The sequence below is a fragment of the Engraulis encrasicolus genome, chromosome 7, assembly GCF_034702125.1.
Source record: "Engraulis encrasicolus isolate BLACKSEA-1 chromosome 7, IST_EnEncr_1.0, whole genome shotgun sequence".
In the NCBI taxonomy this organism is placed as follows: domain Eukaryota; kingdom Metazoa; phylum Chordata; class Actinopteri; order Clupeiformes; family Engraulidae; genus Engraulis; species Engraulis encrasicolus.
This window is the reverse complement of record NC_085863.1, coordinates 51,021,156-51,093,244: the sequence shown is the minus strand read 5'-3', so window position 1 is coordinate 51,093,244 and position 72,089 is coordinate 51,021,156. Positions and strand designations below refer to the sequence as shown.

Here is a 72,089-nt window from a genome sequence, read left to right as displayed (position 1 = left end):
AACAGTTAATCTATAATGCCGTGTCTTAAGGGGTTAAAGAGCAGTGACCAAAACATGGTACTGGGAACCAGGCAGTGCTTTCTCTGGGATCTTGGGAGAGGTTAGTGCATTAGATGTACACTACACGACCTGTGACACACCTGATCCGCCCAGGGGGAACAGTGGTTTGTCTGGGACCGGCCTGCCCATGTAAGAACAGGTGGATGAGAACAGTGGGGAGTCTATTTTCTTGCCGGGAAGGCCACAGGGTGAGAGTCTGTGAGGGACATACACTACCTCATGAACTGACCCTGTGGAGGATTTAGTGATGCACGAAAAAAGTGGTCCCTGGAAGACTCCTAAACCTATTCCTATTCGTCTGAATGAACTACCGAAATCTGCTGCTTGGGATGACCGGCACAGAGCCATAGCTTGGACTGTCCACTTCATGGCCTTCCTCCCTTTGGGTGCACCACATGCAGTCAACATTAGATTTGTGGGTGGTTGACGTTTAAGGGCGTAACACAATTTAAGCAAAAAAAGTTATTCCAATTCCTGAAAAAAATTATGGGAAAAAATTGGAAAAAAATAGAAAAAAATAAAGCACTTAGTGGTCCGTGGAATTTCGCCTAATTTTTTGCCATTTTTGGGAAAATGTGTCCTGCATCAACACATTGCATAGGCATGTCACACCGCAGGAAAATGAAGTCACACCACAGGAAATTCACTGCATTATGGACATTTTAATCCTTTTGTATACATGACTGACATCTGAGCTCATGCTAACTTGATAATGATATTGTGTTTAATCTTAATATGTGTTTTCATTTATAAAAAAAAAACTTTTTTTCCTTCTATAAGAGCAGTCACACCACAGGACATCATAAAATGAACCTAAGCATTGCGTGACAGAAACATTGCAATATGTAGACATATTAAGAGGTTAATAGTCACCTTAAAGGGACAGTTTGGTCAATTTCAACATGCGGTTGTAATGCTCACTCTACCCTGGACTTGTCAGTGCCTGAGATTTTTTTTTCTCCTTCTTCAGCCGTTTCCGAGATCCTGGTCATTGTAATGGGGGCAGCTCTTTGTTTACATTTCAAAAAAACATTTTTATTTATTCCCAAAAACATCCAAAAGTTTATAAAACATCAGCAGACAACTAGCAAACAGCAGTACCTTTTGGGAAAATATTTGGAGTTGGCCTATGTTTCATTTTTTAAAAATGTAAACAAACGCTGCCCCCATTAGAATTGCTCATATCTCGGAAAGGGCTGAGCCGAAAAATGTGGCATCACCAGGTACTGACAAGTCAAGGGTAGCGTGAGCAATACAACTGCATGTTGAAATTGACCAAACTGTCCCTTTAAACTTCCACAGCACTCTCAAATAACTGAGGTACTGACTGGCTAGGAGCCAGTCTTTAAGACCCTTGTAGTTGGCCTTGCAGCTGCCGTTCACAAACATTGACATACATGTCACCCCACAGGATGCAATTTGTGTTACGAGATTGAACTTGTAGTTAATATTACTGTCTTGAGTTTTTTCACATTCACATATCTTAATATAAAGTTAATATTTATGCAATCATGCCAAATGCTTCATACATTATTCAACATGTTGTTGGTTAATTTATATATATATTATATTCCAGGTTTCATTAATGTTACTGTCACACCGCAGGATATTTGACATATAAACCTTTACATAGCCTAAATCTTAACAAAAACTTTTTTTTTCTCATATAAGACTAATATGAAACATAATGTACCACATCTTCTTTCATTGACATTTGTTTTTTAAAGGAAAAATAACAGTTTTGTAGGTTTTTAACCAATGTTACGAAAAAACAAGGCGTCACATCAATCACCCTTGTACACCTGAGCACTTTCACGTTATTACACCACAAGCTTAAGGCCTAACTGTGCAGGCAGGGTGAGGATAGGTAGAGGTGTGTACAAATAATTTGGCAGCGTATTAATCACATAATTTCCATCTTTTTCCTTTTCATGTTTAATAAATACAGATCAGAATTAACTTCACAAGCATTAACATTAAAGAGACACTATACAATTAATCCATTCATTCATCCATCAATTCAATTCATTCATTCATTCATTCATTCATTCATTCATTCATTCATTCATTCATTCATTCATTCATTCATTCATTCATCTTAGTATGCTTGCAGGCAAGCAGGGGCCGAATGCCCTCTTGACTATAACCTTTACCTAGATTACCATACCACGTTTTGGTGCTTTGGTGGTATGGACATTTAATTCTAACTCACCATAATAAAACACCATTGAAAATCAATGGGATGTAATGTCTGACTCTGGTGAGTTAGAATGCTCATAACACCAAAGCACCAAAACATGGTATGGTAATCACCAGAGCATCTTCAGATGTGGAAATTAACTTGAAGATGCTCCGGTGATTCCTTTCTTTCCCTGCATTAACCAAGTCCTTTCCCGTGACGCACCAGATTGTGAAGTGCAGGAGCGCGGAGAATATCTCTCTTTGCTATGGTATGGTAATCTATGGGGTATAATCAAGAGGGAAGTGTTGGTCACTAGATCAAAAATCAGCTGACAGCAAAGTGTCAAGGATATCTGGGCTTCCATTACTCCCATGCAATGCCACTGTCATTGACCTCAAAGTTAAATGCATCATGGCAGTGGCTAAGGCACAGAGATTACTAACCAAGTATTGAACATTGACATGTATGAGGAGGAGAGGCACAGTGGTTGGTGCTGGTGTGATGAGACCCTCCCTCGGAAAACTGGCTCCATGTCTGTCAGAAAAATCCATGTTGATGAAATGAGAAATAAGACAGAAAGAACAATGCCCTACCTACGTACACACGGGCATGCAAACACACACACGCACATACACGGCTACAGTCTCTATCTTTTAAGGTTTAAAATGGCCTGGTGCTCTCTCTCTCACACACACACACACACACACACATACTAGGATTTTTTCCACCTTTTGTATATCACATGTTTTTTTGAGGTTGGCCTTACCTGCACATGTGAAAAGCAAGACCGTTGAGGATGGAGTTGCTGGTTAGGAGGTTCTGCTCGTGAGGCATAGAGCCGCCCTGGTCCTGATGCTGACTGTCCATCACCACCATGTGGATCATCAACGCCATTATGACGCTGAGCAGGAACAACTTCTTCCCTCTGCATGCACACATTCACACGCATACGCGCACACACACGACAGGAGAGATACAGGGTATATGCCACATTAAAGAAAATCACACCCATCACTTAAATGCAAAAAATCTGGTTGAACAACAGATACGACACTGCCGACCTGTGGGGTCATCGTGCAACTGTGGCCTAATGTAGCCTACATCCAGGCCCGCTGCTAAGATTTTGGAGGCCCCCCTCATCATTGAATAATAATGAAATAATAATGTACTAAGTAATATATAGAAGTTTTGTAATAATGTAATTCAATAGGCTATTTTTTTCATGACGTTTTTTACTCAATCTCAATTTAATAAGCCCCAATTTTGGGGGCATAGTGGTTGGTGCCCCAAGCACTCTGCATCCTCTGCTTGCGGCCCTGTGTACATCCTCTGTTCATGAGTGCACTGGTGAAGCTTTGAATATTCTTCTATAGGGCCTACATGATCTCTGCCATAAAGACATTCAAATGATCCCTCAGTTCAAACAGTGTGCGCAACACAGCACAGGAAGAAATTGCTGCAGGCCCATATGAAATAGCCTACTTATTGGCCCAGTGTGTTTAGGGGTAGGCTAGCCTAGGCTTAAATACCACATCATTTCATGATCACTTGAGGTAGGCTACAACAACAAGCAATCAAAACGTCCGACTGTCATATGAAAGGGATGCCATAACTAAGATTAGGCTATTTCAAACGAGTAGCAAACCCTCGTGGTTATAATACGAGATTTCGTTATCACTTGGTGGCACGGCGAACTTTATCAAATAGGCTATGAAAAGCAAGCAATCACAATCCGTGTTTCGTTTCAAAACGATGTCAAAATGTGTTTTTGAAGGCGGCGGCAACTGTGTGCTGGTGAAATCTGGTGAAGTCTGTTGGTCAATTAGCTCAAACTCGACTGGGTGATGCGCTGAGCAGAGCAGGTGGGTCTAATTACGGCACTGATTGGCCCTAATTAGGACAGGTTTGTTCTGAATTTAAGACACGCAATGGTGACGACCTCGGTTTGCAACTGAGCGGCCAGCAACACGATGGAACTCGCACTAACAAAGAGGTGCACTTAAAACTTCACAAGGCATGGGACAAAAGCTCTGAATTATCGGTAAGCTCTCTGGACTCTGTTTTTATCTTCAAGTATAGCGCTGCAGTAGCCTACAATGGTAATGTGAAATGCTTAATGATTGTTGAAGTGAACGACGGGAACATGCTCCACAATGGGAGCCGTTTTAGGCAACCCAACAGCAAAATAATTTTATATCCTAAAATACTAGGCCATAGCCGTCTTGGTAGGCCTAACAATTAGGTTAGCTTGACACAGAAAATGAACACAAACCATGCAAGCAACAAGACTATTTCTTTCATGTTAGGCGGTTGTTCCCGCATTGCACTGTGTAGAGAGAGCACAACAGACATCATATATGAAGACTAGATACGTCATCGCGTATTTCAAGCGCGTCCGCACAGGTCGGCCATATTAGCGCAGCCTAAACTCTCCACAGACCCTCCCACAGACCGGTCTGTGGACCCTCCGTTACACCTGAAGTAAACGGAAGAGTTGAAACGTTGGGATACTTGAAAATGTATACTGTTGCTTCGCTGAAATATTGACACGTGTTTATAAATGGTAGGGCTCCTTAGAACTTACGTGTAGACTGGGGGAAAACGCCCAGGAGAGTAATAGGCCTATGCTTCCCACTTAACCTATTTGTCAAAAAAAAAATAGATATACTTACAGCAAATACACATTTTAACCATTGCTGTGCATTACGTTGACGGCATGGATATATTCATTGCATCAAATTATAGACGACAGAGATGACGTACTGGAAGAGAGATGTAGCCTACAGCGCAACAAGTTAATTCTATCTGGATGGCTTTAGCGTCACGACTCATTTTGGACACAAGGTGGAGCTGTCGAAACCAAAGTAGAATGTAGACCACAAGTGAACGTTTATTTGTTATTTTACTGAAAATACAAAAGATTACTTTGTGCATTTGTTTATGGGATCTATTTAATTGCCTGAATAAGCCTACTGAATTATGTTATACATGATTTTAGACCTATGGACATTATAATATAATGTAATATAATATAATAATAATGTGAATATGCATCACTATGCAGTATCAACATATAATTTCGTTTGTATTTTTTTATACTGTATAAAAAAACAACCCTTTCGAAAATCGATATAAATGTGAGGGAATTATGGCCATCTGAAGAGTATACAACACCCAAAACTCACTGCAACTGGTTGAGCCAGAAGGCTGCTTTAACATGGCCGCCATGCGCGGACGTTCGACTTGCATGACGGGAACGCGGACGACGCATCTAGTCTTCATATATGATGTCTGTGTAGAGCTCTGTCCACGCTGCTAAATGTGCACTCACTGCTTGCACCTGCTGCACCAGCTGCACGCAGTGGACTCGGCCAACGTGAAGTCTCCTTTTTACATCAAAAAGGGTTTCTCCCTCCAAATTAAAATGAGTGATGTAGTCACAGTAAAATCATATTAGGCCTAGGCCTACTGTAGGAATTGTAGGCCTACATCTCTGGTATAGGCCATATCTCAGGTAGGCCTAGGCCTATTATAGGCCTGGCTGGTGTCGGCCAGACGCTAGGTAGGCCTAAATTGTTTCCATGTTTGTTAATGGCTTTTGTAGGCTAACTCTTTTTTTTATCAAATTAGTTTGATTTCATTTAGTTTCCTTTGTCATTTATGTCAGTAGCGTCTAAAGTAGGGCCTACATGGTCTTCAAAGGGCTAATTGATAAAAGTAAACGGGTCATTATCAGTGTTTTCAGTTTATGTTTGTTCAACAACTTGCTGATCTTGCTTGTTTGGTAACATTTCGACCTGGTTGATGCATAAAGTTTAAAATATACTTCCCTTCAAGATTTTTTGAAGTATAGTTACCAAGTGATTAAAACATAGGTTGCTTGTCTTTAACATTTGTTGACCATTTATCTTGAACTTAGTGGAAGCCATGCATTTAGATGTTATGTAAATAATGACTCAGAAAGATGAACTGATTTTTTTCTTTTATTTTGTTTTTATATGTTTAAAAGTTTTTCACCTATTCTGGTCTAGGCCTACTCTTCTATTACTCCCATCTGATACTACTACTACTTCAAGTCAACTAACTTACTTCAAAACATCAATGGCACTGAAATCACTAAAGACAAGACGAGTGGAATCCTCTGTCCATCCTACAGTCCTTCAAGTGCGGGGAAACTCAGTGCTGACATACACTTGACAGTGAAAAACCTCCAGAGTGGAAAACAGATGCACCATTGGAAACCGACGACTGCCAGTGCAGCACCAGTGAGTCATCTGCCAGTGGACCACCATCTAACCAGTGCAACACCAAGCTGACCAGTGAGGCAACTGACCATTGGACAACCTCCTGCTGCCAGTGACCAAGACGCAACGACTCTACTCACACATGACCCAACAGAGAGGGAAGACACTTGACAAAAGAAAAAAAAAACACAAGAAAATTTATGGAAAGAAGCCTCAGAATACAAAAACAAAGAAGAATGGCAAAGTTATTGGAGGAACTCAAAACACAGCAAACCACTTTGAAGGCCTGTATCTGCCCTCCACACATGAGGATACCAGTTGCTTGGTCTCTGTATACAACAGGCCTGTCAGTGGTTGTGTTTGGGAAGTTGATGCCGCCTTGAACTTCCAGGCACAGGCTCAGGAACTCGCTTTCCCTTTTGCTAACGGTGATGATGCTGGATTAAGGTACTGCCTCCCACTTTGCTTCATCTCCCCTCTTGACATTTAGGAAGCGTTTAGCTGCTCTCCATGTCCATGCAACTGTCCTAGCTAGCCGTCTTAGACAGCTGAAGCGCCTTTTGTGCAATAGCTCTTGGACTGCTGCTACTGTTGGTTGTGTAGTTCTAGACTTGGACTGTGTGTTTGTCCTGGACAGCAATTGGGTGTTGTGCCCCCAGCTGACTTCGGATGAGTACTGCAGTGAATGTTTTCTTCTGTATTCTAGTTACATTGTCTTTTGCTTGTGTAGCAACGTCTTTGACTGTTTTTGTTGGCCACTCGCCCTCAGGAAGCTGAAGGAACTGTGTACCGGACTGCCACTCGGAACTTTAATGTAGGTTATCAGGACTGGTCCCTCAGTTGATGATGTCTGTTATGCCTGGCTAAGTGGGAGAGAGTTTGGAGTTCTTATTTTCTTAACTTAGCGAAAGTTGTTTTTTGTAGCAGATTTCACACTTCAAACAATGAAACTAGCCATGTTTATCACTTAGTCATGTTATTGGAATTCTTCTTTGGAATCCACCACCAATCTCTGATATCAGTGCCGCTCTGGATTTCGCCAACTCTGTTTGCGTAGAGGGTTTGTTATTCATAACTTTCATGCTGTATGGCACCCAAGATGTTCTGGCTGTCGAACTGGTGATTCCACTTCTTGACCTTGATTCGGCAGTGCTTCTAGAAGTAGTTCTTCAGCTGTGCTGCAAAGACTGCTCCGCACATCTTTGCCTTCACAGGGTCACCTTTGTTGTTCAAGAGGAGTCAGCTTGGCCTTGTCCTCAACCAGCTTCACAAAGACACATGGCTGCAGCTCCACCGCAGTTACAGCCCAGACCATGTGCAATCACCTTCTCTGATGACCGTGAGCATGCATATGGTGCTTTCCGTTGGGTCTGATGGTGTGAGACTTGTTCAGCAAGCTCAGAGACGATGCCATAAAGCTCCTTGAGGAGAATGCTGAACTGAGCCAAGGCAGCATTCCAAGTGTCTGCTGCATAGTGCATGACTTTTGCCTCTTGGAAGGCCCTGCGGTCATGATGGTCCCCCTCTTGTTTTGTTGGGGCTTGGCTTAACAGCTCTCTTCTGGTTGAGTGGTTCTGGTGTTTGACCTCTCAGCTCTCCTTGCCGAGGCACATTTTTTTCTCCTTGGAGAAGTTGACCGCAACATACCATACAACTTGTCATCATCGATGGTGTAGCCAAGGCCTTGGGCTTTATCCTCTTCTCTTTATCCTCGTCTCTCTTTGAGGTGCTTGCATGAAGGCAGGCTGGTAGCCTTCTGTGCTGCAGGCAGAGTTGGCAAGATCCAGAGTAGCACTGACTTCAGACTGGTGGTGGATTCCGGGTGTGTGGGTGTGCTGGACATCATCACTTGGGGGGTCCTGATGGTCTGGCTGGGGGTTCCGAGTGGCAGTCTGGTGCGCGGTTTCTTCGGCTTCCTAGGGGTGGTTGGGCAACGGGGTCAGCGGAATGCGTTGCTGCACAGGTGGGAGGTGGTGTCACTGGACTGTGGAGGAGGGCGTTCACTACAGTGCTCGTCCGGGGTCAGCTGGGGACACTGCACCTGATTCTGCTCTGAGCTGGCGTGCGGTCTGGGTCTGGGGCTCCACCGCCAGCAGTGGCAGTGGTCCAGGAACTATTGGATGAAAGGCACTTAGGCAATTTGGGGCGGCTGGTTGGGGCAGTTTCATGGACATGTGGAGCGGCTGGGTGGTTCCTGAGTGTCGGGAAGGGGAATTGGGCAGGGTGGGAGGCAGTACCTTCATCCGGCACCATCACTGTTGGTAAGGGGGAGATTGTGTTCCTTGGCCTGTGCCTGGTGGTGCAGGAGGGTGTCAACTTCCTGGACACGGCCAATGGCGGGCTTGTTATGTCCAGGGGCCCATTTCCTCATGTGGAGGGCCTGGGTCTCCACTCTCCTAGCGCAAGAAGCACACAGTACGGGGCATGACGGAGTGAAAGGAACTCCCAGGCTCTCTCTCTAATCTGCAGCGAAGGAAGGATCCTGGCCCAAAAAGTAATTGACTATTGCATTGTCTGCAAGAAGGAATGTGTCAAAAACCTGTCCGCAAATCATGGGTGATTTACCTGAAGAGTGTGTAAATCCAGCTGCACCATTTCAGTTCACGCCAATCGACCTGTTCAGGCCATATCAAGTGAAGGATGACGTCAAAGGGAGAACAAGCATGAGTGTTTTGGGCCTATTATTCTTCTGCATGCCAAGCCGAGTCATCCGTGTCAATCTGGCAAAACCCCCTGACCCTTCCTCCTTCCTCCGACCAGACATTGACTTCACTCCGTGGTCATCTGCAAAAGATCTGGTCCGATCCTGGAACGAACGCCATTGGGGCGAAACCTGTCCTGGAAGAAATGTGTGCTTACCTGACACTGCAACACCAAGAACCAATTGAATAGTATGCTGTTAGTAATGGTACCTGCTGGATGTGGAGACTTCGGCCGGTCGATTCACCACACCAGAATGGCCCTGCCGAAAGCTGCTGTCAAGGTCACCAAAAAAGCCCAGCAAAAAGTCTTGGTGGAGGATGCCTTGCCTTCAGTGCTTAAGCTAGCCGCCAACCTTGCCAATGAAAGGCCAATTGATGCCTGAGTTCATGAGTCGTGAGTACTACAACATGCAACATTAAAACATTAAAACATGCTTATACTCTCCCATTGTTTGTACTACTACTACTACTACTTTCAGGCCAGATATAATTCCTTCACTGTTAGTGTGTCAAGAAGTGTTCCATTAAATTAGTTATTACATTATGTATTGGTCTTTGCAGAATGTGCCATGCACTGCATGTCTTAAAAATGTTCTGTCTTGCTCCGATGCTTCTGCAGCTCACATGTAACTATAATGGTTTCTGTTCTTCCCTCCTCCTGCAGGTGTACTGGGTAGGTCCCACAAGATCAGTGGTGCTATGGGTGCCATCACATACGACTTCATGCTCTTCTCCCAAATGTGTGGCCTGGCCAAAAACTAGCCACCCTGAAAGGGAGCCGCTTTCTGCTCATTCCTGTCTTGGACATGATTTCAACATCTCAAATGTCAGGTGTGCGTTTTGTCATTTTCCCCCTTCAAATTATAACGTGCTGTTTAGAACCTCTATTTGTCATTCAGCATTTTATTTATACGATGATTGAGAAGAACTTAACCAATGCATTACTGCACCCCCATGCCATCATAGACGCTGACCTTTGAACTAAGAGCTAAAACAAGTTCAATGGTCCATTTTAACTGCATCTTATAATGTGCAAGACATTTTTTTATAAAGAATGGCATGGCAGGAATGACTTCTGTAACCAAAGGACAGTTTACTGTCTTCTGGGTCTATTTCAAATGAGATCGGGTGCATAGACTACATCCTTTTCATAATTTTGTACTCATGCAGAATTCTTAATATGGTCAGGTTTTCACAAGAGTGCCGGAGTAAGACTACAGACAATATGAATTTAATGATCTCATGAACCTGTACAATGATTTTAATGACAGAATGTGTCTTATACACACAATAGTCAAGTCAAGTCAGCTTTTATTGTCACTTTCTTCATATGCACAAGTCACAGGACAGGTAACAGTGATGGACTGGTAACAATAAGTGGTCAATGATAAATACAGTACAAATGAACATTTAACATTTAACATTGAACATGTAAACAGAAGGTAAGATAAATATAGAATGTAGACATTACAATAATAGAAATAATAACAGTGATAGTAGCAATATTAACAGTATAATAACAATAGTTATATAAAGTAGTAGATGGGGTAGCAGCATTGTAGCAGCATGTTGTGTTGTTCTTATGTTCCAGGACTGAGGTAGTGCAGGTAGGGTGCAGTCCCGTGTGTGTGTGTGTTCTTGTGGGGTAGTGGAATACAAACCAAAAAACAGTCAGGGCTGTGCTGTACTACACATTGTGCAGTCCAGCATGGACCGTTGTAGTTCAGTGGTCAAGTAGCAGGATTTAGCAGCATAGTTGGAGGTGCAGTCTCATAGTGCAAGCAGTTCTAGGAAGTGGAGATCAGAGTGCAGGTAGGTGCAGTCACATGGAGCAATTCCATAGGTTGCGTGCGTGCGTGCACGTGTACGTGTGTGTGCGTGAGAGAGAGCGAGAGTGAGTGTCTTAGCTTCCTGTCTGCCTGGTCAATCATGGTAATTCAAAGGAAATTCAATACTTTATATAATAACTGATTAATTATCCCCTCTGCCTCTTTAATTCTGAGTGACTCAGCCTTTGTCTGATTGTTTTCCAACATTAAAGGGACACTGTGTGAGATTTTTAGTTGTTCATTTCCAGAATTCATGCTACCCATTCACTAATGTTACCTTTTTCATGAATATTTACCACCACCATCAAATTCTAAGTATTCATTATGACTGGAAAAATTGCACTTTTCATACATGAAAAGGGGATCTTCTCCATGGTCCACCATTTTGAATTTCCAAAAATAGCCATTTTTAGCTGCAAAAATGACTGTACATGGATTTTACTATAAAATATTTGTTTATTACTTATTAAACTTTCATGTAAAGATCAAATTTGGCAATAGGCATCCCAGTTTCAACTAGAAATGCACTCAGAGAATGCAGACCTCCGCCAGGGAAGCTGAGTTTGTTCTAATATTTGTGACATGGTGTAGTGTGATTCATGCAGGCCTACAGGTTAGGCCTACCATTGTGTTAAAGGGACACTGTGTGAGATTTTTAGTTGTTGATTTCCAGAATTCATGCTGCCCATTCACTAATGTTACCTTTTTCATGAATACTTACCACCACCATCAAATTCTAAGTATTCATTATGATTGGAAAAATTGTACTTTTCATACATGAAAAAGGGGATCTTCTCCATGGTCCGCCATTTTGAATTTCCAAAAATAGCCATTTTTAGCTGCAAAAATGACTGTACTTGGACCATACTAGAAAATGTTTGTTTATTACTTAGTAAGCTTTCATGTAAAGATCAAATTTTGCAATAGGGAGCCTAGTTTCAATGAGCAGCGTAGTTGCAGTACCATTTTTGACCATTTTCTGCACAGTGTCCCTTTAAGAGAAGTGAACCTTCAATGTTAACCAAATGATGTCTCTTTTATTAGCTAGGATGTGTGTCACCTGGTTAGCTTTAGTATAGTTCACCTGTCATTGAGGTATTGGCAAATGTTTGGTCGTGCCATATAGGCCCTACTGTAATGTGGAATATGTAGGCCTATACTGGAAATTATTAGATCCCATCGCTATAGCCTTAGTGACATTGTTCATTCATTGTGTGTTGGCAGCATGCCTTTCATCACTTAATTGTTTTGCCACAATATTAAATGGCACAGCTATTAATATCCACCCATAATATATAATTAATGATATGACTACGGTGGTCAACATTGCCCTTTGAGAACACTTTAGGATCACACACGCTGGCAACACAATATTGATTAGGCTAACTTTAAATAGTGAATAATTCTTCCACCCTTCGAACAAACTTCAACCGGACAGACGAGAGAAAGCTGATTTGGTTGAGAACAATTAACTCCGCGAAAGCTGCGACGTATGCGTGACATTATATGTCATCATTATTATATTACATTATGTTTTAGTGACTGGCTACGCCTATGGCTTCAGCCATGTGGGCACAGTGACAGCAAATCCGCGCTGTGCGCTTTCTGATTGGCTTTGCTGTGGTGACCGTCGCAACACAACTTCGATTAACCAAAATCTAGTGAACTGCATACCTTCCCCTCCTTGGCGCTGCCTTCATCACTGTTAACCACTGTTCGCCGTTATTAATATCTCCACCCTTCGTGAACTTCAACTGAACAGGGAACAACTGTTCAACTCCGCAAAAGCTGATTTGATTGTCAGGCCAAACGCTCGGAGAACAATTAACTCCGCAACGATATGTGTGCCATATTGTACATTTTTTGGTGTGCTATTGGTTACGCAGCCATGGCACAGCAAATCGGCGCGCTATGCTGTGGTCAGTGGTCATGGTCCATCAATCCAAATCGCAGGCACGTCCTGTCATTGCTCAATTCACCTCGTCCACCTTGTGGCAGCCCGCGAAATAGCAGCGAACGAACAGAGCGACAGACGGACAGACATGCCACACAGAATCGGGCGATCACATAACCTCCTGGCGGAGGTAATGAGCAGCATAGTTGCAATACATTTTTTTGACCATTTCCTGCACAGTGTCCCTTTAAAGGGACACTGTGTGAGATTTTCAGTTGTTTATTTCCAGAATTCATGCTACCCATTCACTAATGTTAGCTTTTTCATGAATACTTACCACCACCATGAAATTCTAATTATGACTGAAAAAATTGCACTTTTCTTATATGGAAAGGTGGATCTTCTCCATGGTCCGCCATTTTGAATTTCCAGAAATAGCCATTTTTAGCTGCAAATATGACTCTACTTGGACCATACTAGAAAATATGTGTTCATTACTTAGTAAACTTTCATGTAAAGATTAAAGCCCAGTTTCAATGAGCAGCATAGATGCAGTACCTTTTTTGACAATTTCCTGCACAGAGTCCCTTTAATGTCCATGTAACAAGGCCATGTTATTCATTTTGAAATGTTCTTACTTGTGTTTTTTAAAGCTTATTTGGATGTTTATTACATTTCAGTGATCCCCGTCCCAACATATTTGAGACCTGTTGCAGTTATCTAATTTGAAATGAGCACATATGTCCCGTAAGCACACATTTTCCGAAAAATGCACATGCTTCTTTCTCTACATGTCCAGAGCGCAACGATATGCATGCTTCCTTACGTTTTTACATTACATTTAATACTCAACTCTGAACAATATTTATTTGTTTCAGATGTTCTACACTGGCGCCCTTCCAGATCCGCTGCCCCTGCTATGTTCATGAGGAACTTCATGAACCACTGGGTAAGGAAAAAAATATATATATACAGCTGTGCCAAAAATTGAGAGACCCCCTGGAAATTACCAGTTTTTCTGGTCTTACTACTTATTGGCATGTGCCAGTAAAATTAACATTGTTGTTTCATTTTAGAGACATTTCCTCAAATCCCAAATTAAAAAGTCATTTATAGCATTTATTTGTATGTACAATCCTGATTTGCAGAAAGTTACAAATGGTCAAAATAACACAAAACATGCAATTTTTTCAGACCTCAAAAAATCCAAAGAGCACAAGATGATATTCACTTTAAAACAACAAAGTTGTTGAGTTTTGTTTGATGTCTTGTGTGCCATGCACTGCATGACTTTGTTCTTTCTTGCTCCGATGTCTCTGCAGCTCACATGTAACAATAATATGGTTTCTGTTCTTCCCTCCTCCTGCAGGTGTACTGGGTAGGTCCCAGAACCTGATCGTGATCCAGATCGGTGGTGCAATGAGCACCATCTCGTACGACTTAATGCTCTTCCTCTGCATGCACGGCCTGGCCGAGAAGCTAGCCACCCTGAAAGGCAGCCGGTCTTGGACATGATTTTAACAGCTCAAATGGTAGGTGTGTGTTTCGTCATTTTCTTCCTTCCAATTATAATAACTGTCTGGCTTCTTATGCTGTGTAAAACTAATATCTGTCATTCAGTGAGTGAGGAGAGCTCAATCAATGCATTACTGCACCCCCATGCTGTAATTGTTGGAGTGCCCAAGTAAGACTACAGACAATATGTATTTAATGATCTCACAATGATCTATACAATGATTTTAATGACAGAAATATGTCTTGTATACACACAATCTTGTTAATTCAAAGGAAATTCAATATTTTTTTTATTTTTCTACTGTTATCCATATTGAAATGTTCTTTGTGGTTTGCTACATTTCAGTTATCCCCGTCTAGGGGTGGGCGATATGGGCAAAAAAAATGCATCTCGAATTTTCACGATAACGGATGAGGGGGGGTGTAATCAATGTGTTTGAATTGTACCGTAATATGGGATTGGCAGGGCAGGGTGAGTAAAGCAGAACATTTGTTGGCCTATGTAGCCTAAATGCATGTTACCAAGAGGTCTGCATAAATGATGGCATGTCTACACTAGGATACATCACAAAGCATGGCAGTATAACAAAGCTACACATTTGTGCTGTCTATTATTTGTGCATGATTCCCGACTAGTTTCAATTCTGCACTGGAGGTAGTAGTGCATTTGTGTTTTAACTGGGGATGGACAGAGAGTGAGAGTTGGGAGAAATGCTTTGCTGAAGAACTCACTTTTTGAATGTAATAAGTGAAAAGTGAAAGCCCATTGGGAAACTCCAACTCCCATTGTCATTGTGACACAGCACTCCACAGCACACAAGTGAACACTGCACACTGCTCACAACGAAATTGCATTTATGCCTCACCCGTGCAAGGGGGCAGCCCTCAGTGGCGCCCCATGGGGAGCAGTGCGGTGGGACGGTACCATGCTCAGGGTACCTCAGTCATGGAGGAGGATGAGGAGAGCACTGGTTGATTACTCCCCCCACTAACCTGGCGGGTCGGGAGTCGAACCGACAACCTCTGGGATACAAGTCTGACGCCCTAACCGCTCACCCATGACTGCCCATAATAATAATACTAATAGTAATAAATACGCATATGCTCTGGTCTGTAAAGTAATACTTCATCACTCAGCATGAAAACATATACATTTAAATAAAACATAGTTTTATGATGTATTGCCTATGTTTCTGTTAGATGACAGCCATTTTTGACAGGAAGCAGTACATTTGTGGATGTTTAATTTCACGCATAATTTAACTCACTGCACCAGTCTAACTTAACATTTCTTGTCCACCTAAGCAGATATATATCTATACATGCAGGTGGGTGTTTGAGTAGTGAGTAACAGCCACTCTAATAGTTGTAGACAACAACATTGCTTAGCCTATTTCGCTGACTAGCATGCTAACTAGCGATTTCTCAGACCAGAGACAAAGCTATTTCTCTTCCTAACTATTTGGCTTTCCATAATCACAGACGGTTGCTGATTAAACCAAATCCAAAATTCCCTCAGCATCATGCAATGGCTGGTTTAATGGTTGAATTCCTCATGTAAATCCACAATTTGGATAACAACTCCCCTCCACTGCCCATTAGCAGCAGTGCTGCACGAGTGACAGAGATTTCTTGTCTCCCACAGTCTGCTCCGCCCTGCTGCTGACGCAACGCCTTTGGTTCAGCTACACACAGGGCCAGGAGCTTGTTCAAGTAGAATCTTATCTCCACCCACTTTATCTGGAACCAATCAACTGAGCATTTCCAACCGTCCTGGGTAGAGGCGTGTTCAAGGCAGTGACGTGGTTTAAGCAGAGACGTTCTATTGGGACTAAGAAATGTTTGGTTTAAACTTCGGCACAGCCCTCAACCAGTAGCAAGCCGAGGGAGGCGGGTTAACCAGGCCATTTGGAAACACTAATCGTTATAGTCCTGGTCAGACCAGAATTGCGGTACGTGATCTGAAGTCTATGAAAATCAGGCAACCAAAATGCTGCCGCCCGCCCGCCCCCTCTGCACTGTCTGCTCATTGGTTCACAGACTTATCCTTCACCCAGAGACAGTCTATAGTAATATTGTGGTGAACTGACATGCCTGGCTGTCGTCGTTGTCTGGACGAGTCCTGTCACAGAGGTTTGTTGATTTTAGAGACTTCATAAAAATATCTCGATATTGCCAATACGGATATATCGTCAAAACAACATTCACGATAATTTCGCAGACAATATATATCGCCCACCCTTATCCCCGTCTCAACTTGAGACATGTTACATTTATCAAATTTGAAATGAGCAGAGGTGGAAAGAGTACAGAAAATGTGTACTCAAGTAAAAGTATCTTTACTTTGCCTAAATTCTACTCAAGTACAAGTAAAAGTACCTATCTAAAAATCTACTCAAGTAAAAGTAAAAAGTACTTCACTTAAAATGTAATTTGAGTAAAAGTACTTAGTTACTTTTAATTAGCTTTCCTCTTGAGAATGTCATGTTTATTTTTCTTGAATATCGTCCTCCATAACCTCTCTTGCTTGGCACCAGCCATCATCCAATACATTGATACAAGATAGTAAAATAGTGGAAATGCTGTGTGCCATCCTGCACAATCTTTCATTTCCGGCGGATTTTGGCATTATTGTGCATGGCATTTTGTCTCTCAGTCATTTTTTTTACTCAGTACTCCGGCCAGGTTCCAGTGTAATTGAGTAAAGTACTTAGGTCAAAATGTACTGAAGTACAAGTAAAAGCAGGGCCGTCTCTAAAGAATGGGCTGAACGGGCTGCAGCCCCGGGCATCACCGCTAGGGTGGGGGGGGGGGGTGGGCTCCGGTCGCGGAATGTCAAATGACAAAAAATAATAGAAGAAAAAAAAAAGAAAACGAGCGAAAATGTCGAGCCATAGGAAACAGGAGAGCGGAGTAAAAAAACGAAAATTAGTAGAAATAAAAAACAGAAATTTAACAGAAAAAACCCAAATTAACCAACCTGTGGAGTAGTCAGCCTGCTGTAGCACCAGCAAAGATTTTTTCGGTAGGCCTACACAGTTCTGGTCCTCCTTGCGCAACTCTCGAGCAGCATGTGGCTCGCCTTTGCAGCTCGCAAGGTTAGTCTATTGTACGGTCAGCATGAAGAGGGTACTGTTGTGCTGGCTGTCTATCAGCTGTCAATAACGCAACGCGGACTTACTAAAGCCCTGATCAAAAAGCGAACCGCGAGATATTATTCCTCACGCAACGTTTTGGTATCTACATGGCGCTGCGCGTGCATGGTAGGCTATGATTTCGCGACATCGGCAACTTCGTCAGCATTTAAGATAGTGTTAGTCATGTCAACGTTATTGTTTTGAAAGATGTAATTGCTGTCAATGCCAACAGTGGCGGAACCAGATATTTAGTCTTGGGGGGGCAATGGGGTAGCCACATGAATTTCACAGGGGCATGCTCTTACTCAAAGAAAATAAACGCTCAAACACTATAGAATAGATAAAGAGAATGATTTTCTTGGGTTCTTATGACACCCGTCAGTGTTACCAGATTGAGCGGTTTCCGATTGTCATCTATGGGTTAAAAAGGGCTTTGGGCAGGTACGTATTCTGTAGATTTGTGGTCATATAAATCAAGACTTCTGTTTAATTCTGGCAGGATTTTAGTCTTAAGGCGTTCTTTTTAATATTTTTGGGTTGGCAATCATTGGTCACATTTGGCAACCCTAACACCTGCTGTAAGGCACTGTCACTGAATCCCTTCTAAAGTGCACCCTATAACTGCACCCTTAAGTTTTAGGTCTCCTATTATGTGTTTTATGAATCTATTTATTTATCACATGGGCAATAGAGCATTATAGTACTGAAAAATCTTAAATGGCACACAGCTAACTTTTCAAAAAGGAAAATGAAATTAGTCTGGACTGAAATAAGCTGGGGTTTTTTCTAAGGCTTTTCTTGTTCAGGATGAAAAAGCACATCTGCTTCTATGAGTCATTACCGTCAGACCATACAACACAGAGAGTTCCCATGCATACCACTGAATAGAGGGGATTTTAAGCTTTCGAATGGTACCCCATATGCCCAAATTCACGAGGGTGGTGTGTACCGATTTATGTGCTTCCTGTAACGCGAGTGGGCGTGGCCACTGTCCATTTTCTGGGGTAGCCAATCAGATTTCAGGGGGGTCAAATGCTACCCTAGCCACCCCTGTAGCTCCGCCCCTGAATGCCAACAGACAGTCAATTAGTTTCTAGTCGCTGAAACACCTTAAAAATAGCGACTGATAAGCGAGAAGGTGGGAGTCTTTGACAGTGAGAGAAGGCGGGACATATCTCACAGACGCACGCCTATGGCAAGCCGTTTTAACATATCAAGTCAAGTCGGTTTTATTGTCAATTTCTTTACATGCACTGGTCATACAAAGAATTTGAAATGACATTTCTTGCTTTCCCATGCAGACATAGACTAATCTAGGTAAGGACATAGACAGTATAGACATAGACAGTACTTATACATGGACATAAGACAGTATGGACATAGACAGTGCTCATACAGACATTTAAAGTGCAAGATTATACATACTAAACATGTAGTTTTTTTAAGTGACAAGTTTTTTTTTTCTTGTAGGCCCATGTAGACCATCCTAATTTGAGTTTATAATTTCTAATATATCAGTTTCAGTAGCCTACAATCTTAAATAGCCCTAGTGTAATATTGTATGCAATAATTTGTTTCATTAGTAGGCCTACATTGGATAGGCATATAGCCTACTACATTTAGACTGATAGGTTGGCAAATAGCCTACATTTCCATTGTGGAATATTATATTAGACCTACATAGGTTATCTACACAGTACATATGCAAATTATTATTAATTATTTTATTTTATTAATTTATTTTTTTTATTTTATTTATTATTTTTTTTAATGATTTATGATTATTTTTGGGTTTCGCGCGCTATGCGATTAATCGCGATTAATCACAGAAAGTCATTGAGTTAATGCGATTAAAGATTTTCATGGTTGCCCACCCCTAGAAATATCACCAGTTAACTTTAAACGGTATCTGTCATAGATTGGTAGGCCTACTGTGTACGCTGATGTGTCAGTGGGTTTGTGTGACGTCATGCGTCAGAACATGATATGAAGGGCCCCCATCCGGGTAATTAGCCCCGGGCCTCAGAAAGTGTTAATCCGGCCCGGAGTAAAAGTATTAATTTTAAAAATTACTTAAAAAGTTCAAAGTATTCATAAAAGCTACTCAAGTACAATACTTGAGTAAAAGTAATTAGTTACTTTCCACCCCTGGAAATGAGCACATATATCCCGTAAGCACATGTCCCGAAAAAAGCACATACTTTTTTCTCTACACATCCAGAGCTCAACAATATCCTCGCTTCCTTACTTTTTTACATTTAAGCTAATACTCAACTCTGAATACTATTTCTTTCAGATGTTCTACCAGGAGCCGGAATGAACCCTTCCAGATCCTTTGCCCCTGGTATGTTCATGAGGAACTTCATGAACCACAAGGTAAGGGAAAACATATACATATACAAATTATGCATTAAATTGGCTTGTTTCTCCCATTGTTTGTAACTACTTTTAGGTAAGATATAATAGATTTCTGTGGTCGTCACTGTTAGTGTGTCAAGACGTGTTCAATTAAAATAAGTTATGTATTGGTGTTTTGCAGAATGTGCCATGCACTGTTCTTTGTAGGGGGTTTTCTAGCTTATTTGGATGTTTATTACATTTCACTGATCCTTGTCCCAACTTATTTGAGACATGTTACAATTATCAAACTTGAAATTAGCACCTGTCCTGTAACAGTCAATATGTTTCTTCACCATTCTCCCTCTAATGAATGTATTGAATGTTTTGAAAATGATAGTAATGTGATTTTGATCAGTTTCCTAACTTCAGTGTCCTAACTTCATAGAATTGTGTTTTATTTTGTGCTTATATGTTTAAAGGTTTTTCACCTATTCTGGTCTACTGTTGTACTATTACTCCATCAGTTGCTACTACTACAAGTCAACTACTGCAAATCATTAACTCCACTGAAATCAATAACAAGACCACATGAGTGGAATCCTTCATCTGCGTACACTCCTTGTCTTTCAAGTGTGCGAAACCCAGTACAAGGCAGAGTGGAAAACCAATGCACCATTGAAAGCCAACGACTGCCAGTGCATCACCACTGCACCAGTGAGCGGTCTGCCAGTGTACCACCGCCTAACCAGTGCAACACCCCGCTGACCAGTGAACCAACTGACTAGTGGACAACCTCCTGCTGCCAGTGACCAAGACCCAACGACTCCACTCACACATGACCTAACAGAGATGAACGATACCTGGAGGATAAACCTTGAAGTCACCTGACAAAAGAAAAAACACAAGAAAAAGAACAAAGGGAAAACGCGGAAAAAATGGAAAAATCATTACAGGAACTGAAAGCTGACAATGATGGTGCCTGATGAAGGTACTGCCTCCCACTTTGCTTCATCTCCCCTCTTGGCATTCAGGATCCATTTAGCCGCTCTCCATGTCCACACAATTGTCCCAGCCAGCCGTCTTAGACTGCTGAAGCGCCTTTTGTCCAATAGCTCTTGGACTGCTGCTACTGTTGGTGGTGGAGTTCTGTACTTGGACTGTGCATTGTCCTGGGCACGTATTACAGAAATGTTCCTGTCCTAAATCAAAAGTTAAGATCAGATGAGTGGAGACAAGTTTCCTAAATGTAAGACAGTCACCCCAGCTGTCCCAACTTCCCCCTATCCATTGGTGTTTAGAATAGATGTAATTTTGGTGTAGATGGTGGGGACATGTCCATACCGCTTTTGAAATAAGCCTAGCTTGTCCACACCACTTTTTCACAAACATAATGCAAAAATGGCATACCCGGACAATTTGCCATATTAATGTCCCCAACACTTTCCAAGCCAAAGCTACACCTTTGGTGTGGGTACTGTTAGCCAAACTTTAGCTGTTGTTATCTATTTAGGATGAATATATCAATTAATTAACTACTGATTGATAACTATTGATTGAAATGAAATGAAAAAACAAATGCATTGGAATGAACATATTTTACATGTAATATATTTTACTGAAACTGCCGCAATTGAACATGAGATTGCAGGCAGCTAGTGTGAAACTCCCTGAGCCCTCCTCCTTCACAGATATTGCCATTATAACTCTGATCGATGGAACATAACATTAATAACTGTGTAAATGTTATTACATTTTTTTTAAACCCTGCTGCTTTCACCGACATGTATCATACAGTGTAGTCTTGTTTGCGGTAGAAGCAAAGTTTACAGAAAAATGTATGTCCTCTACCTTTCTGGTTTAGAAGGCATACGTATGGTATGCAGACCATGAGATGCAGTAGTCAGTTGCATTCTAGCTCTGTTTTATCACATTGTTGCTTAACACTCTAACATTACTAATTCTTACTAGCCTACTTTTTTACTTATTTCTACTAATTCTACTTCTTTCCTTATTTTTAGCTTCTTTCCTTAAGCCACCGCTTTTAATATCTTTGATGTACCAAAAGATGTAACATCTTTTACCTAAATTGCTTTTAACATCCTTTTAACATCATGTTTTTACCATTTGTTGGGCATTGTTGTCAGTGTTGCAACTGTACACTGCACCTAGATGTCTTTGTTTATTATCTAAAAATGCCTTCTTACCCTTCTTATTATTTTGTGCTACATCTTTTACCATGTGTTGGACAATGCTCTCAGTGTTGCAACTGCACACTGCCCCTTTTATTTTTTGCTACATGATCTTTTACCTTGCATTGGACAATGCTGTCAGTCTTGCAACTGTACACTGAGCCTAGATGCCTTCTCCTTTTCCTGCTTAATTTCCTCCTTGTACGTCTCTTTCCTTGTAGGTCTCTTTGGTAAAAGACGTCTGCTAAATATATGTAATGTAATGTAATGTGATGGGTAGCGGTGCATTTGTTGTTAGGTAACAGACATACAACGTGATGGTCCATAGCTGTTTTTTAGGATTCCCAAAGATAACATTACATTTATTTGCGCATCCTATCACAAGTTAGGAAAAGTGTTTAAAAGAAGCACCCTAACCTCAAAAATTCTCAAACACTGCTGAACGCAAGTTAAACACTAACACACTTTTTCTAAATACGGTCCTGTTGCCGCGGGAAATAGACAGATAAGATTCTCAAGCTAGGATGCTTCTGTAATACGTCCCCTAGACTGCAATTGGGTGTTGTGCCTTCAGCTGATTTTGGATGAGTACTGCAGTGAATGTTTTCCTCTGCATTCTAGTGACATTGTCTCTTGCTTGTGCAGCAACGTCTTTGACTTTGTTGGCCACTCGCCCTAAGGGAAGCGAAAGGAACTGTGCACCGGACTGCCACTCAGGACTTTTAATTAGGTAATCAGGACTAGCCCCTCGGGTAGTAATGTCTATGTTCACAGCACCTGGAATCCACCACCAATCTCTGATGTCAGTGCTGCTCTCGATCTCACCAACTCTGTTTGCGTAGAAAGTTTGGTATCCATAACTTTCATGCTGTATGGCACCCAAGATGTTCTGGCTGTCGACTAGGTGATGCCACTTTTTGACCTCCATTCGACAGTGCTTTTGGAAGTAGTTTGGCAGCCGTACTGCAAATACTGCTCCGCACATCTTCGCCTTCACATGGTCACCTTTGTGGTTAAGAGGGGTCAGCTTGGCCTTGTCCCCAACTACTCTCACAACACCTTGGCTGCAGCTCCACCACAGGTACAGCCCAGACCATGTGCATGCTCACTGCCATCAGAGAAGGTGATTGCATATGGTCTTTCAGTTGTGTCTGGCGGTGTGAGACTTGTTCAGTGAGCTCAGAGATGATGCCATAAAGCTCCTTGAAGAGTATGCAGAGCTGAGCCAAGGCGGCATCCCCGGTGTCTGCTGCACAGTACATGACTTTTGCCTCTTGGAAGGCCCTGCGGTCATGATGGTCCCCCCTCTGTTTTGTTGGGGCCACAAGACCAAGGAGGTCATAGAGGCCTGAGGCTTGGCTTAACAGCTCTCTTCTGGTGAGTGGTTCTGGTGTTTGTTCTCTCAGCTCTCTCTTTGTCTTTGAGCAAGTCCTGGCCAGGGCACATTTTTTTTCTTCTTGGAGAAGTTGACCGCAACCATGATATGCAACTTGTTATCTTCGATGGTGTAGCCAAATCCCCGGACTTTATCCTCTTTTCTCTTTGGGTTGCTTGCATGAAGGCATGCTGGCAGCCTTCTGTGCAGGCAGAGCTGTTGAGATCCAGAGCAGCACTGACGTCAGAGATTGGTGGTGGATTCCGGGTGCTGTGAGCGCTGAGTGGTGGTCCGGTCCTTTGCCTTCCTTGGGGTGGGTGGCCAACGGGGTCAGTGAAATGAGTCGCTACGCAGGCGGGAGGCAGAGTCACTGGAGTGCAGAGAATGGCGTTTACTGCAGTGCTTCCCTGGGGTCAGCTGGGGGCACTGCACCTGGTTGTGCTCCAGGCCGGCGCACGGCCCAGGTCCGGACCTCCGGCGCCAGCAGTGGCAGCGGTCCACGAGCTGTTGGACGAAGAGCACTTAGGTGGTCTAGGGCGGCTGGTCAGGGCAGTTGCATGGGCATGGGGAGCGGCTGGTTGGTTCCTGAGTGTCAGGAGGGGGGGTGGGGCAGGGTGGGAGGCAGTGCCTTCATCCAGCACCATGACTGTCGGCAAGATTCACTTCTCTCCATGGTCATCCGTAGAATATCTGGTCGGATCCTGGAACAAACTTCGTTGGGGCGAAACCTGTCCTGTAAGAAATGTATTCTTACCTGAGAGTAAAACCAGTAAAGACAGTAAAACCAAGGACTACTTGAAGGTATGTTGCAAAAAATGGTATCTGCTGGATGTGGAGAATGTTTCCAGCCGATTCACCCCACCGGAATGGTCCTGCCGAAGCTCCTGTCAAGGTCATCAAAAAGCCCTGCAGAGTCTTGGTGGCGGAGGAGGCCTTACCTTCAGAGATTTCCTGACCGTGCTTAAGCTATCCGCCAACCTTGCCAAAGAAAGAGCACTGAATGCCAAAGTTGTGAGCACTAGTTTTACATCAACTACATCATTCCAAACACACTGCTGCTTGGCCTAGCCACTGGAGATCTCAAAACAGTCCATTACAACATCTACCCCTTCAAAAGACTGTAAGCAATGCAAACACAAGTCAGCCACTTCTGGATGTCCTGGAGCCAACATGCAGTACAGAACCTTGCTTCAGCCTGGCTTCAGCATGGGCATGGCCACCACGGTGGAGCTCTTCCTGACCAGGCATCTGCATCTTCCCTGCAACGGGTGAGAGGAGCAAGGGGACGCATGGGCTCCGCTCCCATGGCCATCGCCTTCTGACACCATGGCACACCTCATGGGAGTGAGTGTCACACAGTCACACACACACACTCACATTGCACCCTCTTTCTCATACAGTTATGCTGAAAATAATAGCAGTATCTTTAAAAAGTTCAGTAAAGGTCAAAACTGTTCAAATAAATTGTACTTCAATGAGTATAAATGCATTGGGGACACTGCGTTCAATTTCAAAGCAAGAAAAGTAATTTAGTTATATAATCTTTCCCGGAAAGTGAGAAAATATGTTTAAAAAATGGCAGCATTGACATCTGTCTTTGGAGACTGAAGTGTTCTGTACAAGCAGACATTTCAGGGTTATGCCTTCATCAGTGCTCTGTGCTCACCTGCACACTGATGAAGGCAGAACCCTGAAACGTCTGCTCTACTCTGCTCTCTGAAAAAGACAAGGAGATTTTTTGTGTGCATGTGTGTGTGAACTTGCTCTCACCCTTAAACTGTTTTATTTGGCTCCACACACAAACTCTGGATGTGTAGAGATATAAGCACGACAATATCCTTGCTTCCTTACTTTCTCACCTGAACACTACTTGTTTGCTTCAGATGTTCTACACTGGAGCTGAAATGAACCCTGCCATACTGTATCCTTTGCCCCTGCTATGTTCAAGAGGAAGTTCATGAGCCACTGGGTAAGAAAAATTACATACAAATTATACATTAAAAACATGATTATACTTGTTGGTAAACTAACAGTGAAGACTGCATAAATCTATTGTATCTGACCTGAAAGTAGTCACTGTTGCTGTTTCAAAAAGTATTCTATTAAATAAGATATTACATTGTGTATTTGGTGTTTTGCAGAATGCGGCATGCACTGCATGTCTTAAAGCGATGGTTCGGAGTAGATTCACCCTAATTCCATTTGAACTGTGACATCCATCCAGTAGTTCACCCGAAGTGTTTTCTACCTTGGGCGAGCATTAGCAGAGTTACCGAGTTATTCTGAATAGCTTAGGACAAGCGCTAATGGATCTTAACAGCATCTCCAAACTTGGCGCACTAAAATAGGTTTGGAGATACTGTGAAGATCCATTTGCGCTGTACTAAGCTATTCGGAATAACTCAGTAACTCAGCTAATTTTCACCCAATGTTGAAAACTCTTCGGGTGGACTACTGGATGGATGTCACGGTTCAAATGGCATTAGGGTGAATCTACTCTGAGCCATCACTTTTAAGATTGTTCTTTCTTGCTCCGATGTCTCTGCAGCTCACATGTAACTATAATGTTTCTGCTCTTCCCTCGTCCTGCAGGTGTACTGGGCGTGACCTGTGGTGCTACGGATGCCATCATGTACGACTTCATGCTCGTCCCGCGCATGCGTTGCCTGACCGAGAGACTAGCCACCCTGAAAGGCAGCTGGCCCCTAGAGGTGAACCAGCCTGACACACGCAGGCAGCCCGTCAAGGTCAAGACCCACGCCCTATACACCTGCCACCCAGGGAAAGCAGGGGCCAGCCACGTTTATTATAGTAGGCCCCCAACTTTCAGCCACACCATCATCGACATAGCGAAGTGCAGACACATACATACACACAAGAATTCTAACCAACGCCACAAAGGGACACGTATGTACTGAAATGGCAAAAACCAGACATATGAACTAACACAATAAACATCATCATCAGTGTAAGGGGAGACTCTGCTGATTGTCCATGTCAGAGCCACTAACATTTAGACAAAGGCATAAATACGCACACAGTGGGACCCAGTCCTGGTGCCCTGATGGTACAAAAGTGTTGCTCTCAGTGGAAGGGAGGAGCACTCTGAATCTACAACTCATGTCCAAGTTCACTGTTCTAGCTCACTCCCTGGAATTTAATTTTATTTACTTAGTGTGCGTGACCGACCTACCGATCGTGTGTGTGCGTGACAGACAGTGTGTGCAACCGACTGACTGACCTACCCAACCGTGTGTGTGTGTGTGCGTGATCTACCGACCATCTTTACGAACAACCTACCAACCGTGTGTGTGTGGGGGCGTGCGAAAGACCGACCTACCGACCATGTATGTGCAAATGACCGACTGACAGGGTGAATGTATTTGAGAGGATGTGGGCCAGTGCAAGTGGTGTGTGTGTGTGTGCGAGAGAGAGAGATGGAATGTTCACTGCAGCTTTTTATTTTGGGTTTTATACCACACCAACCTACTGCCTGTGTGTTTGTGAGTGACCGACCATGTGTGCGAGTGTGTTTGAGAGAGGGTTTGAGGGTGGCTTGTGTGTCAGGGAGTTGCTTGAGTTGTTTTTCTTTGCAAGAGGGTGTGTTTGTGTGTGTGTGTGTGTGTGTTACTAAATGTTTTTCATCTTTTTATTTTGGGTTTATATTACAGAGCATGCATGTGTTGGCATCATGCAAATGTTCATATTTTTTTCTTATATATTTTTGTATGACTTATTTTATTACACTTGTTTCACCTCCTCCCCCATACCGATCGACCAACCGTGTGCGTGTGTTTGTGTTTGAGAGAGGGTGTGGGCCAAAGTGATGTGTGTGTGTGTGTGTGTGTGTGTGTGTGTGTGTGTGTGTGTGTGTGTGTGTGTGTGTGTGTGTGTGTGTGTGTGTGTGTGTGTGTGTGTGTGTGTAGCATGTCTGTTTGTCTTTGCGTGTGTGTCTGTCTGTCTGTCTGTCTTTGCTTGTGTGTGTGTGTGTGTGTGTGTGTGTGTGTGTGTGTGTGTGTGTGTGTGTGTGTGTGTGTGTGTGTGTGTGTGTGTGTGTATAGCATGTCTGTCTTTGCTTGTGTGTGTGTGTGTGTCTGTCTGTCTGTCTGTCTGTCTTTGCTTGTGTGTGTGTGTGTGTGTGTGTCTGTCTGTCTGTCTGTCTGTCTTTGCTTGTGTGTGTGTGTGTGTCTGTCTGTGTGGGCCAGTGCAAGTGATTTGTGTGTGTGTGTGTGTGTGTGTGTGTGTGTGTGTGTGTGTGTGTGTGTGTGTGTGTGTACCAGCTCAAGTGATTAGTCTGTGTGGCACGTGTGTTTTTTCTTTGCTTTTGTGTGTGAGGGACTGACAGAATTCTCACTGCAGCTTTTTATTTTGGGCTTATATCATTACAAAGCATGCACATGCTGCTGTCATGCAGATGTTCATTTTCTTATTTATTTTTATCAAACTAATTACACTTGTTTCACCCCCTCTCCCCCGACCGACCTATCAACCATGTGCGTGTGAGCGAGGGACCAACCGTGTGTGTGTCCGTCTGTGACTGTTTGAAGAAGGGTGTGAGCCAGTGCAAGTGGTGTGTGTGTGTGTGTGTCTGTGTCTGTGTCTCTGACTCTGAGAGTGTGTGTGTGTCTGTGTGTGTGTCTGAGTGTGTGTGTCTCTCTGAGTGTGTGTGTGTGTGTGTGTGTGTCTCTCTCTGAGTGTGTGTGTGTGTGTGTGACTGAATGTGTGTGTGTGTGTGTGTGTCTCTGAGTGTGTGTGTGTGTGACTGAATGCTCACTGCAGCTTTTTATTTTGGGCCAATATCATTACAAAGCCTGCATGTGTTGCGATCATGCAGATGTTAATTTTTGCTGTTTATTTTTATTCAACTTCTTTCACCCCTTCCCCAAACCTGTATTATTTGTTATGATATTAAGTTGATTTTCACTTTGTATACAAATCTGTGATCTGCATTTCTGTACCCTGCAAAAGAAAAAGAACACGACCCATCACACAAAGTTGCCTCCCTGGTTCTCTTTTTGTGACATTTCACTCTTATGACTGGTCTGAAGTCTGAATCTCTGAGTTAGTCCATACACCACAGACTGCAATTTAAATGGAAATGAATCCCTCATACATAAGAATAGTGAGATAAAACACAATCACGGGACACAGAACACTTATTTGGACCTCAAATTATGGTTTGTAGGCTCATATGGTAATATTGGAATATGGCGTACAGAATGTTGAAATAAACACGTTTTAGCACACCCTTTTCTCTCCTTTCTTTCTTTCCTTTCTTTCTCCCTCTCACTCTCTCACACACATGATGGTTATTACACATCAATATATATTTACTGGACTTATTACAAGGGAAATGAATATTCACAGCAGTCCCAGTATACTGATTTTCACAAGTAAGATCGTCTGGAGGCTATCTATGCAATTTAGCCAATCGTGTCAGTTGTATCTGTTCAAACTGCTGTCATCGCCTGTCCACCCCTCCCCGCTCTCTGATTGGAGCCCAAGATCTGGAACCCTTTCTGAGGGATAGAAGTCATGCTGTCTTTCAGATCGGAACGATTTTACAAAGCAAAATGGGATTTCCCAGGCTAGTAGTCAGACTAAATAACATGTCTCAAAAGAGAGGGTGGCAATTAACAGCAAAACAAAACAAAGGACAACACAATTTACATTAACCGATGAGATGATTTGGCATGAAATATGATTTTAATTCCCATCTTGGGCATGATTTCAATGGCTCAAATGGTGGGTGTGTTTCGTCACGTTTTTCTTTTTGTAGTGCTTACCATGTGACTGGTCTTGACCACAAGCCGGACATTTAATCACCTGTCTTAATGATTGAGCTAAACCGTTAGAACATGGAGAATGCAATCTGGCCTTGTGTGACAATAAATGTAGTCCTCTCTTCAAAATATGTATGAATTCATTTATTTAGCCTACTTGATGTAAAAACATTGTATTATAATAGTAACCATATGCCCTACATTAAAAGACATAGACATACAGGGATATACACAAAAAAGCCCTAATATATATAATAAGACTTCTTTCCATAGAGCTCTTCAGCGTTGACGTCAACTTGTATGCGGCGTTTGGACTACCGGTTCCATGGCGATTTTTTACATTGCAAAACGCCATAGAGATTCAGGTTTGGCAAAAAATATAAGTTGCACGGCAACAACGAACATTAGCGTGTCCCCGCATCCCTTTCTCATTAGTGGAACGGATCGTATCATCATGTTGGTGTATTCACATGTTAAATCATGACGATTATAATTCAATATTGCTAACCCCTTTCTGATCATTAAAACTTCCGAACTACATACTTTCCTTTGGTTGCCATGGGTACAACCTTCCGCACGTACATGCCGTTAGATACAGGCGCCGCTTCTGTAGTCGCCAAAAGCTTCCGGGTTTAGCATATGGACGCAACATCGTATTTATGTCGAAGTTTGACACAAAATGATCAACCATGTCATACCTACAGCCTATTTTTAACACCCTCGACAGTTTGCGGGGGTTCGCTAAGCGCGTGCTTGCACTCGGAGCTTATTTGAAATTTACCCCAATTCATTCCCAATGGAGGCCGGAAGCCGATAGGAACCAGGAAGTCCTTAAATGCTAACATGAAAGACTACAATCTACTACATGCTTCCGCGTTACTGAAGAACTCTATTCTGGTTCCTTATAATAATATTATGTCGGAGTGGCTTCTAATGCTGGTTAAAACCCATGTATATCATTCAGCATTATCTTTAAGCCTACATTTGAGTGAGAAAAGCTCAACCAAAGCATTACTGCACCCCCATGCCATCATAGAGTGAAAATAGACCACTGAACTTGTTTTAGTGCCCAGTTCAAAAGTCAGCATCCATCACAGAACGAGCAAGATACTCTCCTTTGTTTACGGAAAAAGATAGTGTCCTATGTCTTCTGGGTCCATTTCAAATAAGATCGGGTACATAGACGATTGTTGAACCTCTTCATCATTTGTACACATGAAGCATTCTTAATAGGTCAAGTCTTCACTAGCTTTAATTGTTGGAGTGCCAGAGTAAGACTATACAGATAATTTGATAAAGTACATTCAGTGATCTTTGCACATGTTTAACTTTGGGAAGAATAAGTTAACTTAAGAAACGCTGAAGTAAGTGGGAAAGACAAAGATGTGCGGAGTATTGATCATAATAATCATTATTGAGAGTATTGTATTAATGATCTCATGAACCTATATAATGATTTAATGACGGAAATAGTCTTATATACACACAATCATGGTAATTCAAAGGAAAAGCAATACTTTATAATAAAAGTTACTATGATCGGATGACCGAAACGTATTAAAGTTTATTGGTGGAATGGACAGTGTGGCATTTCTTTACACTTGAATGATAACACACATGTCCAGTGAAACAGTATTCTCACTATTTCACTTTTCACTATTCTCCATCTAATTAATGGTTTGAATGATTTGAAAATGATGGTTTAAATGTTTGAATACTAAGTAAGTAGGCCTATTTTGGGGTGTTTTGGTCTTTATTCTGATGGCAGGGTCAGAGGCAACCGGAAGCGAGTGGGAGAGCGGGAGGATCGGGCTGGATTTGAACCTCTATTCCTGGTGTATGAGACCAGTGCCCTTAATGCTATAACATGAAGCTTTGAATAGTGAGCTTATCTACAAGACCATCAATAAATCTTTGGCACAGTAAAAATGAACAAGGTGTGATGGCAGAAAATAGAATAGAATAGACATTATTGTCGCGCTGGCGTGACATTTGTCTTTGCTCTCAATAGGCCTATATAGTGAAATCTTTTATGCACTCCGAACAGACACCATTATTCAAACCAAATAGGCCTATAGGCGAGTACATCTATGCAAAAAAAAGACCTAACCCCAAAAAAATTGATACAAAAGGTTTTTCAACTGATTTTGTTACCTCTAAGTGTCCTTAATAACATACTAAAAATCTAGGAAAATCTGACTTCAGGAAAGGTGTCATTTTCAAGATCAAAGTTTTTAAAAATAAAGGTTACTACATAATAATTACATTGGCATGAACTAACATGTTTTCAGGATCTGTTTGTTTGGAGTGCTGTTTGGGTGGATAAAGACACTACTGCTATGATAATATCCATGTGCTGTTTGTCAGGGCACATCATCAGTGATGAATCATGGTGTCACTAGGTATTTTGGGTCTTTCAGCAGCTGAACTGAATAGACAGGAACCACTACATGTGTAAGTAGAGGGCAAAGTGAAACGGTTGGTACTGGAGACAGACAATGTCCTGAAAGGACATAGGGCTTTAGCATAGCTTTCGGGTAAGCCAGAGTAGGGCCTGTTGTAGCTTCATAGGCAAGGGCCAGGGCCTTGTATTCAGGAGGACATGACTGAGAAACTGAGGCTATGTGGTCAGAGAATGATAGATGGTCATCAACAATGACACCTAGATTTCTTGTGGCCTTATTTGAGGCAACAGTAGCAGAATCCATATTGAGCTCGATATCATGGCAACCTAAATCTTTGGCTGGGATCACCAGCAGTGCATTTGGGCGAGGCTCAACTGAAGGTTGCATTCCTTCATACTTGTGGATAGTTCAGAGAGGCAAGCGGAAATGTGTGTGACCGTGGAGTCATCTGGCACAAAGAAACTGTGCTTCATCGGTGTAACAGTAGTATGAGAAGCTGTGAGAACAGATAACATGGCCCAGTGATGTGGTGCACATGGCAAATAGGAGTCCCAGCACCAGCCCTTAGGACACCTCTGTGGAGATTTGAGGACAGCTGACCTTGTCCTTGATACATGCTAAGAATGATTCCACCAGACTCAAAGAATGTCTGGAAGAACTTGAGACACATAAAACTCAATTATTTATCTAAGAGAGATGTTAAATAATCATGTTTTGAAAAAAATGCTAGCTGGTGTGTCTGCACAAAGATTTTTTAGATTCACTACAAAACAAAAAGAGATGTCCATAATCTCTTCTGAAGATATCTTCTGGCTTACTACAAACAAAATAAAAGAGTAATTTTGAGCTTGGCTTTTTCAGATTGTGAGGTTTTGCATTTTGAAATTTAATGCATATTTAATTAAATATAGTCCAATTACCATATTAAAACATAACATTTCAGAAAACTTGCAATACATTTTTTTCTCACAAATATGTGAGTAATCACCGGATTAAGTTTAATGGTGATATCGACAAGCTACATTTTTTGGCCTATTCACCTGGAGTGTCTCTTGACCCTTATAATAAGCCTATGGCAGCCATGTTGAAAAAACTAATTTCCCAAAGTCAGATTTTACTAGATTTTTAGTATGTCATTTAGCAGGTCCAATAGTAATAGAATCCATAAAAAAAACTTTTGTATCAATTTTTTTGGGGTTAAACCCTAAATGTACTCGCCTACTAGTCCTGAGTTGGGGGGAACAAAAATGTGTTTGACAATCAAAGTGATCTGTCAAGGCTGCACAGACTGTTAGTAAATGTGTTTGGCATGTGGATGACGCAGCCTATTAGAATAGAGTCCAAGTGTAATGTGTGTCCCTCGTTTCCCTCTGCGGTGCTGCCAGGGCCATTTTTCATGCAGTACCACTCCATCACTAACATTGGTGGCTCAGCGCTCACTCAGGGTCAGTGGGTTTGCCAAGCCGGAAACGGGTGATCACGGTCATTAAGCCCCTACTGTATGCCAGTGATTCTCAAACTGTGGGCGTCCGGCCCACTGATGGAGCTTGAAATCACCCACTAAAAAACAAAATAATGTTTATGTGTGTGTTGCTGTTGACTATTTATTTCAGTTAAATTGATTATTGGGTCAGAGGTGGGCCCTGAACAGTTGTGAAAATGTTAAGTGGGCCCTTAGCTGAAATATGTTGGGAACCCCTGCTGTATGACTATGATGTGTATGCCATACACAATGCCAATGCTATCCATTTAATTTATGGTGGGATAGTTTGATTTTTTGACATTTGTAAGAAATATGGTTTTGGCTATAAAGTGACATTCATGTATAATTTCCCATGTTTGTGAAACTGAAAGGGAAGAGATGGAAGCATCATTTAGTTTTCGCTTTGATGGCTTGCTTGCTACTGTCATATTGACTGAGCAGGCAATCTGAAGTGCAATTTGCATTTAGAAACAATCAATTGCAGTGCGAAAATGCTATTAGGATTATAAATTGATTTGTTAATTTCCATTTCACAGCAAAATGGAGAACAGCTCACTCAGATATATCTGTATAGGAGTTATTTTTAAGATCCTGCCTTTTCCAGATCTATTTATCGGATGTCTCCCCTGGTGCCTAAATGAGTTAGCCCAGACACAGTGAATTGCTTATAATGGTTCATCAGTCCAACAATGAATCACGCACTGTAGGCCATTCGATACTCTTTTGCTGAAGTCTACTGATCCATGCTGCAATGACTCAGGTGTCATACTGTGAGTGAGGACCAATCAGGCTCTCATGTGGACTACCACTGAAGACTGTGTTTTCACATCTGCTTAAACGAAGCAAATTAAACAAACATAGGCCTACATGAAATTACACTTACTGCTCAGGGCTGCGTTTCTCAAAATCTCTTAAGTAGTAGGCCCTTTGGCAATACATCATCACATTATCCCTTAGAATTTATATACCTACATTATTTTACCGAACATGCACGTTGCACACACATGTTATTTGCACGTGCGAGGAAAAAAATGTGTGTGTGTGCCTATGAAATTATTGCACATGGACTTTTAGTGATTTGATACGTAGGCCTACAGTATATCCATAGGAGGTACCTCATACTTAAGTACCTACTTAGGCTTAAGTTTCACTTAAATTGTTTTCGGAAAAGGCAGTTTGGTTTGGCTGTAACCTCCAACGAAAACAATTAATATATTACCATTATTTTTGTTATGAATAAGTAACCTAATTGGTAATTCTGCTTAATTGTTCATGGCTAAACGGACATTATTACTCGTACAATATTCCTGCGTACTGTACTACTTAATAGCTCATATTCTCTTCAACGTCGCAGTCCATATTTCGGGAGCACACATTTACCCGAACCAAGAAGAACAAATTGCGCATCATTACATTGGTAATTGCAGTTGTTGAAAGCCTATGTACATAGGTTATTCAATTCCAAATCCACAGGTATTTCTTTGTCTGGGATGTGAGGTGACAAATATATTTACTCGACACTGAAAAAAACGTGGCGCACCTGAATCGCGCACATCTCCGGTAAAGGGGCGTAGGGCCGACGGAGGCGCACAGCTGGTGTTTGCATTTCCCTCCGTGTCGGCTCCCTGAGAGAAAGGGTGGCAGAAAAAGGGGATGAATGAAAAGTTGGGGATGAATGGAGAGCTCTGCCCTCGTTAATGGGCACGGGGAAAGGACGTGAGGCGTTCCGGAGGAGAACCAGAGCGCAGGCGCCCCACCCCTGCCTTCAATTAAAAAATCTCAAGGTTTTTCTGTGCAAAAGCGAAGATGGCGACAGCCTGAAACAGCCAGTAGAACAGGGTTAAAGATGACGAGGAGGCATAGCTCTCTACACCACACTCGCAAGAAAAAATAAGGACAATGTCCGGCTGTTCGAGGAGGACCATTCTCAAATAAGATTTCTTTACTGGACGTTGCTATGCGTTTCCTGGATGATGCTCAACTGGCGATGGACATGTCGGTCGGCTTTCGCGGCATGTCTAAATTGAGACTGTTTAGGGAATATTACGCCGGTCGTGTATTCATTCTGATATGAATTGTGAAAATTGAGAGAGCCCGTTGCTAGACAGTTGTTTGGTTCCCTGGATTCAACAGTGTGGACAAATACCATCTATCATCATGTTGCAAACGAGGTAGGTGACATTGTTTTGGGGGATATATTGCGGAGGTGACAAGCCCATCTGAGCTCGCTTTTGTCTCCCCCCACCCCCCACTAAAATATGATCAGAGGTGCTTGGATGTGTCGAAGGGAAGATGACGCTGTGGTAAAAATTTGCTGTGCACCCAAACAAAGCGACAAACCATGTACCGACTCAGAGAGGGTACAGAAATGGCGAATGTCTTTGGCATCTCTCTTATTTTTCACCGTCCTTCTCTCTGACCACCTCTGGCTGTGCGCGGGAGTTAAGCTCAAGTCTAAAGACCGGAGCCAGCGTAGAACCTGGGGCAACGCGACCGACGGGGCCCAGCCGGTCCTCGGGGGAGATAAATGTGTTTTTCTTAGCAATCAGACCAAATCCGCGCCTCCCACTCCACAGTGCACTGACCCCCAGAGCCGGACGCCTCTGGAGTCCTCATGCATGGCTCTGTATCGGCAAAAAATTGGCCTAATTGGATCATTCTCAGCTTCCGCGGTCATGTCACCACACACCTTCTTGGATTACTTTCGGAATTTCAGCCTCTCTTTTTGTGACACTTACTCCGTGGCAGACCTGCTGCAGGGCATGGTGAGCCTGGACGGGTTGAACTGCAGCCTCCCGAACGTCATCCGGGAACTGTTCGGCGGCGGAGAGGAGGACGGGGATGTGTGCAGTGCGTGCGTCCAGGCATACGTTAGGCTGGATCAACATGCTCAGGAAAAATACGAGGAGTTCGACATCCTCTTTCTCAAGTACCTATCGGAGGACTATTCCGTCAGATCGCACGCAGAGCACTGTAAGGTAAGCGAAAGAGTTGCTCCCTGCCTGCTGCAAGCACCGGGGCACACTTGTGGCGCGCTCAGGCCCGCGCGCGTCGTCGTCAGGGGTCTGAGTGACAGCCGGTGACCTGAGTCTTGTAGTTAAAAGTGCTAACGTAAGCCATGTGGTGGGTTTTGCTCAGTGAACCTACGCACCACAAGTCACAAGTGCGTGTGCGGGTTAGAGGAGGACCTGTGGTGAACTGGAGATCATTTACTCACCACCTCACCATTTAGTCGCAAGCAACTGAGGGAACACTAATAGATGCAAGAAGAAAGGGCTTGCGTTCTCTCTCTCTCTCTCTCTCTCTCTCTCTCTCTCTCTCTCTCTCTCTCATGCTCATGTCTGTGAGAGAGCAGAGCACGTGTGTGTGTGTGTGTGTGTGTGTGTGTGTGTGTGTGTGTGTGTGTGTGTGTGTGTGTGTGTGTGTGTGTGTGTCGCACAGTAGCAGCAGCCGAGATCAAGATGTCAGGGGAGGAGAGAGGCTGGAGGGCGGGAGAGGGAGTGTGAGTGTGTGTCTGTGTTTGTGAGTGCAAGCTCTGTCCTAGTTCCTCTCCTCTCCTCTCCTCTCCAGGTGCAACACTCCATAGTCAAGCATGCTCTTCCCCCTTTACCTTTTGTCACGGTCTCCCTTTATTCCCCCCCTCACCAACCTGCGACCAAAATACTGCCCAAAGACAAGACAAATGTCTTCATTAAGAAACTAATCAGGTGCTCTGAAATTTTGCTTCAGTTTCTGATTCATGACGTTGTCCATGGTGCTGTCATACAGTATGTGGTATAACATCACACCCAGACCAGGTAATCCTTAAGTTCTTCGACATTCCCTCTCAACCAGTCTGGAATCAGAAACACAGTTTGAAACAGATGTCAATCACTGTTACAAGGCTATAAAAGTAGGATGCTTGTGCAAATAAATCACATTTATTGTCGCTGAAAGTTAAAAGCAGCACCATACATTTTGTTGTGTCAATTCAACACCTGGAGAGTAGGAGTATTAAAATTCTGCTCTCAAAGTGTTGAAATGACACCACCAAATTAACTGTGAAGAGCATGAATCACTTTATTCTGTATTGTCCACCATAGTAGACAGCATATCATATCCTTAACTATTTCCACCTATGATTTACCCACAATAGCCTTTGTGAAAAGCAAATGCTTTTAATACATTTTTCCTTCCATTACAAGGGTATGGTAAGACCAAGCTGGACCAACAGGGCGTTGACAGAAAGACATCTAGGTGCAAAGTGGAGCAGAGCAGAGTAGAGTAGAGACCAGACCACCATAGAGCTAAATAATGATGGCCAGATATTCTTCACTGCAGCAAGCACCATGGAAACGCCATTTATCGCCCACATTTCAAATGGAGTTCCCAACAGCTGCTTTCAGCTCTGAGACTATGAGTGTGCATGTGTGTGCGTGTGTGCGTGTGTGCGTGCGTGCGTGCGTGCGTGCGTGCGTGCGTGCGTGTCCATCCAGTGAAACAGTAGCTGCATTTGAAGCTGGAAGGTTCTGTGGTGGCGTCCTCGCCCCGTCCTGTGTATTTTGTGCACAGTTCTAGAGTCACTCTAATGAGCATGCCTGGCAAAGAGCGAGAGAGAGAGAGAGAGAGAGAGAGAGAGAGAGAGAGAGAGAGAGAGAGAGAGAGAGAGAGAGAGAGAGATGAACAGAGTTTTCTAAAATGGAATCGCCAGTGGTGGCTTTCAGAGAGAGAGAGAGAGAGAGAGAGAGAATCAACCAAGAAGTGCTTGACTGGCATCCAACAAGCCCAATTAGCAAGTGCAGAGATTGGTTTCAGATGATGTCTCCACTGCCCCCTATAATAATATTGATGAACTGTGATTACAGCTATTATTCCATTCCTCACTCAAACATCACCACACGGATGGCTGTTTTGGTCAATTTTGCACCAATGATGGCCACCACTATGCCATTATTGCAGCCACACTTCAGCAGCTGAGTTATTTTTGATTTTTGAATTATTATTATTTGTCATAGTGTAAGGAGGATGCCCTTGGAAGATTTGGTCTCCGAAGGATGTTTGAAGCAGAATGCTTTGCCTTCTCAGATTTGTTTATAAGAAATCATTTAAACTTTTAATGTGAACTTTTTTGTGTGAAAATTTTGAATGAATATTTTGTATCTGTCTGTTTTACAGTAAACAAAACTGATGCAAGATAGAACATCTACACAATGTGTCTTGAAAAAAATGAATAGGGGCTTCCGTTTAAATTTGGATCTAGTTACCTTTAAACTCCAATGTTTAAAGCAACAACTAGTATTTAGTTATCCGTGTCCATGTGATCTTTTCAGTCATCATATGCCAAATATATACAGTGAAATATGCCAGACACACAGAGAGGCAAAGAGGAAAAGAAACCAACGCTTAGCAGCAAGGTGGCTAATATGGCGAACAGTGATGCAAACAACGAACTAGCCGCGATGTTAGCAACTCAAATGATAAAGCAGCGAGTGAATCTCAGAGAAGACACTGCCTTACTTATTCAGTCATCTCTGGCACCTATCCGATCTGCACTAACAAGCTTTCAGGGAAAAAATGAATTATTAGTGATGGCCGCGAGCGACATGTGTGACACATGTTTGACGGCTCAAGCTGTGCGATCTTGTTGGTAAAGATAGCAAGGTGCTAAACAGGCACCCTGTGGAGATAGGGGGAAATCAATGTCACTCTCCTCCTGTCATTTTCTTCAAACTTTTGCCTCAATGTCTCTCCCTCTCCATGTTTTGTTGCAGAAAAGCCACAGTCTTGACTACAATTCTCTTTTTTATTTAGTAGGTTAGTGCAGGGGCTGATTTAACAATGGGGGGCAAGGCGAATTCTGCTAGGGGTGCCTTCAAAGCCTAACCGATCGAATACACAGGCCGCAACGAGATTCAGGGGACAGAGAAATGCTTCTGTGCAGCAAGAGCGATTAAAGCAACTAGAGTATGTCCGTTAAAAGCAGCATGCAAGCATTCCAACATTCCCGTTGGCTGTGGCGGCTGTCGTCGAACCGTATTATAGCTAATTTGCATAATATTTCCTGGAGTTCAACTACAAGCTGTCGCTCTCATCACATTTAGTCGCCCGAATCGCTTTTGTCGCACGACTCAATACAAATTCAAGTACTTCCGTCGCTCACCTTGCTCATGTTGCGGCCGGTGTTTTCGTGTTGTTATTTGTTACAAGTTATAGGGAGTGGGCCGCTGTCTGGGGTCCCCTGCAATTTGGGGAAGTTGGAGGGGCCCAAGGCAGTTGCCCACCTTTGCCTTTATTGTAAAACCGCCCCTGGGTAAGCATGACACACAGACAGACATTTGACAGACTAGTGTCTTGCATATTCTCCTCTTTGGACAAAACAATCAAGTTTCCCCACAGTCAAGCAGTGCATAATTACTTTTTGGGGGACTTTTCCTTTCCCTTTAATGTCCTGCTCTCAAAATGAGAGAATAACTCATGCATTATGTTTTTGCAAGATATTGAATAAAACTTTTGTTGATGATGTTGAGAATTGTGTCACGTTAGGCAAGAGGCAAGGACTGGAGGAAGGGCATTGATTTGCAGGTAGAGCATTTTGTAGGCGTGCATCAGAATAGCTACTCAGGTAGAACAACATCACATAACATCACATCAGCACCAGCAGTGGGTCCTGTGAGACGCAGACACCTTCCCTCCAGCATGCATAGGCTCCACCGTGTACCGTATATGCTGACGCTCACACAATAGTTTCTCAAGGACAAATGCCTTTCTGTGTTTGTATTCACAGAAAAAAGAACTCTTTGGAATGCTGTTCCTTCATTCTATAAGGTTTGTGCTGTAATGGTCGAAGAAAAGCACTAATGTTCTGTGGGCAGAACAGAAAGAAAGCTTTTAATGAAAGATAGAACATTTTCTATCTCCAAAGAGAAGGGCAGCTGCTTGCAACTTATTGTCTATGACCTGGATTGGTTGACCTGGATGAATATTTAGACATCATTTTCTATCTTTGTTTACAGGTATCACTAATGATTTTGTAAAAAATCATGTACACTAATGGTTGGTTTCTCATCTTTTCATCACCCAAGTGGAACAGAAGAGGTTGTAGTGGTTGTAATGTGTGCTTGTAGTGTGAGATTGTTCATGCTGTCGGGGAGGCGCACTGTGCACTCGCTCTCCTCCCTATAGTGTTCACACCAAAGATGTCTTCTGCAACATCTTGTTCCACCGAAACAAAATACGATGAAATCTGAATTTCCTTCAGAAACGCCCATTATGTCCTCTGCACGGCCTCAGTTTGCCTGCGCACACTCTGTGGGCCCGCTAACCTAAATGCAATGCATTTACATTTCTTCCCGCCACAGACGTTTTCTTTTTTTCCCCCTCAGTCCAAGGAGATGTGCAGCCGAGGGACAACAATCAAGCCTCAGCTTCAGCAGGTTCCTCTTTGAATGAAACACATTTCATATTTTACCAAGGCTGAGAAGGCTGAGAGAGGTTCGGTGGCGGTGGGGTGGGGTGGGAGGCATGGCAATGACAGCTACTGTACCCGAGGAAATTTGCACACTATCAGAACTTTGCGATCACATCTTTTGGTGCCACACAATCTGTGACAGAGATATCATCTTACAGTATAGTGGACACTTTTGGCTTTCATTGGGAGCAGAGAATGATGTATGTATTTTACAGCTCTTTTATGTAAAAGGATTTTCCATGGCACCATAGCACAAGCATTACGTTTATACTGTATATACAGTACAGTATAATACTTGTTTGTCAATTCTGCAGTTGGCACCAAAAAATGTAGTTCAGATGCGGTGTGTGATCTTCCTTGCCTGCCTTTTTTCTGTAGAAGTGCCCGTCATGACTTTTTGATGAAGAGGGGGGATCTCAGCACTCTGGGAGGGCAGAGTCGAGTCTCAGCTTTGGCAGGAGCCTCTGCCCCTCTCTACACAGTCAAATCTGCCAAGACTTGGCCCCTGTTATAAAATTACTGTTACCAGAATGGCATGGCCAAGGCTCTGTGTAATGTTGTAGTAGTGTTAGTACTATGGTAGTAAAGTCTATTCCATGACTATTATTACTGTGTTCTACTTTGGGAACGGTGCACATTATGAGGTTATAAAGTCGATTTAAAATCTTTTACAGTGTGTTTGTTCCCAGAGTATCTAAGCATTGAATTCACACTGTATTTGTACTGTTTCCTGCAATCCATATACCTGGCGTTCTGCTTTGTTGAGATGAGCTATAGGATGTAAACATTTAAACTGACTTACGTCATCTAGCTGCGTTTCACCAAACTACACGCGAGGGCGTTACAGTTCCTGGTATTGTGATACCATCTGGCGAAAGTCAGGTTAGTTAACAATAACCCTAAACCCTAACTCCTAGAAGTGCTTCTGTACTGTAGTGCAATGTAATGACAGTTCAGCTCGACGCACAGCTCTTATCGACTCGGTAACACCTGGTCTCTGTAAACGGCATCCTCCCAGTGGAGTTCTGGGGCTTTGTGATGTAATTGATTGTGATCTGTGATCAGAGGTCAAATCACGATGGTCAGCACTGGCCATACTGGTAATAGAACATGACTAGAGGTTATTCCCCGCATCTGATGCCATTGTTGACCAAAAGGTAATGTGATCTCGATTAAAAGACCTGTTCCCTGTTACAAATGTGCTGTTTTCGAAAAGGGTGATGACCTAGTCGTAATATGGCTTATATTACATATATATATATATATATATATATATATTACGAAAGTTTAGTGTGTAGTTGTTGTAGACTTTTCTATACAGTGTGCCACTGGTGGAACAGTGAGCGTTATGAGGCTATGCAAAGCTAGAGCTAAAATGTGAGACACACTGATAATCTGTGTCCTAAAAGACAGATTTTATACGATTAACATATTCTCAAACTGGCAGTAGCGGTCAAAAATTCATTGGATAAGAATTTTTTATTTTTTCTCACATCGTCTAAGCCTTACTACTCTCCCATCCTCGGTGTAATGTCAGTGGAATTCCGTATCTGTGTTCCAGAGGGGACTTCCTCAGTTCCGCAGGAGTCCTCCTCGTCGTGTCCTCTAACCCTTGAGTAAAGATGGCCTTTCACCAACGCCGGAGGACAGGAGGGATCCAGGGATTGTCTTTCTCTTTCCCACCGACCTCCTCCTCCTCCCCACAGGCCCAGTCAGATCATGGCTTTACTGGGCTAAGCCAGTCGACACACACAACACGAGTGCCCGCACAAGGCCACGCTGCCATTGCAGGGAATCAGGCCCGCCTACAGGAGGGGACAAAGTGGTATGTTGTCCCGGGCCCAGGGAGATAGGGGGCCCAGAATTTGGTCCCTATTACATTGAATGTATTGGGTAGGGGGCCCTTTCAGATTATTTTGTCCTGGGCCCAGCAAAAAATTTCAGCGGCCATTGCAGGGAATATCCCCTCGGCTCCCACACCGCCCCGGGCAGCGTCCTTGAAAAACAGCCTGTTGCTTTGTTTCCCATGCTTTGGTTTACTGCAGTCTGTGTGGACTCACTGCTGCACACACCACAGCTCAGGCTTGGAAAAAGGAAGGAAAAAAAGACTTTCAACTTTCAGTGATTTGACAGATGTCACTGCAGTGCCAACTGTATGTTTCATCATCATAGTCATCTTGCAGTATGTGGTTTGATTCAGTGTTGTGTAGCTTCCTTTTGTAAGCTCTCATCCTGTCATTGATTTCAATGGGCCATAGGACAGACAAGAAATCCTTGGTGATTCTGTGATGCACCATAGATATTGAAGGGGGCAGGGGTCCTGTGATATCACACTCTTCCTTTTTTCAAGTGCCTATGAAGATCTCTGATGTGACTTAAGACACTGGCTTGACAAAAGGCTGTTAACTACAGTAGCTTCACCCAGCCACAGTGCTTACAGGAAAACAAAACACATTTACTGTACTGTCCGCGGAGGCAGGCAGACGTGCGGTTATTCAGCCATGAATCTCATTGCGCGATGCAAAAATGCCTCATGTCCAGTCTGGTTGCCATAGGAAAAGCCCCTACCCTCTCTCTCTGTCTCTGTCTCTCTGTCTCTGTCTCTGTCTCTCTCTCTCTCTCTCTCTCTCTCTCTCTCACACACACACACACACACACACACACTCTCTCTCTCTCTCTCTCTCTCTCTCTCTCTCTCTCTCTCTCTCTCACACACACACACACACACACACACACACACACACACACACACACACACACACACACACACACACACACACACACACACACACACACACACACAGAGAAACACACATCCTGCCTGGGGATCCTGCATCCTACATCCTGCATCCTGCCATCACATCAGGGGATGACTGCTTTCGCTACAGTTAACTTTACAGTGTTGCTGTAAGTCAGTTGAATTGAACACTTTCCTTGTTGGTTTTGCTCTCTTACATGTTAAAGGGACAGTTTGGTCAATTTCAACATGCAGTTGTATTGCTCACGCTACCCTTGACTTGTCAGTACCTGGTGATGCCACATTTTTCGGCTCAGCCCTTTCCGAGATATGAGCAATTCTAATGGGGGCAGCGTTTGTTTACATTTTTTAAAAATGAAACATAGGCCAACTCCAAATATTTTCCCAAAAGGTACTGCTGTTTGCTAGTTGTCTGCTGATGTTTTATAACCTTTTGGATGTTTTTGGAAATAAATAAAAATGTTTTTTTGAAATGTAAACAAAGAGCTGCCCCCATTACAATGACCAGGATCTCGGAAACGGCTGAAGAAGAAGAAAAAAAAATCTCAGGCACTGACAAGTTCAGGGTAGTGTGAGCATTACAACTGCATGTTGAAATTGACCAAACTGTCCCTTTAAGTAACTGTAACTCTGCAAACTCAACTGTGTGTGCCTTCGCAGCCACAGCACTCCACCCTCCGCCAGGTTTCGAGTCAGTGCTCTAGAATAATGAGAATAGAAGGCTCCACGTGGAGGCCTCTGAATAGACGGACGGAGCGACGTTGTAGCATGTCAGGCTCAGGTGCCGTTGCGTTCAGTGAGTCGTGGTCTTTGGAGCGGATAACATGGCCTCTTCCTATACACACACAGTAAATTTCAGCATTAACTAAACACTTATGGAGTCACATTTAACACTCGTGGAGCCTCCCATACTCACTAAGTGTTGAATGAACACTGCAAATCAGTGTACTAGTAATGTACACAGTAACATTTGCAGTGTTAGTGCAACGCTGTTCTGAGCACATGTGATTCCACTCGATTTAGTGTTACATTTTGAAATCTTTGAGTTAACACTGACTTAAACCGTGTATGGATTTGCTGTGTTAATTCAACAGTGAAAGAGATAAAATGTAACACTAAAATCGAAGGGGATCATAAGTGATCAGAATAGCGTTGAATGAACTCTGCAACATCTACGGTGTACTACACACCCACCTTCACAGAACTGCTACTGGTGCTGGTGCTGGAGTTGTCCCTCCCTCTCTCTGTCTGTTGTTCCACCAGTCACATCAGCCCATGTGGATTTCTGACCATTGCACAGTCCATTTCGCTGTAACAACACCTCGGGAGTGACATTTAGCACTCATTGAGTTGGTCCCAAGTGCAACAACGTGCACCCACCCTCACAGACCTGCTGCTGCTGCTGCTGCTGCTGCTGCTGCTGGGGTTGTCCACCCACACTCTTCCTGTCATTCCACCTGTCAGACTCCATTGATAACAGGGTCTGGTGTAGCCATTTCACCCACTGGTAGGTGGAGGTGAACGCTCTCCGGCACAACACTGAGACATGAAGGGAGGGAGATAAAGAGAGGGTGAAGGGCAGCGAATTGTGGCTGCAAGGCTGTTATTATGGTCAATTATGGCCCTTCCTGCATTAACCCAACACCAAAGACACAGAGAAAAGTAGTGTATAAAGAAACAATCGTAGTAGCGAGTAAAAAAAGGGGGGGTCACAGCACGCTGAGGTGGGCGTATAAAAAAACACACACACAATGGCTGGTTTCACGATTTCACTGAGGTTGCAAGCTTTCGGCAGGCTTTTCTCACTGCCTTACAATCCTGCCTCCCTAAGCCCTTGGACGTGCTTCGCTTCTTGGCTGACTGAAATAGGTGTGAATATATTGAGCCCTCAGTCAGATGGAGGAGGGCGGAGGTGTCTCGTGTCAGAAGACACAAAGCAACATGGCAGTAGAAGGGGGTTCCCCGCAGTGCAGGGGAAGGGATAACCTGGCTCTCTCCAGATCAGGCCTGGTGACATGGGGGACAAAGGCGTATGCTGTCCTGGGCTCAGAATTGGGTCCCCATTACATTGTATGTATTGGGTAGAGGGCCCTTTCAGATGACTTTGTCCTGGGCCCAGAGAAAGCTGCCGGCGGCCCTGTTCCAGATGAATGTGGTTCCGCCCTGCCTCGCATTCATCTGGTACTACTATGGCTGTACGGCTACCTCTCTAAAGGTGTTTCTTTTGACAAAAAAAATCCTTGCACGTGAATAGAGAAACCACTTCTCTGACATTTTTAATGAGAAAGGCGAATGAGACAATCCGTACAGATCCAAGTGTAGTTCAGAAAGCTGAGTGGAAACACAGAGATCTGGTGAGAGCCATGTTAGTGCAAAGAAGGGTTCTGTTCCTATTTTCTTCAGACAGTAAAAGTTGAGAGTTCAGTGTCACACTCTTCTCGTCAGGTATATAATAGCAGTGTAAAGGAAATAATAAATGCTCTGTTAATGCTCTGGATTGTTAATGCACAAATCCTTGGCCACAGACTGACACATCAGAATCAAGGCTATGCATTTGAGTTCTGAGTCCCACCATTTTCATTTTCATTGCAGTTGTTACTTACTCGTAATAAGACATTGATTACTGTTCCATAGGCCATCACACCAGTTCATTATCAATGTTATGTGGATACTCCGGGGGTTAGCATGGGCAGTCATCAGGTGTCCCTCACCACCATTTTACCTGCCCTTTGTCCTGCATTTTTAAAAGACATTTATCAGGTGTCTCATGTCTTTATTGAATGGACAGCGTGAGAGAGTGCCAGGAGAGTATGTAGTGAGAGAGAGTTAATTGGGGAAGGATTGAGAAATGACATCGGGCCAAACTTGAACCTCGATCCTCTGTTTATGACCTGCGTTTTAACAGATATCACCATTTTCAAAGGTATTTCCTAGCACTACTGCAAATGTGTTGCATTCTTCATTCTTTCGGCTTAAGTGTTTGTATTCTTCATAAAAAGCAACTTTGAAGGAAGATTTTTGCTGTACTGTCACAGAAGCACAACAACACATTTCTCACAGCTTTGTATATTTATCAAAAAAGGCAAAGAATCACCCTAAATCAGACCTTTCATTAGTGAGGTAAAATTACAAGGTAGTTTATTTACTTAACTTCATTTTCTTCAGTTTATTTACTAAAGTGATTTTCCTCAGTTTATTACTTCAGTGACTTTTCTACGCTTCAGATGACCTTGTGGTGATTTGTTTAGATCTTGTTGAAGTCAAATCAATTCCCGTATGAATAAAACAACAAAGACGTCCAACCACAGGGGGCGGATCAGTTTACAGAGTGTCTGTCAACTCAGCCACAACACCAAATCAATTGGATATTTTTATGTAAACAGTAAAACATGCAGTGTTAATTCAACACTTAGAGAGTCGATTTAACATTCTATAGTGTATTTGGGCCTGAGTACTGCCCAATTAACAGAGCATGCTGTGTGTACAGTATTTGAGTCCATTGCTTTTGGAGTAGTTTTTCCATGTGTCCATCAGCATCAAATTGAAAGCAAATTTGCAGTCACGGTAGAGCAGGTCTTGGCAAAGGGAAAGATATCTTACTACATGCTATATTGTGTGAAAATCTAGCTCATTTTCTTTACATCATTAGAAGTCTAGGGAATTTCCACAGTCCTGATTTGCAGTTCAAATAAAGAACACCCTCAAATTTCTAGGTGTGTTTTTCCCAATTGAAAGCCTTTGATCTATTCATTGATGTTCCTCACATTAGTCATGTTCTGGAACCAGGGAAGCTGACAAGGGGGGACAAAGGGGTCAGTTGTCCTGTGTCCAGGGAGATGGGAGGCCCATAATTGGGTCCTCATTACATTGTATGTATTGGGTGGGGGCCCCTTTCAGATTACTTTGTCCTGGGCCCAGGCAAAGCTGTCAGCGGCCTTGTCTGGACCTACCAGGTTTATAGAAAACAAAGCCCTTTAAATGGGGCAGCCCTGCATGCTGTTTGTTTCACTGACAGCTTTCTTATCCTCTTTTAAAGTTATCAGGCAACATAATAAATCCCCCAGCCTACCCCAGCCACAGCGAACATCAAAAGATAACCTATCTGCTGCATCACACTTCACCACTGTGAAATCTCTCTGCAACAGCACAGTCTCACCTACTCAAACTCATGCACCATTGAGATTGAATATCCCATTTCGAGTTACAATGTATTTGTAAAAATACTATACAGCCCTAGGCCTACAGTACATTTTATTTGTCAGCTTTTCTCTCCTTTCCTTATCTTTATATCCGTCCTTCCCTTCCCTTCTCTTTCTCGTGGGCCTCTGTGCTGCACATTTCTCCTTTGATCCTCCTCACCTCTTCATCTCTCTGCTTTTCTCCCTCCTCAAGCTCTCTCCAGCACCTGCCCTCTCTCTCAAGAGCATCTACCCTCTTTCCTCTTTCCATCTGCCCCTCACCTGACTGTGTCCACCCCCTCTTCCCTCTCCGCTCTTCATCTCCCTCTCCCCCCCTCATCCTCTTCCTCTCACCTCTCCAGTCCCCTCCTCTATCCATTCCCCTCTCCTGTCTCCACATCCTTCTCAATTTGCTGTTCCCTTCTTTTTTTCTCCTCTCTCCACCTCTCTCTCTCTCTGCTCTATTCCCCTCTTCCCCTTTCATTTCTCTACCTCCCTCTCTCATCTCCGTTCCCCTCTTTCCCTCTCCTCTTCCTCTCATCTCTCCATTTCTCTCTCCTCCATCTTTTTGATGACCTCTACTAGGTCACAAAGTCATGCACATCCTTCTGTACCCTCCGGCTACACTAGGCGGAAGCAACAGCACCATTGCACAGTAATAGATACAGTTAATGTTAGGTAGAGAGTTAATGTTTATGAAATGATCCTGCAAGCCTCTCAGTGCTTTTTATCGCCAGTCAATAACAGTGTGTTGTTTTCGGAGAATGCCTCTGCATGCTCTACTTGCTGAAGCTCTTTTCAATCACGCCCGCAAAGGGTCAATGGGGTGCAAGGGCCAATGTGGCGCAAGCACAACACGCAGACATCTCCCTCAGAAAACCGGAGTTACCGAATGTAACCTATAGATTTGGTGGTATTACCCATGTAAAACATTGTAAGGCAAAATGATCAGCCCATGGCGTCCAGTAGAACTGCAAGAGAACAGTAAGGATGAGCATGTACAGTATGTATGCTATGTGTTTTGATGATGCACTGTTACAGTATATGCAATAAGCAAGCAGTGCAGTTTCAACAAAGCTTCAGCCATGTTTTTTCCCCTCACTCTCCCCAGAGAATTCCTCCTCCTCCGCAATTTTGGCTCATTGGGCAACATAATGTACCATGTTTGCTCACGTACACACCATGTTTGCACATTTTCAACAGATGTAGTACGACACCCCTGCCTCCCCAGGCCCACTTGATTCCATAGCCATTACATGCTTATTGAGCACTAAGAAACTACACTACGCATTTTTCTGTAGGTTATGTACATACAGTTTGCTTACCAAGCAATGTTTTTCTCAGCAGCAGGAATGTGACGTTGCATCACTTTTTATTTCACTTTCCTGCATGCCACAGAACTCTCGGCAATCCAAGCTATTGCTTAGAAGTAGGAGAAGGGTTTGTTTGTTATTGTGTATACTTTGTCATATTTTATTCATATAGTACATTTGTATATAATTTCACAATACTGTATACATCACAGAATCTTTCCTGGCACCTTTCTTGAGCTGAGATTATACTAAAGAAAACATGCATATTAAGACTAAGCAAGCTGGCTAAAATAAAGTCAGGAGGCAACAACCACAATTCCAAAAACGTTGGGACATGAAATGGCTTTGTCTTATTATAATTCTTTTTAAGGTATGTTGTTTTTGTTAAATTGCAGATGTGCATATGGAAGATTCATATGCAAAACCCTCTAAGTACAGTATGTTTGTGATGAGTTTACACTAAATACACAGTAGGTCTAATTCTATTTATTGAAACTTAAAAAAATCAATATATACTTACTACATGCTATATTGTGTGAAAATCCAGCTCATTTTCTTTTCCGATTGTGCATATATCAGTCTTCTAACTTTTTGGAAGTGGGGTTGTGTAGCCAAATGACAACAATGGGTTTACCAACCCTCATCACTCTGCTCCGCGTGGGCGTCTTGGCCTGGATTGGGGGGCAGATGGTGGCTCGTTTTCCTCTTGTTTGTTTGTCTGGATGTCATGAGGTGGTATTGGTGTTGTTTTTTGGGCAGATGCTTTCAGTTAGTTTCTCGTCCCAGAATCTAATGGGCAGAGCCCATGGTGGGTGCACGCACACAGACACACACTGTTCAATACACACACAATGCAAACTCTCTTTCTCATGCACACACACACACACACACACACACATGCATGCATGCACGCACGCACACACGCACACACACACGCATGCACACACACACACACACACACACACACACACACACACACACACACACACACACACACACACACACACACACACACACACACACACACACACACACACACACACACACACACACACACACACACACACACACGGGTGCACACTCACACACACACACACACACACACCAAGGTGGTTTTCTTCAGACCATGTGCTGATTAATGGGGTATATGTGTGAGGGCAAAAAAACGTTGGCAGATCTAACATGGCACTAATGAAGCACGGTGGGCAAGCCATTCAAAACATGTGTCTCGGTAGATGAGGTCCCTTTTCTCAAGGACAGCAGCAATGTCGTTGTTGTTCGACAAAAACTTGGTTGGTAACACTGAACTTCGCAGTACTGCCATAACCATGCCATGACATTGTCATAACAGTGTTGTCGTGAAAATGTCATAAACATTATGTCGATGTTTTGTTTTTATTATGACATAATACTAACTGTATTATGAGTGTCATAGAAAGTCTTGATTGTTATTAGGCCTACCTGTACAGAACAATGGGTTTAAAGGGCTCATTTTGAAGTGCACACAACACTTCATTATGCTTATGTTTATACTATGTTTACGACATTGACATAATGTTTATGACAGGTGTAACATTAGCATAATGTTTATGACTGGTATAACAGTGTTAATTCATGCTGATGATGACGGTACTGTCAAGTAAAATGTTACCAAAAAAAGTAATATAGTATAGTGTCCATATCTATATCATAGTATTCATATCTGTGCTGTCGGTAATTACTTCCAGTGAGAATTCCGTAGTAATTGACTCTGTGGGGTGTGTATCTAAGGAGCAGTTCATTCATCATATCCTCTTATCGCCACTGGTTATCATCAATCCAATTCATCATTGTAAATGAGGAGCAGGTTTAAAATTCAGGCCAATTTCAACATGGAGTTGTATTGCTCACATTAGCCTTGACATTTGGTATTATATTTGGACTATGTTAAGACTTGTAAACAAGCCATGCCCACATGAGAATCGCTAGGATTTCGGAAGGTGCTGAACAGCATCGTGGATGGGTACTGACAAGTCAAAGGTAGCGTGAGCAATATGTTGAAATTGTTGGCCAGAATTCTCCTTTAAGGTTTATTCCCACACAGGGTGGCTAGCCAGATGCTTACAGCCAACTGCAATCCTTTATTATGGTGGCAATTCTGCGAGGCTTCCAGACAAGGGTGTTGGTGTTGAGCAGACCACTCTTTTGTCTGTCTGTGTGGAAAAAATCGACAAACTGGATTGTGACAGAGTGTACCATAAGTCTTGCTGGAAGATACCATATTGGTATTGGGGCCAGTCAGTGTTATTTTCAGATGTACTGTCTGTACGGTATGTATAGGCTATGATCCATTTTAAAGAAGCACTGACCTCAGTGTTAATGAGTGCTGTGACCCAGTGTGTGGGAGCAGTTAGGGATAAAAAGCCTTCGGCGCTTTTCTAAAATACATAGAATAGAAATAGCTTGCTCAGTCTCTTGTCTGTCTCGTTCACCCTGTCTGTCTCTCTGTCTGTCTGTCTGTCTGTCTGTCTGTCTGTCTGTCTGTCTGTCTGCCTGTCTGCCTATCTGTCTGTTGTCTGCCCAGGCCTGGACTTGGGGAGAAATAGGGCCCTGGCACTTTAGGCTTAAAGGGGCCCCTCATAATTAGTGGCACAGAACTGACTCACCGTTGGGCCCCGCACCGTGAAATGCCCGCTATACCAGGTGACCAGTCCAGCCCTGCATCTGTCTGTCTGTCTGCCTGTCTGTCACATGCACGCATGCACGACACACACACAGGGCACGCAGGTCACACAGCACATGCTCTGACAACCAATAATAGACACACATCTACTGGAGATCCCCATGCCACACCTGTCCTGCTGTGTCTCACCTGGCAACGTAGGGGTGGAGGTGGAGTGGGGGGGCCAAGGGTCAGGGGTCATAACCAGATCTATGTGGTGTCCCATGAGCCTTCTCTTCTTCTTCTTCTTCTTCTTCTTCTTCTTCTTCCTGTTGTTCCTCTTCTCACTATTATTCTTTTTTTATCTTTTTGCGTGTGTACACAATATATGTTTCTTTGTTCAAGAGTGTGTGTGTGCGTTTATGCGTGAGTGCATGTCTTTGCAGGTGTGTGTCTTCTTGCGTGCATGCTTGTGTCTGTGTCTGTGTCTGTGTCTGTGCCTGTGTGTGTTCTTGTGTGCATCTTTGTCTGTCTGTGTGTGTGTGTCTCTCTCTCTCCCTCCGATCCTTCCTTACACTCCTGTGAGTGGCCAGCACACAGCACAGCATACATCCCCAATGTAGCCCCAGAGGCCAGAGATAATATGATTTCATTAATCCCTCCTTTGTGTCACGCTTGAATTTCGAGTCCTCGTCGAGCCGGTTTATCATTGTTGCCATGGCTATAGAGGAGTCGGAGCTCGGAGTGGAACGGATGCTTTTGTGGGGTCACACACACACACTCACAACATCATTTCCACTTCGTGTGTGTGTGTGTGTGTGTGTGTGTGTGTGTGTGCGAGCGCGGTCGGATGTTTTCATCCTTTTACTTTGTGTCTGTTTTTAGAACTAAAAGCTTTCTGTTCATTTGGTATATTTGCCCTTATAAGGAATGCCGCTAAAATGAAAACCAAAGTTTGACTCTGATACCACCATAGCCAAGCCATCCATCTTGAAAACATATAGGCCTCCAAAGTTAGCGAGTTCATGTGAAGGTTATAGAGTGGTCAATTGGCAAAGAAAATGTGGTGAAAATCTGTCCACTCCTTCAAAAGTTATCATGCAAGGCCTTGGCTGCAGCTCAAAGGGCTAAGGGCCTCCGCACACCGGCTCCGACAAAGTGCAGAGCACTGCTCCGCAAAAGTGTGAGGCGATTTCTATTTTGTTGACTTGATTTATCAATTCTCTGCTGTGGTGTAATTGTGTGCGGGGTTCGGAAGCGAAAGAACTCCGCAGTGCTGTCGAAACTGATGTGTGGAGGGCCTAAGACACCCAGGGCCAGATTAATGCACATAAGCTTGAGGGCCCTAATTGGCCAAAACTGGAAAAATGACAGAACTGTGGCCAGATGCAATATTGAAATAGTCATCTGTCTCGTTGAGCACAGTTAGTAGACATGTTATCCTTAATTCCTAGATCACAATTATAACACTGTCTACTGTAGGCCTATGTAAATTCGCCTTCTGGGGGGAGGGGGGGTTAGCCTGGTTCCTAGACCTCTGTGTGTGTGTGTGTAGCTCTGGAGCCCCAGGGTGGTGCTCAGGGCAGGACACACGGAGGTCTGGGAGCATGTAGCAGGATTCCATTTCTCCACTCAAAAGATACCCAAGATACCTAACCATCCTGATCTGGCCTTAAAGACGCCGCACTGTTACGCAGGGGGACGGGGGCTTGATTTCATTTCCCAAATCTACCCCATCTCCCTTGTCCCAACCATTTCCCGTCCACCTCTTCAGGTTGTCCTGACACAATAAAGACAAAAAACCCCAAAAAATGTAACGTCCCAACAAAAAATCTGGCTGGACTAATGGAGAACAGCCTGTGACACTTCCCACTGAGGCACAACAAACGCAATAACATTTAACTGTTCCACTAGAGATTTATCTTAATGAATGATTTCAAATGTGAGAAATGATTTTTCAAAACACTAGATTCTAGTAGTGTGAACTAATTGAAGCCACCACTAAGTCACCTGTAGTGCTGTGTAGTGATAGACACAGTAGATGGGGGTTGATTGAAGGGGCTTAAGTTAAGCATCTGATTTAAGCGGCACCGTGTTATGTGATTATGAAGACACTCCAGGATCTGCTCCGACTGGTCTGAAGTGTGTGTCTCTGTGGGAGGTGAGAGAGAGAAGTGTGTGAGAAAAAAGATGTCTTGGAGAACTCCACGTGACAAGTTGGGGGAAATGACTTGTCACACTGCAAACACATTTCTGCGTGCCTGCTCTGAGGGGGTAATGTATAGAGACTCTGTGTGTGTGTGTGCGTGCGTGCGTGCGTGCGTGCGTGCGTGCGTGCGTGCGTGCGTGCGTGCGTGCGTGCGTGTTTGCGCACCTTCATAGATCAGTAATGCAAAATTATCAGAATGTGTGAAAACTATTGTTATAGGCTACACATAGTTCACAAATCCATGAAATATCCTTCAACTTTGAAGGAATGACAGTACAGTAAAACTCCATTTAGTGACTACGACTGCACGGTTTTACACGTAAGGCTGTAATCCAGTCCAAGCATTGTCCACGTTACTGCTTTACAACACAATACATCGAATGCAGCCATATGAAAAGCATGAGCTGTCCTTGATCACTGAACAGAAGAATTTCAGCATAATGCACATCCAGTAGCAAGAGAGTCTGGAGTGAATCTCTATGGCTTCCACCTTACAGCAGCCCTGCGGGCACTGGCTGATGAACGGAGCTCAGTTGTCAGGCAGGGCTGAGGAGAGGACAAGAGAGGAGCAAAGAGAAGAGTGAAGAGAAAATGAGAAAAACAGAAGATGAGAAGAGGAAAGTGCAGATGAGCCTAGGAGAGAGGAGAGGAGAATTGGAAGGGAGGATAAGGGAGGAGAATAGAAGAGGATAGCATGAGTGAATGAATGAACCTTTATTGTTCCCAAGTGTGGAAACTTGTCTTCAGTTTCACCATGTAAGAGATGCACATTCAGAGGCATTACGCATTTAATACAAAGACACTGCATTTCATGTCACAATAATCAGGAATACTACTCTGATAAATATGTGGAAAAAAGTAAGTGAACATGGGGGAGAGGAGAGGAGAGGAGAAGTGAGGAGAGGAGAGGAGAGGAGAAGTGAGGAGAGCACGGGAGAGGAGACTAGGCATGGGGAAAAAGAGGAGAGGACAAGAGAATAGCACAGGAGAAGAGGAGAAGTGAGGAGAGCACAGGAGAGGAGACAAGGGGAGAAAGATGAGAGGAGAAGAGGAGAGCAGAGGAGGGAAAGCTTCGGGCAGTGTCTGCATTGGTCGTCCTGCTGGGACAGACTGCACACCTGTGGAAACACCATTAGGAAGCTATTACTCCCAGCCCTGCACAGCACAGTACAGCACAGCACAATGCACATAGCCTGATTATCATCGACTTTCAAATCTCTTCGAGACTTGGTCTGACCAAGAGCATAACAATTAACATTTCCCAATCGGCATGGTTGACCCACTTCCCTTGGTTTGCTACTGGTTGGTTGCTTCCCGGCAAAGTGGAAGGAGTTCCTGATTTTTTCTGGAGCTCAGAAACAATATTTGTATCGCTCCTGGCCTGACTAGAAGCAACGCTGAAGGTGTTGCGTCACTAGGAAGTCGCTGTCTGGCTGCAATGCATAGCACTTTGGCCCACAACTGAGAGAGTATTGTACTGCTGTTTATTATAGCATGCAGCAGCTCCATACAGGGCTGCTGACAGCTTTGGCTGGGCCCGGGACTAAATCATCTGTAAGGGCTCCCCCTCAATACACACACAATTCAATGAGGACCAAATTCTGGGCCCCTTCTCTTCCTTGGCCCGGGATAACATACCCTTATGTCCTCCCCTGTCAGCGGGCCTGGCTCCATAAGCCATTATGTTGACCTGTGTGGTCTGCTTTTTTGGAGGGTTAGCAGCACACACATTGACATCAGTTGACCTTGTCTGTGTTGCTTTTTGTCTGTTTGTCTGTTAATTTGTCTGGTGTTGTTTTGTTGCAGTGTAATTCCAGCTGCATCAGGGGGGCTGAACTATGCTTGCAGAAATGATTTCATCATCGACCGACTAGCGTCTATCAGTGGGCGATTTGTCTGTTTTGGCTATCAGATGTTTTGCTTTGAATTGTGTTGATTGATTTGAATTGGAATTGCTGAAATTTGTCTACAGCAGCAGCAGCAGGAGTGCTCTCTCTCTCTCTCTCTCTCTCTCTCTCTCTCTCTCTCTCTCTCTCTCTCTCTCTCTCTCTCTCTCTCTCTCTCTCTCTCTCTCTCTCTGTGCTGGAGTATCTGTTCCAGATTCATGCAGTTAAAATCGTAATGGGGAGTTGGCTATGGCTGCATTTCATTATGCTCCTGTGGAGTTTTTGCTAACTTAATTGTCAGGCATGAGGTTGATTTGGACATGATCACGGATATCATTTAATTGCATAGTGAAACGCTATTATCCATTTGTTTCATGATCACACGCAGTGGACACACAGAGTAAGTTAAAGTCCGTTTTTTGGCATTATGACACAACACACTACATCACATAGGCAATGAAATTGCCTTTTTTTTGCCTCACACCGGTGCAAGGGTGCAGCCCCAAACCAACGCCCCTGGTGAGCAGTTTGAGAGGACGATACAGTGGTCAACGTGCGCCCATCATGGGTCAGGGCGGGGGAAGAGCACTAGTTATTCACTCATTCCACCCACACGGTGCTGTCAGGAATCAAACTTTCAGCCCACCCAAAAGCCTGCACGACTCCCTAATGGCCTGCCCACGACTGTACTGTTTAGCCAGTGAACTAAAAAAACGTTGGCTTTTCATCCCCTCCATCTGACGTATGAGCTGGCTACAGCCTTGACAACGGCACCTGGGGACAGGCCAGATGAGATTGTTAGGGGGGATCTTAGTCACAGCAGAACAGGAGAGCATAGAGGACAGCACCACTGAGTCACTACCCCCCACCTATTAGTGTCTGGGGATTTGGGTTAGCCTGGCTATCACCACCATACCCATGCGGAATAGATGTACTATATATTAAACTTATAAATGATTCATACATTATGGATTGTGCAATTCTTATATGGCACATACTATAAAAGTGGCCTAGTCCTCGTTTTCCGCATAGCCTTCAAGTAAGGCATACACATGCCATAAACTGCAACAACATAAACACTGGGTATAGAATGTGGTATGAGTGCTTACTTATATGGCCCATACTGTAAGAGTTTTCAAAACTATATATATACTCACATCATGGCCTTAGTTTGTATCCTTCTTTCCGTAATTTTTTACTTCTTTCCTTAGGTCACTGTTTTTAACACCTTTTACTGTATGTGCCTAAATTGCTTTACACACTTTTTGGTGTCTTATTGTATGCTACATCTTCTTTTACCATGTGTTGGACAATGCTGTCAGTTTTGCAACTGTACACTGCGCCTAGATGTCTTTGTTCATTATCTAAACTTTCTTACTAATTATTTGTATACAGGCTGTACTCTGCGATTGCCCCTTATCCTGTTCTGGCTTGAATTTCCTCCTTGTAATTCACTTTGGTCAAAGGCGTTTGCTAAATGTAATGTAATGTACTTGCCACATACTGTGCAATGTCGCAGGTGCACAGGCGAGGTACCCGCCTCGTAACTTACCGTGACTGCCCCAAGCACTGTATGCTGCCATTTGAACCAGTGATGTGGAGGTGTCTTGATTTGAATGTTTTGTACCTGTTGCACAGCAGATCAAGAAAAAGACAAAGCTGGACAAGCAGCAGCAACGACAGAGTCTGTCGGTCAGACGCTCGCTGCACCCTGATCACCTGACTGTGTGTGTGTACGTGTATGTATGTGTGTGTGTGTGTGTGTGTGTGTGTGTGTGTGTGTGTGTGTCTGTCTGTCTGTCTGTCTGTCTGTCTGTCTGTCTGTCTGTCTGTCTGTCTGTCTGTCCAGGCCTGTGTGTGTGTGTGTGTGTGTGTGTGTGTGTGTGTGTGTGTGTGTGTGTGTGTGTGTGTGTGTGTGTGTGTGTGTGTGTGTGTGTGTGTGTGTGTGTCCAGGGCTGTGTGTGTGTGTGTGAGTGTGTCCAGGGCTGTGTGTGTGTGTGTGTGTGTGTGTGTGTGTGTGTGTGTGTGTGTGTGTGTGTGTGTGTGTGTGTGCGTGCGTGCGTGCGTGCGTGCGTGCGTGCGTGCGTGCGTGCGTGCGTGCGTGCGTGCGTGCGTGCGTGCGTGCGTGCGTGTGTGTGTGTAGTGTTTGATGTGTGTGATGTGTGTGCATCCCTGTGTGTATGGTGGGTGGGTGGTTGGGGATAGGGATGGGAGGTGGTCTGGCTGGTGGTCTCCATAGATACTAATTCTGCGCCTGCCTGGCAACACTTCCTGTGCGCGGTCCCACAGCGTAACAACAATTAAGACAGGCAGGATTTCTCTTAATTTAGAGCAGGACACAGAAGGGGTTTCCATCAATATGTTCCTGTCTCCCGAGGCTGTGTGTAATTATCCTGGGACACGCTGCGCCGGAGGACTCTCTCTCCGTCGCAGGGAAGCCCACCTTTCATTACTGCAGACGACCGGAGTTACATTTCTCACGCTAAGTAAATAAATAGGCGCTGTCAAGTCGCATGCGCCTGAAACGAGTGAGTTATATGATTCGATATTGTTCTGTTTCCTAGCGATTTATGAGCCATAGCAGTGCAGTGTGCACAGTGGAGGGATTTGGCAGCGTTTAGGCAAATAGGCCTCTGATGATCACTTCTGAAACATCTCGTTGCCTTAGCTACCGCTCAGGGCAGCACAGCTTGAATGCAGCGAAGACCTGATTAGTCCTGGATAACATACAGTGCAAACCTTTTTTGTTTTGTTTTTTTTGAACACACACTACTAAAGATGTGGCTGTGTTGTGCAAACAAAATGATTTGAAAACAGAAAATGTGTTTTTTTTTCTCACGCTCTCTTCTTTCCTTACTCCCTGTCTTTCTCAGCTCGTTTGGGTGCTTTCTTTCTCTTTAACTATCGCTCTGTCTTTCTCTCTTTGTTTCTCAGTATACCTTTCTCCATTTTATTCTCTGTGTAGGCTCAAAGGGTGGAGTTAAACTAGAACGTGCTTTCCCTCATAATTAGCCTCCAGTTCTGACAGATAGCTAAATTTAGCGGCCAGAGAGAGGGAGGGAGCGAGGGAGAGACAGAGAGAGAGAGAGAGAGAGAGAGAGAGAGAGAGAGAGAGAGAGAGAGAGAGAGAGAGAGAGAGAGAGAGAGAGAGAGAGAGAGAGAGAAAGAGAGATATCTGAGATTAGTATTCTACCAAACATTCGCTCAGCTCATATGAGCCCAGACACCAGCCGCGGCACAGAGCAGTGGAGCCCATCGCTGCTAGTTAATTACAGATTAAAAGGTGTGTCCCCCCCCAAACTCACCACCAGAATTTCTACAGCAACAAAGCAGTGCATTCTGAAGGCAATTTAACCTGAGCCATTGGTGTGTCCCCCAAACTTAATAGCAGAATTACTAGCAACAAAGGAATGGATTCTTGGTGTGTGATTTGCCTGATCCATTGGCGTGTCCCCCAAATTTACCATCATAATTACTACAGCAACAAAGCAATGGATTCTTACAATACAATACAATACAACATGTACTTATAGCGCAGTATCACAACTATGAAGTTGAATTCAAAGCGCTTTAAAATCCACACACACACACATTCCCACACCAGCTCTGGAGGCTGCTGCACGATGCCAGTTGTCTGGAGTGTTCATGTGAGAAAGTGCACACTCATGCACGCATGCACACACACAAACAAAGAAAACAATAAAAGATAAATAAAAAGATTATGCTGGACACAATCATAACAATCATAACCTAATTTCATAACATCAAGACAATGCAATGACAAAAATGAGTGTGTGTGTGTGTGTGTGTGTGTGTGTGTGTGTGTGTGTGTGTGTGTGTGTGTGTGTGTGTGTGTGTGTGTGTGTGTGTGTGTGTGTGTGTGTGTGTGTGTGTGTGTGTGTGTGTGTAAATATAGTACGTGTGCTATACATATACCAGTATATACAGTATGGTGTACGATTTAACCAGAATCATTAGTGTCTATTAGTGTGTCCCACAAATGTACTGTAGGCTTACCATGACAACAGCAACAGAGCTAACTAAAGGCACCATACCATACTGCCAAGGACCGGTTTTGATTCCAGCCAGAGATCATTTTCTGAACCTCCCACATCCCTCTCTCCCTAGTATTTCATCAAAAATAAAAATGAAAGGCATAAAACAGCTAAATATAACACACATGGTCCATGATCTGTGTGAATGAAGGTAAACGAGCTTGACTCCACCTTTGGTGTTGCCTTAATGGGGGGGCACATGGTGAGATTATGACAGAAGGTACCCTGGTGTCTGGAGTGCACCCTTTGATTATGGAGTGCTGTGGCCCGGCGTCTGGTGTGTGAAAGGCTTTTCCTTCTCTGTGCTGTGCTGTGCTGTGCTGTGCTGCAAGCAGGGGACAGGGAAGTGTGTGTGTCCATGTGTGTGTGTCCGTGTGTCCGTGTGTGTGTGTGTCCGTGTGTGTGCGTGCGTGTGTCTGTGTCTGTGTCTGTGTGTGTGTGTGTGTGTGTGTGTGTGTGTGTGTGTGTGTGTGTGTGTGTGTGTGTGTGTGTGTGTGTGTGTGTGTGTGTGTGTGTGTGTGTGTGTGTGTGAGTCTGTGAGAAGGCTTCTGATTTATCACAGCTGAAGTGTTTGTGACAGGGTGGAAAAAATGGCAGTCATTCACAGCACAGCAATTACCGCAGATTTCTCTCTCTGCAAGTCTCTCTCTCTCTCTCTCTCTCTCTCTCTCTCTCTCTCTCTCTCTCTCTCTCTCTCTCTCTCTCTCTCTCTCTCTCTGTGTAAGTAAGTGTGTGTGTGTGTGTGTGTGTGGAACCGCAGATGTAAAAACTTGTGAGAAGTGTATTTACAGTAATTTATGTCTCTTCATATCCCTCTTCACACACACACACACACACACACACACACACACACACACACACACACACACACACACACACACACACACACACACACACACACACACACACACACACACACACACACACACACACACACACACACACACACACACACACACACACACACACAGAAACACACACACAGAAACACAGACACACTTTCTTTACTCACCCTCACTCTGTCACACACAACAGTACTTATACTACTGTGCTGTGGTTGTGTGATTGTGTCAGCGTTTTTTAATGAAGCCCCAGTCTTGCCTTGCGCTAGCTAGACTGTGTCCCCAGGTCTCTTACTGCCTGCCTGGGCTTATTGTCCGGGAGAGAATACCGTCAGCCAGTTCCCTCTTCAAGATATCTCCACTCTTGCGAGCAGTTTGGAGTGGTTTGGTGCATACCGAATAGGAGGACCCTCTCTCTCTCTCTCCCTCCGAAATGCTACGCTATTCAAATCCCTGAAATGGCTATTTTGGTGGCAGCTCACAGAAGATGATGGGTTAGAGCAGTGTTTCCCAACCTTTTTTCACGTGCCCCTGGTTGGGAAACAGGGGGTTAGAGGGGTTGAGGATACAGGGCTGGACCGGCCATCTGGCATAGCGGGCATTTCCCGGTGGGACTCGCAACCTTGTGGGCCCCTATTTTCAGAAATGTAATATATATATTAGATATAATTTCTTACATTTCTGAAAAGAGGGCTCCACAAGGGCGCGGGGCCTAGCCTGATTATCATCGACTTTCAAATCTCTTTGAGACTTACAATTAGCATTTCCCAAACGGCATTTCCGAAACGGCCTCCCCTGAAAGTACTTGCATTGCCCTTGACCTGACTTGTAGCAACGCTGAAGGTGTTACGTCACAAGGAGGGCATGGCCTGGCTATGCGGGGCCCACGGGTGAGTCAGTTCTGTGCCGCCAGTTATGAGGGGTCCCTTTAAGTCAGCAGTGCCTGGGCCCTATTTCCTCCCCAGTCCAGCCCTAGGACACAATGAGCAGAAAGTTGGCTAGAGTCCGTTATTGTTATGGCTCATCTCCCCACAGGCGTATATACAGTACAGTACGCCATACATTTGCAATTTGATTATTACAGACAGTATATTGCAGTGGTTCTCAACCTTTTTTGAACAAATGCCCCCTAGACCTCATCCTAAGCCTCCCCACACCCCCTTGACCTCATCATAAGCCTACCCACGCCCCCTTACAATTAATACAAATGTAAATGGACTAATGCCCCCAACTTAGCACCGCTCCATTTCAAATGTATCCATTATGTACTGCCCCCGTTGAGAAACACTAGTATATTGGGTATGAAATGGGTTTATATGCAGCATGTCTGTGCGTCTCCCTGCCGACTTTGTGCAGCTTTTTCCGAGGAAACTCTCTGAATCTCTAACCAGCCAAGCCTGAGACTGAGCCTTATCTGATTATTCGCGATGATGAGAGCCACCATCAGATCCAATCAGCGTGCATATAATTCAGATTGATGCTCATTAGCTACGCCCCCGGTCTCCTGATTGTAATAGTTCCCCAAGCGCGGCCCAAATGCGATTGCAGAGTTGCGGAGGAAACAGACTTACTGTACTCCCGTGGCCCCACAATCGCAAACACAACAGAGATAAAAATCCACAAGTTCATTACTCGCCAAGAAAACTTCAGGCAACGTGCGAAACGTGCAACATGAAGTTTAAAGCCGTCAGCAAAATGTGCCCCCCCCCCATCACCCACTCCATAACTCTAACCTTTTAGTATGACAGAGGTGTTCCCACGCAGTTCGTCCCCCTCGGGGCCACAAACTCACCACCTCGTCAGTGCATTGGTTCGACAATGGGAGGCACAGTATGAGACCACTGAGCTGAAGGTCTTAATAGCCCAACGGTACCACACTGTATTGAGGCCTCGGGAGGGAGGTTTACTAACGATCCACGCCACACTCTGCTAGTTGGCCTCTGTCACACTAGCATAGTGCTTCTCAACGTCGGCTCTACAGCCCATCAGGGGGCATTGGGTAGCCCTAGGGGGGTGTTGAGAAGGATACAGCTGAGAGGGGCGGTGCTCAGTTGCCGCTGAGGTGTATTGGTCTATTTTATTTATTAATACGTTGACAGGCTTATGATGTGGCCAAGGGGGCATTGGGGGACTTGTGATGAGGTCAAGGGGGCGTTTGTTTGAGAATCACTGTTCTAGCAAGTGAAAAGGGAATATACAATTGCTATTCAGTGCAGTTACCTGGTTTAGAAGGAAAATGAAGGAGAATGCCAGGCTGTTGTTAGTGGCATGCAGCAAATCTATCGCCACTCTGATGATTCGAACAGTCCATTGTTCGAAAGGCATTTTGCTTTTTGGAGGTTTTTCACAGGCAGCATAGGTCTGTTGACCTTCTTTAACCCTTTAACGCAGAGCCTCTGTTATAACCTCACTATCCCCAAAATGGTAATGATGACCACGTCTTAATCGGTTACAAAAGACTCTGCCTTGTCATAGCAATGTTGTTATGATGTCGTTGAGTGTTTTCAGCAAAGAGTGAATAGGCCCGTCGACGGGACCATCTGCAGTAAGCGGCTACCTTTCTGAATCTAGAACTGACAACAACTCTATACCTTTGATGACCCTAGATCAGTGTTTCTCAGCAGGGGTGCCGGAGCACCCTGGGGTGCCGCAGGCCTTCCTCAGGGGTGCTGCGGAAACGTGGCTGATAAATAAATTATGTAATATAATACATATTTGTCTAAATTGATAAGTTAATGTTAGTCAGTGGAATCTTTCATCTGCCATTTACGCACAATAAAGTAAATATAGGTCGCCCCAGTCAGCTGCAACTTCGAACATAGGTCGTGTGACATCTCCCAATGTGTTACTTTTCTAAGCTTGTGTGGTATTGGATGCGGTGCCATGTTACAGCTTGTTGTCTGGGGTGCCTTGAAATTTTGAATGAATTGAAAGGATGCCTCGCCTAAAAAAAGGTTGAGAAACACTGGCCTAGATGACCACCTCAGTTACTAAACACGAACAGACCTGTGCTGGCCAGACACAATCCCCAGACCAACAAAAAAAAGTATATATAACACAATTGCCATGCACCACTGATAGAAAAGCCAAGGCTATCTGGAAGCTTTGCAATGGCCAGGAAAAAAAAATATCAAAGGTAACAGGAGGGATGTGATGGCTATTTTGAACCTTGTCTGTTTCCAGGGATCCGCTGGCATCCTGGGGTGAGTTTGTTCTTTACGGTGCACATACATCCATCTTCCCTCGTTCCCTGTCTGTGATGAAATAGTGGAGCAAGGGAGGGCAATGAGGCGCTGGGGCTTAGGATGGGATTACAGCCGCCTCAGACGCCCGGGCAGGCCAGACTGCGGGAACTCATGCTCATGAGACAGATCACAAGCTGTGCAAGCTAAGAGAGACAGAAAGAGAAAGAGAAAGAGTGAGAGAGAGATCCTTTTGTCAGTCCTCTCGTTTCCTCTCTCCTTCCCTTTCTTTTTGTGTTATGTTCCTTCGCTGTCATCTGTGCTGTGCTTTCTCCTGTGCTGTCCTGTCCCATCCAGTCATACCCTTCTTCTCCTCTGCTCTCCTCTCCTCTCTTCTCCTCTCCTCTCCTCTCCTCTCCTCTCCTCTCCTCTCCTCTCCTCTCCTCTCCTCTCCTTTTCTTTCCTTTCCTCTCCTCTCCTCTGCTCTCCTCTCCTTTTCTTTCCTTTCCTCTCCTTTCCTCTCATCTCCTCGCCTCGCCTCACCTCACCTTACCTCACCTTACATCTGTTCGGATCTGAACTGATGCCTCCTCTCCTCTCCTCTCCTCTCCTCTCCTCTCCTCTCCTCTGCTATTCCATAGGCATCCATAGGCAAATAGCAACATGCCTTGTGTACCTTACTGCTGGCCACAATTTCCCCATGGGGACAATAACGTTTATATCTAACTAAGCTCACTCTGCTCTCCTCTCCTCTTTTCTTGTCCTCTCCTGTCCTCTGCTCTCCTCTTTTCCTGTCCTCTCCTCTCCTCCTTTGCTTCCCTATGAAGAATAGCACCAAAGCACCACACCTAACAATAGTGGTATCTCACTTTCTTTTAAAGTTACGTAAATGCAGCTGAAAACCAAGTGGAAGTTATTGATATTTCACATCAACGGTGAATCAGCCGGCATCATTTTTATGGGTGCCTTTGATGCATTGTGTCGGTTCGTCAGAAAACGATGGGGTCTCGGCCACCACTACTGCGTATCCATTTAGAAATTCAGGCCTACACTACACATACACTGCAGAGGTTTGTAATCTCTCCACAGAACACCCACTAAACACCCACACAAGGGTGCTGCCGAAGGGCTGTGTGGAATTAGTTCATGGAGTTTGGTGGAAACTACCTCGGATTATAATCACAGACTAACTTTAGATACTTCTTTTGAACAAAACACCCATTGGCATGCAAAACCATCTCCCTCTCCCTCTTCCCTTAACTTCCACTTTGTTCTTGTCTGCTCCTCTTTCTTTCATCATTAATAATAAAAGAATGATAACAACAAAAATACAACATTAATAATCATTATTATAATGTACATTCCATTTTAAGCAGAGGTCCCTTGCCTCGGGTATAGTGTCTTTAGATGGAGAAGAATACAGTATATTTTGCTTTTGCTTTGGCTCTGCATCGTTCTTCTTCCTGTTTTCAGTCATGCAAGGTCTCCTTCACTTTCTTTCTTTCTTTCTTTCTTTCTTTCTTTCTTTCTTTCTTTCTTTCTTTCTTTCTTTCTTTCTTTCTTTCCAAACATTCTCATTTTATTATCCATAATCTAAAATGTACCGCTGTAGGCACTTGTGTAACAATAGGTTTTTTTGACTCAGAGGAAGACACACTAGGGTGAAACCTTAGGGGTCTTATTTGCATCGAATACAAAACACAACTCAAGACACATCGGAGTGTGAGTGTTGTTTCCCTGGGTGTTCTCCTCGGCCCAGGATTGTATACTAATGTAATGTATTTTTAACGCCATACTGTATTGCTGACACTGTCTTCTTCTTCTTCTTCTTCTTCTTCTTCTTCTTCTTCTTCTTCTTCTTCTTCTTCTTCTTCTTCTTCTTCTTCTTCTTCTTCTTCTTCTTCTTCTTCTTGTTCTTCTTCTTCTTCTTCTTCTTCCTCTTCTTCTTCTTCTTCTGCCTCCTCCTCATCTTCTCCAGTCTGTCTACAAGGCCTGGTTGTGTGCGGAGTTTTTCCCCACCTCGCAGCAGCAGTGTGTCCACCGCGTCCCGTGCAAGCAATACTGCCTGGAGGTGGAGACCAGCTGTCCCTTCGTGCTGCCGGACAACGACGACCTGGTGTACGGAGGCCTGTCCAGCTTCATCTGCACAGGTGAGGGCAGCAACCTGACCCAAACACTAGGGACACTAGTGTAGTATAGAGGCTTGTTTTATCTGCAGAGGTAAGCATTCGCAGTTCACACGCTATACATCCATCCCAATACCTCAGCCTTTCAGGTGGGTAGATACCTGGTGTATGGAGGCCTTTCCAGCTCCATCTACACAAGTGAGGGCAGCCCCTGACACAAACACACGGCAACAGCAGCCTGGAGGGGTAGTGACACTAGTGTAGTATCAAGGCTTGTTTTATCCACACAGGTAAGCCGCGGCATGCTATACGTCCATCCCAATACCTCAACCTTTCTGGTGGGTAGATAGCTGTACCTGGTGTACAGAGGCCTCTCCCGTTTCATCTGCACAGGTAAGCACTAACACTATGCACCCATCCCAATACCTCAATACCTGGAACCAGTCTGGAGAGGCCTCCCCAGCTTCATCGGCATTGCTACTGAAGGCCAGTACGCCACACACACTATGCATCCGTGCCAATACCTAGTACGGGCAGTCATGGGTGAGCGGTTAGGGCGTCAGACTTGCATCCCAGAGGTTGCCGGTTCGACTCCCGACCCGCCAGGTTGGTCGGGGGAGTAATCAACCAGTGCTCTCCTCCACCCTCCTCCATGACTGAGGTACCCTGAGCATGGTACCGTCCCACCGCACTGCTCCCCATGGGGCGCCACTGAGGGCTGCCCCCTTGCACGGGTGAGGCATAAATGCAATTTCGTTGTGTGCAGTGTTCACTTGTGTGCTGTGGAGTGCTGTGTCACAATGACAATGGGAGTTGGAGTTTCCCAATGGGCTTTCACTTCACTTTTTACCACATAGTGTGAATTATATTACTAGGGGTTACTGATGAGTGTGGACTGTAGGCCAATACTCACACACAACGCATCCCTCCCAATGCCTTGCACCACAGTGAATTACTAGGGATTACGGACTATCTTCACAGGTAAACACTCGCACTATGTATTCATGCCAATACCTTATCTTAGCAGTTCCCAAACATTTCCCACCGGGACCCCCTTTTGGACATGAGAATATCAATATTTCAGTTCATAGTGTAAAGCAGTGGTTCCCAAACTTTTTCCCCTGCGCACCCCCTTTTACATATCTTACACCCGCACACACACACACACACACACACACATAAAACATTTAACAGACATAAATAACAGTTAAAAACGCATAAAAAGGTGGAGGGGTTGAGAGGTGTACCACCACTGCAAAACAATTGCCCATACTGGGACGAATAAAGGCTACTACTACTACTACTACTGATTTCAGTGTGGTTCGCGCACCCCCTAAGCGAATGTTGCACAACCGCACATTTTGAGCAAAACTCATTTCCAATAGACCTGACGTTTTTTCTGCCATCATTACAATGGAACTTGTTGCATGACAAGTCTAGGAGTTATAAATTACACTTAAAAATGCATCCTTCCAACATACAATTCACCAAACAACATGTAATGTTCATTAATTCTGTAAAAACACACATCTCAGCCAATACTCTATTCAGCTCGCACACCCCTTGTGGCAGGCCGCACACCTGCAGGGGTGCACGACGCACCCCAGTTTGGGAAACCCTGGTGTAAAGCAATCATAAATGGCAACCTACCTCACCTTGTCAATGCCTGATGGATGTGATCCTCTACTCTCAGGCGACTCAAAGCACTGCGGGCGGACACAAACAAATATACTCATAGATAGACAGACAACTGGCCAAACTCCCTCAGGTGAAATGTACTGTAATTGCTGGGGGTTGCGTACCCAGTTACCCCCCCTACACCACCAAAGACACAACAATAGCAGTGACAGTGACAGTTTCTGGAGTGCAGAGACCTCCACTCGCCTGGTAGACCTGGACCACACTATTGGTCCCAATTCCCTAAATTATGGGGACTGCCTATCATGACCAGAAAATAATATGAGGCACACTTTTCAAAATATAATTTCTGAGTTTATGGACACTACAGTTTGCAGCATGGAAGTGGGGATAGGGTTGGAAAATGGATTGCCTGGTCCGCCTCAAACCTAATGTCATTGTCCCCAAGTCGTTCAGGCATACTGTACATCCCGTTAATAGACAGGTGCCTTAGTATGCAGCACCACCGCTCCTCTTTTACTGTAATGCAATATTTAGTGCAGAGTAATGGAACGCATTATTTACTGCTTTCAGCCATCCTTCCTAAAATTTAGCCCACGAACCTTGGAAAGTTGCTGAGCTCACTATTGCTGCGGAAGAATATAAAAGAATATTGAGTGGTGATACAGTAGGTTCCTGATATCATGGCCCTCCTCACTGCTGCTTCACTGAGAGAAGGAAGGACGAGGTGAAGCCTCCATCTATAGCGTTGCGTATGCCTCAGCTCAGTTATGATCTCTCCCCGCGGCGCTAGTCGTAGTCTGGGTGTCTTTCACTTGATATTGACTGCAGTGGTATGTGTAGCGTAGCGCTCCTCAGCGATGACGTCAATGCCGTGCTTGAATTGAATTGACGAGCATAGGAGGGCTCACAGCCAGGTAAGTGGCAGACATCACGGCCGTACGGTACGTCAGAAACCAGATGAAGGCCGATACTATCATATTAAAAAGCCTGCAGAGCCCACACTTCCATAAAGAATGATTCTTATTACTTCATACACAGTAGATTTTGCAGTGCTTATTTATCATCTAGGGAGTTGGAGGAGCAAGACTGAGTGTTAAATGAGACTCTGAAAGTGTTGAATTATCACTGCAGAGTTTACTGCGTTTCCTGCCGATGCAGAGAGTTGTACAACTTGCCAGTATTTCTTTCAAGAGGAGGAGATTTGTCAGTAGTTTCATTGCATTCATTTATAATGTGAAGAGTTGAAGAAAGATTACTTCACATATAAAAATCTGCACATCTCCGCCGCAGTAGCCTAATCGTGGGAGACAGACTAGACAGCAAGGGACTCAACCCACTGACAGGAAAGATTTTATTTCATTTTGTTATGTGATGTTTTCGTGTAAAACCTTGTCCTCTGCAGTAACTTAATAGTGCTATACAGTATGTAACTCGCTGCAGAGTGCAAACACAATGCTGTCCAGCAGACCTCTGCATTGCCTTTATCTGTGATTCTCTCTTTCTCTCTCTCTCTCTCTCTCTCTCTCTCTCTCTCTCTCTCTCTCTCTCTCTCTCTCTCTCTCTCTCTCTCCCTCCCTCCCTCCATCTTATCTCTTACTCTTTTTCCTTTTCTGACTATATTCTCCCTCTAGCTGTGATTCTCTCTCTCCATCCTTGGCATGTTTCCCTGTGCGTGCGTGCGTGCGTGCGTGCGTGCGTGCGTGCGTGCGTGCGTGCGTGCGTGCGTGCGTGTGCACGCGCACATGCACGCTCAAGAGAGAGAGAGAGAGAAAGAGAGACAGAGACACAGAGAGAGAAAAATGGAAAGAGAGAGAGAAAAGACAGAACTACAACTTTGCTGTGCTGCCAAATGTTGCATTTGCTCCCACAGAGGGCGCTATTTACCCAAATAATACATTTGAAGGGAGTGTAACACTACAGGGGCGTCAAACTCATTCGAAGGGAGTAAAACACTGTACAGGGGTGTCAAACTCATTTTGGCTCAGGGGCCACATAGACTCAATTTGATCTCAAGTGGGCTGGACCAGTAATATAATTGCAAAATATTGCAAATTTCTGCTTCCTAGCGGAAATATATTGCTAGTCAATCATATCAAGGTGGATGTCAAGCAGGTATATCATGAGTATTAGCTGTAAATGGCAAGCAAAAAAGGCAAATTTGATCCAATTATTGAAAACTTGAAATCTCAGACAATCTGTATTGAACTAACTGGCGGGCTCCATCTGGCTCCCGGGTCTTATGTTTGACACCCTTGCTCTAAAATGACAAACTTTTTTTCTTCCAAAATGCGTGCCTTATATATCCTTGTATGTCCCTGAAGAAATACAGTATATCTTTTGAATATCCCAAGAAAATAAATTAATGGAAAAAGCAAAAATTAAACTAAACTAAACTAAACGCATGGACTTCCTCTTCCCCTTGCTATCACGTCATGACACATTGTTGTTCTGTCTGTCGGTTTGTTTGTCTGTCTGATGTCTGTCTGTCTGTCTGTCTGTGACTGCAGGCCTGAAGGAGGCCGTGGACAGTGGCAGTGACGGGCCGGAGTGTTGCGACGTCAGGTGGAGCGGGTGTGACCCGGCCGTGGGGGCGGCGTGTGCCCTGACCCAGCTGCAGGGGTCGTCGTCGTCATGGCCACCCCGGTCGCCGTGGCAGGCGGTGTCGTGCGCCTCGCGCCTCTGCGGCAGTGGCCGCCTCAAGCTGTGCATGCTCGTCCTCATCTTGCTGCACACCGTGGTCTCCATCACAACCATCGCTGGCGGCAACGCGGGCATGGACGCCATGGTAACGCTGGAGGAGAACGCCACTGCTGTCCGGGAGGAATGACCTCGTCACCCAGCAGGAACCGCAAGACATCCACCGTGCTCTGCTGGTACTGGTACTACAACGCGAGAGGACAAATGCAAGGAAGAAGGAAGGGTCACTGAAGTAGCTCAGGTCTGAAAGCTTCATTGAATAACATTAGCTGCTAATGGCTAATGTTTTGACGTGTTGGCATATTTATGTCTACAGTGTATGGCACCTCTAAATGTTAGCTAGTGGAAGCTAATGTTACATGTATTTAACAGTTTTCCCATCTGAGCTGCTTAGGTGAACTTTCCTTCTTAACCAAACACAGAGGTCATTGAGGTAGTCGCCTCCTCCTAATGTTCCACCCATGTACTCCAGATCTCACCCACCCAACCACCAGCCTCACCATTTCTTGACACAAACACTCTCAACTCACGATCCACCCTCCGACCCCACCGACTCTTGGACAAACCCCTACACGCCGCCCTTCTTCTCTGCATAGGTGTGGTACAAGATCTGCCCCACCTCCCCCATCCCGCCACCACTTAACCCGCATCAGCTTCCTGAAGAGGTACTGACACCTGGAGGGGGAAGTCCCATTTCTTCTTCTCCCCCCTCCCCTCTCTGAAATCTTACTGGTGATTGGTTCCCCTGCTTGATGGCGGTGTGATGTCACAGTGCAGGGTATGAGTACAAGTGGCCTATTTTTTTTTTTAATGAAAATTCTGTTCCTGCAAAGACTCCTCCCCCTCCTCTCGCTGGTTCTTCTTTTTATGCTGCTGAAATTGTCACTTTCTTTTTTTATTTATTGGAGTGTGTAATAGCACACATGTGTTCTGTTTTCATGGGCTTGTGTCTTTTGTCAAAGAAACATTAGGAAAAAAACATTTTGATTTTCAGTTACTGTTGAATTATTATTATTTTTTAAATCGTGTTTTCAGTTCATATGTGTTCAGTTGATGTGACGGTGACATCTCGTTGACAAGGAATAGTACTGATACGTTTCAACGGTCAGCCACGATGTGCCACACTCTGACCCTGAGTTGTGTTGGACGCCAGGGCAGCTCAGTTCTGTTAGAAACCAAAGGATTCCCTCAACAGTTCAGTCAACAGACAGACAGACAGACAGACAGACAGACAGACAGACAGACAGACAGACAGACAGACAGATGGTTTCCCACCCACGATCGGTTTATAGCTTTTTGTTATGCTTCATTAATATAGAACATCTGAAATTAAACTGCCATAGTCTCACCCCATTTGTCATTTAGAGCAAAAAAAGCTTTTACTAGTTCAGTTATTTATTATGCCAAGACGTTTTAGTCAAGCATGACGTGACTTTATGATATGATTATGAAAAAGCTACCTTTGTTTTCATGATGTTTGGCTCTGACAACAAACACTGAGCAGTAAATGACTACCTGGCTCTGGAGCCTTCTCTGAGATGTGTTAATGACTTGGTAGACAGCTTTTAGTGAATGACATATTTTTTGCGCTGTTTTTGAAATTCAACAGTTCAAATCAGCTAATGGCATGTTTTATGACGGATGTTCGTGAAAGTTCTTAATTTCCTCAAGATCTGAACCGAGAAATGTTTCAACTCTTACCCCCTCCTCCTCCTCCTCCTCCTCTTAATTCGCTTTACAGGTTTCACAGTTTATTTGATGTTTGATAGCTTTCTCATTTTAATATGTCTCTGAAGAAGAAGAAGATGATGATGATGATGATGATGATGTCTTGAGTTTTCACTGTTGTTTCGTCTATTAGGCCTTGTAATATTTAAAGTGTTTCAAGTGCTTTCAACATTTCGGAAAAAAACAGCCTGTTCTGATTGTTCGACATTTCCACAAAAAAAAACCCTGTCTGCATTCAGTCTGCATTA

At 44.0% G+C, this 72,089-nt stretch overlaps 1 protein-coding gene across 1 annotated transcript; it reads left to right on the top strand.

Moving 5' to 3' along the window:
- The first annotated feature begins 35,396 nt into the window (after window positions 1-35,396).
- nalf2 (NALCN channel auxiliary factor 2) lies at window positions 35,397-70,243 on the top strand. The gene is made up of 3 exons (XM_063202635.1): window positions 35,397-36,116; window positions 65,628-65,799; window positions 69,924-70,243. Exons 1-3 carry the CDS (start codon window positions 35,397-35,399, stop codon window positions 70,241-70,243), a joined length of 1,212 nt encoding a protein of 403 aa, XP_063058705.1.
- Window positions 70,244-72,089: the final 1,846 nt, after the last annotated feature.

Coding starts and splice junctions, on each gene's coding strand:
- nalf2 (XM_063202635.1), top strand. CDS start 35,397: ATGATCAGAGGTGCTTGGATGTGTCGAAGGGAAGATGACGCTGTGGTA. Junction 36,117..65,627: donor CGCACGCAGAGCACTGTAAG/GTAAGCGAAAGA, acceptor CATCTTCTCCAG/TCTGTCTACAAGGCCTGGTT. Junction 65,800..69,923: donor GTCCAGCTTCATCTGCACAG/GTGAGGGCAGCA, acceptor CTGTGACTGCAG/GCCTGAAGGAGGCCGTGGAC.